The sequence below is a fragment of the Erpetoichthys calabaricus genome, chromosome 14 (genome assembly GCF_900747795.2).
Source record: "Erpetoichthys calabaricus chromosome 14, fErpCal1.3, whole genome shotgun sequence".
In the NCBI taxonomy this organism is placed as follows: Eukaryota; Metazoa; Chordata; class Cladistia; order Polypteriformes; family Polypteridae; genus Erpetoichthys; species Erpetoichthys calabaricus.
This window is the reverse complement of record NC_041407.2, coordinates 59,664,291-59,736,379: the sequence shown is the minus strand read 5'-3', so window position 1 is coordinate 59,736,379 and position 72,089 is coordinate 59,664,291. Positions and strand designations below refer to the sequence as shown.

Below are 72,089 nucleotides of genomic sequence, written 5' to 3'. Positions count from 1 at the left end.
GGGATTACCGTAAAATCTACCTATCCTTTCCATTCCAGGCTACACCAGCCTGTTAATGGCCTTTCATCTATGCCCACCAGTATTCCCCCAGGCTAGCTGACCAGTGAGTTTTAACCTGCAGTAAGTATAAAAATTGATTTCTAAAGAATTCAAGTAAATATTTTTATTAGAATATTATTATACCATCCTCAAGGCAATGCACTACAAACATAAAGTTGTTTCTGTATATTTTTATATTGTATGAGCTGGTTCAAGGACTTATTGGGGACAACAGTGAATAAGTTGTGAGCAACTGAATTGGCAGCTTAAATTCTGTGCAGTCCAAAGCCTCAGGCACAATTCCACACTGCCAAACTAATGCCTTGTATCAGTTTTATTTAAGTTAAACTAACTTCAATGAGACTCCATAGGGGCTTTTTAATCCAAAATAATCTCTTCTGTATTCACCTATCCATATCTGACCTTATTATACTAATACTAGTGGATTTGTTTTAATTATCTAACGATCATCACTTTTGTCCTTCTGCTAGTTCAGATATAAGCCTCTGACTCATTTCCTTATGGAGTATTTGTACTATGCTTTTGGCTGAATCAGGTAATCTGTACCAGGGCTCCTTATAATACCAGAATGGCATCAAACAGAAAAACATACAAATGACACAAATGTATGTCTGTAAAGTCACTTTGATTTTTTGTTTTCTTAGCACAAGACCCACCTCTGGACTGCTCCTGTACGCAGGTTTGCCTTTTCTGTAGCCATTATGAGGATTTTCTCCCAGTCGTGCAGGACATTCTTGGGAATGATTAGACGAAAAGCAGGGCAAAGCAAATCTCCATTTCGAAACACGCTGCAACAGAAACAACAAAGAAGCATCCATTACTTTGGGCAACAAGAACCTCACTTGAATTAAAAGAAACTTTAAGTCAGCTGACTTGTGCATTTGTATTGTTCAATGTGAGTCTGATTCCTAAAGGCGCTGTTAAATTTCACAGCAATTTTCAGTCACAGACTTCATTTACATAATCTTATTAAAGAGTAGGAGGCAGTCGTGGTGCGCTCCCATGGCTGGTTGTTGTGTAGTCTAAAATATTCAGCATCTCAGTCCAACCAGTGAGTGACTTGCCCCACATAATTAGCCATGTGGTGAGTGAAGTCAGTGTTATTGTAATCTAATGTACTCCTCAAATGAAAATACTGCAAGCTCTGATTTTTTGTTTTTTTTAAGCACACGCAGGGTGCAAATCAGCAGGAGTACGGATTGGTCAGGACATCACGTATCCATGAAGCAAATCTGGCAGCAGCCTTACAGCTAATGGACTCTAGCTGCATATTTTCAGGGCGCCACTCCACTGAGGAGGTTGACACATTGCATTATATGATGGTGATTTTACGCAATATGCCTGGTTACACTACGGTTAAGGTTAGGGTTGTGGGACGGTTATCTGACTCAAATACTGCACTGTTGTGTAAACCAATTGACATAAACATGAAAATCAATTGGCAGAGCTCCTGGATTGCAAACCTGCAGAGGTCTGCAGCTAGACCCTTCTCTTTGCAGTATGCATGCTTTAAAGTTCTGTGCATGAGTGCTACAGCTCTGTGATGTCACAAAGGCCTTGCAAAGCATCATGGGACGCTGGGAAAAAATGATTTCCTAAGCCAGCCACAATATGAATGTCCAGGAAGATTTTCTGTGAACAAGGTCAGCTGCTAACACAGCATATTTTGCCTAGTATACACTGTCACACACGTGTGTTTAGGAGACAACTAAAGGGCCTGAGTACACGTAATTCCATGCCAGACCAGGGGGTGGCGAAGTGCACTAATTCTCTCTCTCAATTCCTTACAGACCATTCTAGGGAAATCCTGCCCGGCTCTGGGGCACACAACAACATCACTTCCGATTCCGGTCCTGATGACATCACTTCCCATACTGGCCTTTAAAGCCGCCATCTGTTTTGAACTCAGTCGTGTGAACATGTCTGTTCTTTTGAATCAATTTTGCAGCCAGGAAAAATTATACGGGTGGCTGCCCCAAACCTTCTCAATGTTTTTTGATTGTTTTTCTGTGTTTTATTACTGTTTCAAATGATTGATTTATAATGTATTATTCATGTATGACTACAAAACCCCATTTTCAATAGACATTACTCCAATGGCCTAATTGTAAGCTCTCTTAGCTTATCTTTAATTAATCATGTGTAAATTTTAAACAAAACAGTTTTCTAAAGAAACTTGTCAGTCCAATGTTGTTTTTGCAAAGTGATGGTTATTCCATGTGACAGATTGCCATTAAACTGAAGATTTTATATAAAGGTGGCCACCGCTCTCTTGAGGGATGAATGCAAACCTGATCTAACCAGGACAGAAGAAGAAGCAGAAGGCCCAGATAGACAACTGCACATGAGGACAAGGGCATCAGAGTCTGTAGTGCAAGAAATGGATACCATATAGGCCCTCAGTTATCATCTTCCTTAAATAATGCATGCCAAATACCAGTATCACCTTTAACAGTGAAGAAAAAATGGGCAAAGGAACACAAACATTGGGTCCTGGATTTCTGGATGGTTCTAAACTTTATCCCATTTTAATCTTTTCTTTTTACTTTCCAGTTTTGCATATGCCTTTTTATTTGAAACACCATCTCTAAGGCTAGCATCCTGGAGTTGTCTTTTCACTGTTACAAATGGCACTGGTATACAGGTATATATTGCAAAAGTCTTAGGCCCTTTAGATAGTTTACAAAAAATATTTGTCTTAGATGGTTAATTTATGTCTTAATTTATGAGTGTACTTTAGTGTTCTAAACATGCAAAAAGTGAAGCAACACAATAAGGTATTTGAATGGCCTTAAAGAAACAGACTAACATAATAAAAGACCACTGGCCACTTAAAAATGTGAGATCCTTTAGTCTCTTTCTTGATTAAGCAAATATAACAAACAGATGCTAATGGCTTCTTTGACTTTCATTGGCACAGCTCTTGTCATCATGTTGAACAATGGCAACTACAGACTCCAAAGGGTAGAAGCAAGCCTAGGTATCTAATGGTTGCACTGAGGAAGCAATAAAACACACCAGAGGAATCACAAATACCTGTAACATCAGTTGTCCCAAATACTCTGGTGCCCTGAAATGGGCTGGGGGGACAAATGTATAAAAAGTGTCGTAATTTCTACATCATGATGTGACTGAAATGTATGTAAATTCCCTTTAATGAAAGTATGCAATGTGCACTGAATTGTTTGATTTGTAATTTTAAACTGTAGACCAGAGGGGTAAATCAAAGGAAAATTGTGTCTTTGTCCCAAACATTATGAATGGCCCTGTATAAAACAAAACATAGAATTCTTAAACTTACTTAATTCAATTCAGAGTTTCAGGAGAGGATAAATGAATGGATGGATATTAAAGGAATAGATAGATAGATAGATAGATAGATAGATAGATAGATAGATAGATAGATAGATAGATAGATAGATAGATAGATAGATAGATAGATAGATAGATAGATAGATAGATAGATAGATAGATGCACATTCGTAAAATACGTAGTACATAATTTAAAATTAAATACAGTACATTATACACCAGTGTTAATTTTATGCATTTAACTTAAAATCTACAAATATAACAGCATTTTCTGGCTCATCAACCAAATCCAAAAAACTTACAATATCACCAGAGGCATGTGGATTTGTTTCCTCCATTTCGCTGAGACGTTCAGTCTGTATATTGTCTGTATCTGAAATCAGATAAATGAGTCTCAAATGAGGAACCTTGTGTGGAAATGCATTAGAATAGTGGAGACATGGGCTTCAAATTGATTTCTTAAACATATGTATTATACTGCCTCTTATTTTTAATGCAATTTACAGTGATTTGGATTAATTAAATTAAGCTCAAGATTGGATTAACAAAGGGTGCCTACAGGTCTGTAGGAGCTCCTTGGGAACTGCAGCTCAGAGATGCCATTGTGCAACTGCACAAGGAAACAAGAAATTCTGTCCTGGAAAATAAAGTAGCCTATTTTGTTACAATACAGTTAGATATCAACATTAGTTGCCAAAATCAAAGCACATGACTTTGCCATATGGACAATGCAGTTATTGTTTACATCTAAACAGAAGAGTGGAGGCATGGACTTCTCCCCGAGCGTGCCCAAACTTGCAGAGCACTCTGATTAAGCAGCCGACTCCTTGTGAGGAATGTGCTCTTTGTGGCTCTAGGCGGCCACAGGTCTCCCACACCATGAGCAGCATGTCTGATCAGTTGTCAAAGAGCCAAGTGTCTTCCCTTCTGGCTGTTTTCTTTGGTACTCCAGGGGTCACTCTGTAAAACACAGACTGTTGTCCTGGATACCCAAAACTCTTGTTGCCATCTAAAACACTTGACTACAATCTGAGACTTGCTGCTAATGAGCTGCTTAATTACACCTTAGGCTTTTGGACAATGTAATCTTTCTTTTATTTCTCTGTACTAGTGATGTCTTAATATTTTAGCAAGATGTGTATTTGTGTGGGAAATATTTTTTACAATTAGTGGTGTTGCCTTACAGCGCCACAGATCTGGACTCCATTCCTGCCCAAGTCACTGCAGATATGTGTTCCCAATTTAGTCATTGTCTTTATTGGGGTACGCACAATATTCTTGTGTCATCTTCTTTTTTTTTTTTTACTTCTCAGAATATTTTGCTTCTTTTTCAGATCACAAACACATGGAACTCAAAATTAGCCCGTTATGAGTGAATGTTTGGAAGTACTCTGTAATGGTCTGGTACCCCTAACCAGGTTGGCACCTACAAATTGTAGGGACCCTAAAGTTGCATTAAACTGCTTAAATTAATTGATTGAAAGATGCAAATAACTTACGAGTACAGTGCATATCAGTGCTTTTAAAGTTTTAACATGCTTGTTCATACAGACCTGAGGTACACACCGTCTTTGTGAGTGCGGGCCACCTTTTCCTTTTTAGAGGGGGAGTTGGGTTCCTAATTTAAATTTTCATATTGTGTGGGCTTGTTTAATAGAGGTCTTGGATAAGTTACATCACTTTATAGACTATCTGTTAATTTTACACATTTAATACAATTTAATCTTGACAGACAACTTTTATCTGTGTTTCCATTTGGTTTAATTGCTATCTTAGAAATCATAGACTTCACACACGGACGGGCAGCCACTGATTTGTACCCTGAGAAAGTACTGGGACTGAAATTAATGAGCCGTTTATTTGGTGGGTTATGGCCATTCCCACTGAGGTTAACCCCTCATGAGTTACAGTGGATACTGTATATTAAATGAGGTCTTTTTCTACCACTTATTGAAACTATTAACCCTGTCTTTTTTGTTTCTATCCGATGTCCTTTTCCGTTCCAACTGTGCTGTTATTTGTTTAGCCAGCATGTTTACTACACACTGACAAACAGATATCCAATACTGGTGTAACTCGATCCTCTTTGATCTTCAGCAACTTTAGCGAAATGAGCATTGTTTCCATAACTGCACATAATAATTTAATGACAGCTAAACCCTGCTGGTGAAACGTTTAAGATTTCACAAGAGATTATTTGAAATATCCCTTTACAGATCCCTGCATTTCAACTAATAAGCACAGGGTCAACTGCAGTAGCTTTGCTTAACAACTTGATTTTAGGAAAATGATATTGATTTTCATGAAATTATTATTTTTAGTTACATTTCTTAAAGTTACTAGAGACCTAACCGCCATCTGTTTACACAAGTGTATTGTTAACCTGTAATTTGGACTATTTAAACACTCATTTGTGATATTCTATTTAACAAATCTTAACATTAAGTTTGATTGTTTTAAGCAAAATCTAATTCAGGCAATTTAATTGTAGTTATTTTTAAACCCTTTTTGTCCACTGCGTGATCTATAATTATGTTTATGTTATTCACACAATATTATGTAGATGTACGCCATTTTTCTGGATTATTAGGAGCTTGCACTCTATTAGTACTCAGAATGAAGAATTTCAAGAAGAAATCTGAAGGAAGTATTTGTGGTTATGGATGTGCGAATATCAGCAACGAGTATTTTAGACCTTTGGTGTGAGCTGTAAAACTTTTTTAAGTTAATATGCTAAATTAACGTTCACTAATATTTCTCAAATAAATAGGACAAAGAATGGAAAATGTAAAGTATTTAATAAAATTTGAATTCAAATTCTCAAGTGGAATGCATTATTAGATATTTGCAGTGTATAAACTGAAATAAGCACTTTAACAACATTTATTTCACAAGTAAATTGAGCGTTGTTTAATAACTTAAAAGAATACCATTGGTTTCAGTCCATAACTTTTATGATATTATTTTTTTCAGTAGAATCAAGCTGAGTAGACATCAGAAAGCAAACTGCCCAACATTATTTGATTAACATAGCATAAAATAATATTCTCCTGCAGACGTAATCCAGTTCATAGTCATTGGTGACTGGTACCTATCATGGCAGCAAAGGGCACAAGGCTGGAAGGCGCCTGGTCAGGGCGGCACGCCATCACAAGGCCCACTAGCTTGCACACCTACAAATGGCCAGTTCATTAGTCCCAGGATGCACAGTTCTGCACATCTCCAATAACTGCTATTAACCAATTACTTGATACTCGACACTTTATCTCAGTTACATTTTATGTATTAATTAATCCTTACAACACTGAATTAGACTAAATGGAATTTAGACATGGATAGATGGCTATTTTATATAGATAGTCATATGCTTTTAAGGTTAATTTTACTTTTCAAGCAGCCTTCGGGTTACTGGATTGACTGAGGGAGGAAATGAACTGACAACTATGAATTGGTGAAGACTCATCCAAATTTCATTTTCTTTCATTATTTATTAAATTACACATATAACATAATGAATCCTCAAAGGCAAATCTATGCAAGCTGCTTTTTTTAAGTTATTAATCGTAGACCAAATAATGAAGAAACACTTTTTGGTTTTCAGTCAGCATTTCACGCCTCTGTATCTTTGTGTCGAGCCATTAATTTTTATTCATGTCGACATTCTGCTTAAAGCTCCCTGTGCAAAATCAGCCTTCTAGTGTAGTAAATAAAAAAAAAACAATATGATCAGTAGGTTTCCATTATACCAAAAAAAAAAAAAAGAAAAAGAAAAACATGTTCTGTTCATATTTACCATAGTAAAATCAAAGCCGCTTGTGATACAAAAAACATTTTTTCATCCAGTTTCTCACCTGAATGTCATCTCTTTTCCTGTTGGGTGCCTTTTTTGATCCGGGGTTTAAATAACTGAAAATAAAAAATGACACATTACCTTAGCGCACGCAGTCTGACCACTTAGGAATGACTGCAAACATTCAATAACTTCTTTTTGCTGATGAAGAGTATTGGTTGCCTCTACTTCATTTGACTTTCAGTTACACGTCAGGTCATGTAATGATTAGCATTTAGGACTCAAATGACGAATTACAAACTTGATTCAAAGTTCACCTGAATTAATTTACTTAATTAAAGAACACCTTAGCTGCTAATGTTCAAGACAGTTTATCAACCGTAATCCTTGTTTAATTAATCCCAGTATTGGTTCAATGATCCCATTCATATTTCAAACACAATTGATTAAGTTTAGGGCCAATCAGGGCCATGGAAGCCAGAGCCTTTCCTGACAGCACTGGACACAGGAATCAACTGCAGACATATTTGCTGGATATATTTATGCATACCCCTGCGCCCCACAAAGGGCATACTAAAATAACACAAATGACTTTGGGATGTGGGAGAAAAGCTGATGAACCAGGAGAAAAGTCCAGACAGATGTAGAAAGGACATACAGACACCACACAGACAGACTGGGCCACGATTCGAACAGAGAACTCGGAAGGGCTGACCATTGCACTGCCCCCCAGTATTATTCTTTGTCATTTTTTTCTGCAGATATAAACATAGCAAGCAGCCTTTGATAACCAAGGTGTGCCCGTGGTGGACTGGTTGTACTAATGCCTGCTGTGGTTCTGGAGTCCAACATGAGAACATTAGAACACTCCAGATGAAAACAGGCCATTCAGCCCAACAAAGCTTGCCAGTCCTGTACACTTATTTCTTCTAACTTAACATCAAGTCGAGTTTTGAAAGTCCATAAAGTCTTACTGTCTACCACACTACTTGGTAGCTTATTCCAAGTGTCTGTCATTCTTTGTGTAAAGAAAAACTTCCTAATGTTTGTGCAAAATTTACCCTTAACAAGTTTCCAACTGTGTCCCCGTGTTCTTGATGAACTCATTTTAAAATAACAGTCTCGATCCACTGTACTAATGCCCTTCATAATTTTAAACACTTAAATCATGTCACCTCTTAATCTTCTTTTGCTTAAATTGAAAAGGCTCAACTCTTTTAATCTTTCCTCATAATTCAACCCCTGTAGCCCTGGCAGTCCTTGGTACACTGTGTATAGCAGAATGCCAAATGAGCTTTAGCAGTTAAATATAAAAAATCTATCAAAATATTTAAGTATTTAATTTTCTAAGAAATTTTGAAAAATGACTTTTGCTATCGCTGCTATTAATTACCAGAAGTGGGTGTCATCTTTACATTTCTGCTTCACTGAATGCACTTTTTGAACATCTCTAATTTTACTTGGGTTGTAAATTAACTAAAACAGGTTCAATGAGTAATCTGTTGTAAAAACAAGAGTGCTCACTCTGTTCGTCTATGTTCATCATCAGGCAATTATTTTTAAACTTTTTTTTTAGAATAACATTAGCCTTATTGGCCTCACAGCTTCCGAGTTCTAGGACTAAACGCTGGCCCAGTCATTGCTGGTGTGGAGTTTGTATGCTCTTCCCATTTCTGCATGCTAGGGTTTATACTGTTATGTGCACAAATTACAGCGAAATTCTTAATTGCATGTGCTAATCAACATATAATACGTCACTGCTGTCCAACACCATGGTAAGTCATAACAACCTTACGTCAAAACGTCTCTCATCCTTACCTAAAAGTCTCAGAACGTTAACTGGCCGCTCTATTCTGACCCAGAGTGTCTCCCCTGATGGACCAGTAACTCTCTAAATAGGTTCTTGAACCCACAACCCCAAATTGTATTAAGAAGGTTCAGTAAAGGATGGCAAGTGGAATATAGGGGCAAAATGTTAACAATTAAGTATGTGTGTATATTTTTAAATTTGAAACACTGTTGGACATTTCTGAATAGAAATACTAAAGGCAGAAATGAGCAAACAATTGTCTCATAAAGAAATTGGTTAAACCGATGAATTGCTCTGTCCCAGGTCCAGAACTTGGAAACACCTCATGAAGATCATCACATTTATATATAAATTATCTAAATTGTTATTTCTTTATTGTCTAGATTGTTTTAAAACAATCTGTTAAAAAAAAGCAATTGAAATGCTACATGCAACAAATGTTACTGCTTTTTCAGTTAAAATAGGACTTTAGGAGAAAATCTATGGCCTGTTATTGTCCTGCTTTACATTAGAATGTCACTTTAAAACATTATAAACTGAAATGTTTGGAATATCAGAAATAATAATGTGAAGAATTACTTCTGAGAAAAGTCAGGCCAAAGTAGCTGAAGCTGAGCTGGAATCAATTCTCGATCAATTCTAATAAAATGACAATTATAATGTAACCAGGGCTAGTTGTGGATTAATATTCCTTTTGAAGATCCTATGTTGTCTTGTTTAAACGTGTCTTGCACTCTTTCATGCTGACTCTCATTAGCATGAAAATGTAACTAACATATACTCTTTGAAGAATAAAGCACTCATATACTTCGGGACAATTACAATGCATTTAAAAGAAGTGCCATTCTATAAATATTACATTATAGAGAGATTAAAGTGTAACTCAAATCATAAATCAGAACTTCACTTACTCGAGTTTCTTAAAGCGTTCAAAGCCCGCCGCCACATAATGACAACCATTCTGTAAGTCATTCAGTTCATGGACACGATGACCTTCTTTAGGCGTGTACAGGTTCCTTATTGCGGTGGGAGCTTGGATATTGCCAGTCACTTCATTAAGGAAAGACTCGTAGGTTAAAAATTGCTTCTGGTTTACTACAATTTTTCTCCCATTATAAAAAGGGTCCCCATTTTTGTACACTATAATGTTCTTTGCAGGTGGAAACACAGTGCCAACCGAGGTCATTTTCAAACTTGTCACAATCTGGAAAGCCTCAGCTGGGAGTTCAAAAAGGATTTCACTCAGTTGTAATTCCCAGGGGTTTTCAGGCTTCTTCTGTTCCTTCTTGAAGCTCTCCGGAGTCGGCTTGCTTGTAAACACTGCCTTGGCTGGACTGCCCGGCCGACTGTGGCTAGGCTGTGAGTATTTCCTGGTTGCCATGGCAGCTACTCTAGCAATAGCAGGATTTATGGACCAACCCACCAACAAAACCTTAAAGGCCGAGTCAATAAGATAAACTGAACACCTCACTGTTTTCACAATGTGGCAGCAAGGGCTCCTAAATCACTGCATTACACAGTATCTCAATTATTTCACTTACAAGAAGAGCACTTTGAAAAGGAAGGTGGCCACAGTAGTTGTAAAACAAAATAAACTCCCGGGGCCTGAACAAAAATTCCAATTAGCTCAGAGGCAAAAGCCTAATAGTTAATTCTCCACTAGTCTGGAGACGCTATCAGCCTACCAGATGCCAGTGGATAACAAACCTGTGCTAAACTTTGATTGTGGCTTACTTGCCTACAGAAGTACTAGGGTGTTGTACCGTGTTAGCCATTATGAATGTAGTGAAATTCAAACAAAATGACACCTTTTATTGGCTAACTAAACACATTACAATATGCAAGCTTTCAAGGCAACTCAGGCCCTACACAATAAATATTAACTACAGATCTTCCACTCCATTTGTAATTGCTTATCTACAAGGAACAGTGCAGCGTTTAAACTTTTTCTCAGAATATTAACATTTCCGTTATCAACAATGAGGAATGATAATGATAATTGGTTTTTAAATAACGTCATAATATTTGATTTTAGAAATTAAGCTGATTTGCACAGTAAAAGCCTAATATCTACTCACTTTAGTTGCTAATGAACTTAATAATGTCACAGATTAAACTTACCATTTCAAAGATAAAGCAAACAGGGTTGATGCCCACAGCTCTACACACTGATAAAGTTAAACTAGAAAAAAAAGAATGTTGACACCAAAACATACATAGTAAACTAAAATGAAAGGAAACAATAGGAAAAGCAGCCAACAGGGTGGCGTAGAACACTCACTATGGACCTTGTCCCCTCCAGTGTACCACACAGAGAAAATTGTGACATTAATGTGTTATCTGTTACCAACTGCAACCTAATTGCAGCCTTGGCTGTTGTTATTACCCTCCTTAATATTATGTACCCCCTGGAAAACACAACAAAAAATTTCATTATGTGTAACTGAAATGTCTTAATATCAAAACAAGATAATTACAGTATGAAAGGTACATTTAGTGTCCACAGCTGTACTGATGCACATTTCATACATCTTTTGTGTGATATGTTTTAACACAGTCACCAAAACACAGCTTAATGTTTCAAGAAGGTCAGTACAAGCGTGTTTCTTTGCACAATTTTCTTATATTGTTCCAGGTATTTGTGAATGTCAGTGCCCAATCTGCCCAATCAATACCGCCCATTTTGGTATTTTAGGCTACCACAGCGCCAGACTTCATGACTTCCACATTTCAATTGACTGTTGCTGCTTTGTGAACAGTGCTTAGGGGGCTAATGTCTTTCTTGTCATTCCACTTGATCACAATTATTTTGCCTTCTTGCTGCGTAGCAACTTGCACCACATTGAAGCTTCACACGACCAAAGTCACTAGGCATATCACTCTGTTCGTGCGGTGCCGTATGCATCAATTTCACTATCTATATTAAAGTCTGTTGGCCAATTCACATTGGCATCACTATCACTTGATTCAACTAATGCTTCAGTTTGGTCTAAAACTGGACTTACAGTTTTTTGTTTACCCGCCATTGTGTTTTTTGGTTGAAGGCTGTGACAAAAAGCATTTATTTCATCCACAAGATGGTAGCAGAATACTGTCTCTATTCTGGCATAACACCGTACATGCCATCAAAACAGGTTACCCCGAGTTAACCATTTTCACATAGAGTTCCAAGCCCAAGAAACAATCAGGGCTAATGTCAGGGAAGTTAAGCAAATTATAGCATAAATACAGTATGCGACTACTTTAAGGTACAACTCTGGGGAATGCTACAGCATGGTTTGGAAAAGAATTTCTAATTGCAAATTATTATTGTTCACATGGTAGATGGTAGATTACTTTATTTAGGGCAACCCACAAGATTACATTCCAATTATTTACTTAGATTTTGTTCAACTATCAGCACAGCTCATACGGTGTGTTTGAGTCAATTGGTGAATCATCAGCATTTACGGGTTGAGTCAAAATTATGTTAACATTTGATAGGCGGAAACAATTTATTCACAAAACATACTTCATATGTGCAAGATGATTTACAGGAATGTCTCAACCTGTTCGCCATCATGTTCAACACACAAAAACACACATGGCAACAGTACCATTTAAAGACCCGGACACACTTTTCGCAGGGAACAGATGATACCACAGTCCGTATTCTGTCCTTCAGGTCATTGATATCAGGAACTTTCCTGCTATCCACACGCTCCTTCACCATATCCCATAACCAGAAATCACAGGGTGTCAAATCAGGGGAGTGTGGAGGCCATGGCAATGTTCCACCACGACCTATCCATTGACGTGGAAAGGTGTAGTCGAGGTAAAAATAATCCATTAGAGTTAATTTTGACTCACCCTGTATTGTTACAGTTCAATACCCTAGCCACTAGGTCACATTTCCTAGATTGGCCATCCTTGTTTTATAAAATGCTTTTCATAAGGTGGCTTAAAACGTCTCTTGTTTTCATCAAGTCTATCACCCTAAGGTGGGCACAGTGCTTAAGAAGTAGCATTCTGGATTCAAACTCCATATCTGGCCATTATCTGCAAGGTTTTTTTTTGTTTTTTTTACTCCATGTCGTCAAGTTTTCCTCTCAAGATGGATGTCTCAGATTACCTGGCAACAATTCAAAAGCGTGTGTGAATGAGTAGGCCCTGTGATGAACTGGCATGCTGTTCAGGTCTGGTTTATGTATTCCATGCAGCTTTTCCAACAGGCTATGAGAAAATTAGATTAAAAGAGTTTGGCAATGTTGTAGCATTTTTGAATATAGTTTAGTAACTGCTCAATCTAAGTTAGGAAGCACTAGCCAAAGTACCAGGCATTACCCAGCTATATTTGTATAATCCTTGGTTAAAGTAAAAAAGCAAATATTGATGTGTTTTTTTAAAAGTTTATCCTCTTGTTATTGCTGCCTGAAATGCTAGTGTTCATCTGTTATCTACACTACCTGTCTGATAACTATCAAGTTCTCGCTTATAAGGAGTCGAGGAATTGCTCTTTTCTGTATAAATGGATTCCATAACTCCCATTAACCACTTACTAAGTTGGAACCATGAACACCATTTCTTTGTATATCCCAGTGTGCTGTGGTATCATGAATAGAGGTAAATGTTTAATCACACATTCATAAACTGGGCGGCTAGTTGAATAACTGAATCCATGGACCACTGTGAGGCACCAGACCCACAGTCAAGGTCATCTTCCTGTATCCTGCACATTGATAGGGATGGACCAGGACTAGTGAGACTTACTTTTTCAAAAGCAAAAGCAGAACTTATCAAGTACACACAAATAAAAGTGTCAAAATGTGCAAAAATACGTGAATAAAAATTATTTAAAATCCATACAGTTTAAATCAAACAGTAAGTTGGGTGCCAATAAATATGTAAACCCTTTGGCGTTCTATTTTACTCAGTCCTCGTGAGGACCTCAGGATGCAAACCTGATCTACCAGGCAGACCACAAACTGTCACCCTTGTCAGTCAACAGAGCTCCCCTTCCACCACAAACTACCACCTCAGTCGGTCACCACAGTTCTGAAGCTACCTCCTCAACTGGTCACTGCTGGGTGACTTGCCCTCACTCAGATTCTGTCACATCTTCAACTGCCTTTGCTTCATTCCAGCTGTGCCACTCTTAATTCTCATTTGCTCTTGTGGGGTAATGCAACATACATGAACTTCACTTCAGACACTTTCCAGAAACCTCTCACAGCCCCAGGTCTTGCTCCTCTTTACCGATGCTGCCCTTTGACTTCACCATCCTTTATCTCTCCATCCAGTGATTGCTATCCCACCAAAACCAAACACAAGTAACCTCCTTAAAAGCGCTTTAAATGTTAATTTAAGCTTCTTTAAATGTTATTCACCCTGCAGCTGCTACCGACCAGCAATCCTCTCGTTAAGCTGACGCATAATTTTACATGTGAGCTGCACACAGTCACAAGCTAAGACAGATTATGTTAAAAATCAATAAATTAAACAATTATAACAACCATGGGGAGCATTCACAGTAGGGAGGGCTGGATGGGATGAATATATTGGCACAGTGGTAGTGCTGCTGCTTTGCAGTAAGGAGACTGGAAGATTGTGGGTTCGCTTCCCGGTTCCTCCCTGTGTGGATAGCGCTTTGAGTACTGAGAAAAGCGCTATATAAATGTAATGAATTATTATATAGTCATGTGAAAAAGTAAGAACACCTATGGCGGGAAGCTCAACCCTGTTGAGGTCCGTGGCCACCACCAGGGGGCACCCGGAGGATTATGGAGTTGCACCGCAGCACTTCCACCACACCAGGAAGTGCTGCTGGAAGGCCATCAGGGAGCACCTGGAGCATTATAAAAGGGGCCGCCTCACTCCATTCGAAGAGCTGGAGTAGGGAGGTAGAGGACGGAGCTCGTGAGGAGAGGAATGGAGGCAGCAGAAGAAAAGAAAGAGATAAGGACTGAGTAATTGGTGCACCGTGTTGTGCTGAAAAGAACTGTAAATAAACGTGTGTGCTTTTAGACTTGGGTGTCCTGTGTCTGCATATGACGAGGCATCATTCACACACCCTACGAAATGTATTTTTCTTTTTTTGATACTATATGTGGACAAATCAAGATTTGGTCTTCATTTAAACAGTACCTTTAGATAAAGGTGGTATAATTGGAAAAAAAAAAAAAAGGAAATTTGATTTTGTAACAATTTATTCAATGAGAAAGAAAAAAACACCCTTGGCACTAACAGCAGGTACTACCCATTCAAGTAGACATTCGCAATAACTTTCTAGCAGTCTCCGACTAGAAGAAAGTTTTTTCCACTCCTCCATGCAAAATTCTTTCAGTTGAGCAATGTTTTAGAGGGGTCTTCCATGCATACCCTGTTTCAAATACCCATAACAGCTTCTTGATGGGATTCAAATCCATGTTCAGACTTAGCCATTGCAGAACCCTTCATTTCCTTGGTGGATTTACTGGTACGTTTAGGGTCATTGTTAAGTAGTAAGGCCCACTTTCAGCTGTGCTTCAATCTTCTGACAGGAGGTCTCACATTATTTTTAAGTGTCCTCTGGTACAATGGAGAATTTACAGGGGATTCTATGATGATGAGATGCCCAGGTTCTGATGCAGCAAAGGAGCCCCAAAACATAACATTTTCACCACCACGTTGTATTGTTGGCATCAGGTTCTTATGATCAAATGTTGGCTTTTTCTCAAAAAGTCTCCTGGTACACTGGCCAAATGACTATCTTTGCTTCATTTGGCTAGGACACATTTTTACAGAAGTTCTGGTATTGGACTATGTGGACATTGGAAAACTTTACTGAGAAAAGCGCTATATAAATGTAATGAATTATTATTATTATTATTATTAGTCTTATCTGTCATCCGGGCACACCTCCCATGTAGATTGAATTTGTGCAACCTGTTTCTAATGGTGGACTCAAGCACTTGGCTATCAACAGTGGCAAGAGCTACCTGTAGTTCTGGTGATGAAATTCTGGGGCTCTTAGATAACTTCCTTCAACACCCTGCATTCTGCTTTTGAGATGGACTTGCTAGGTCGGCCTGGCCTCGCCAAGTTGTTTGAAATCTTCACTTGTATATGACCTTACAGACAGCAGAATGGTTGATCTCAAATTGTTTGGAGATCTTTTAAAATTCCTTTGCAGTCTCACAGGCATCTATAACCTTCTTTCTGAAGGCCTCAGGGAGCTCCTTTAATCTAAGCACAGTGAAAACTTCAGCAACAAAGACCAAACCAACCTAAATCTCTGAGGTTTAAATAAGACAGATTCATAAAAGATCAGTTCTAATAATGTTCTAATCATTTATATTTGGTGTACCCGATTCTAATATTACATATGTGAGGCAGTGATAACTATTGAGATGTTTTTCTTTTTCACAGACAAAAAATTCACATCTGTTAATTTTTTCATTGAATAAATTACTGCAAAGTGTTACTCTCATTGATTATTATTTCAATTATATCACCCTTATCTACAGGTACTGTTTAAATGGAGATCAAATCTTGATCATGTCCACATTAGTTAAAAAAGAAAAACATTTCATGGGGTGCACTTACTTTTTCACATGGCTGTACAATATAAATATTTGGACTGTAAAATTCATGCATTATTTTTCTGAATCTGCTTGTTCCAATGTAGAGTCATAAGAAGCCAGAACCTTTCCTGGCAGCATAAGGTGCATGGATGGAACCACCTATGAATGATTCACCAGTTCATAATTGTGTATACTCACTCACACACAAACACACATTCACTCATGGCACATTGGAGTAAACCTAACATGTTTGAGAAAGAAAGTATATACATGACATGAGCAGTATGTGCAAACCCCACACTGCCTGTGACAAGGACAGGTTTCAGTCTCACTTGTGGAGTTGTGATGCACCAATGCTAACACATGTACCAGTCTACAACACAATTTTAAAATCACATTTAGTATATACATTATATACAGTTCATCCAGAAAGTATTCACAGCGCATCGTTTTTTCCACATTTTGTTATGTTACAGCCTTATTCCAAAATGGATTAAATTCATTTTTTTCTTCAGAATTCTACACACAACACCCCATAATGACAACGTGAAAAAAGTTTACTTGAGGCTTTTGCAAATTTATAAAAAATAAAAAAAAACTGAGAAATCCCATGTACATAAGTATTCACAGCCTTTGCTCAATACTTTGTCGATGCACCTTTGGCAGCAATTACAGCCTCAAATCTTTTTGAATATGATGCCACAAACTTGGCACACCTATCCTTGGCCAGTTTTGCCCATTCCTCTTTGCAGCACCTCTCAAGCTCCATCAGGTTGGATGGGAAGCGTCGGTGCACAGCCATTTTAAGATCTCTCCAGAGATGTTCAATCAGATTCAAGTCTGGGCTCTGGCTGGGCCACTCGACATTCACAGAGTTGTCCTGAAGCCACTCCTTTGATATCTTGGCTGTGTGCTTAGGGTCGTTGTCCTGCTGAAAGATGAACTGTCGCCCCAGTCTGAGGTCAGGAGCGCTCTGGAGCAGGTTTTCATCCAGGATGTCTCTGTACATTGCTGCAGTCATCTTTCCCTTTATCCTGACTAGTCTCCCAGTTCCTGCCGCTGAAAAACATCCCCACAGCATGATGCTGCCACCACCATGCTTCACTGTAGGGATGGTATTGGCCTGGTGATGAGCGGTGCCTGGTTTCCTCCAAACGCAACGCCTGGCATTCACACCAGAGTTCAATCTCTGTCTCATCAGACCAGAGAATTTTCTTTCTCATGGTCTGAGAGTTCTTCATGTGCCTTTTGGCAAACTCCAGGCAGGCTGCCATGTGCCTTTTACTAAGGAGTGGCTTCCGTCTGGCCACTCTACCATACAGGCCTGATTGGTGGATTGCTGCAGAGATGGTTGTCCTTCTGGAAGGTTCTCCTCTCTCCACACAGGACCTCTGGAGCTCTGAAAGAGTGACCATCGGGTTCTTGGTCACCTCCCTGACTAAGGCCCTTCTCCCTCGATCGCTCAGTTTAGATGGCCGGCCAGCTCTAGGAAGAGTCCTGGTTGTTTCGAACTTCTTCCACTTACGGATGATGGAGGACACTGTGCTCATTGGGACCTTCAAAGCAGCAGAAATATTTCTGTAACCTTCCATAGATCTGTGCCTCGAGACAATCCTGTCTCAGAGGTCTACAGACAATTCCTTTGACTTCATGCTTGGTTTGTGCTCTGACATGAACTGTCAACTGTGGGACCTTATATAGACAGGTGTGTGCCTTTCCAAATCATGTCCAATCAACTGAATTTACTACAGGTGGACTCCAATTAAGCTGCAGAAACATCTCAAGGATGATCAGGGGAAACAGGATGCACCTGAGCTCAATTTTAAGCTTCATGACAAAGGCTGTGAATACGTATGTACATGTGCTTTCTCAATTTTTTTATTTTTAATAAATTTGCAAAAATCTCAAGTAAACTTTTTTTACGTTGTCATTATGGGGTGTTATGTGTAGAATTCTGAGGAAAAAAATGAATTTAATCCATTTAGGAATAAGGCTGTAACATAACAAAATGTGGAAAAAGTGATGCGCTGTGAATACTTTCCGGATGCACCGTATGCTAGGGGGCTTCACCCCCTGCTCGCTTCACTCGGCAACCCCCCAGGGCCTGCACTACGCGCCAGTCACTTTGAGTCTCTGCCACACGCGTATGTGGATTTCACTTTCACCAAACAACAAATCTTAATTCTCACAGATACGCCTCTTCATTGGGAAGAAACACTACTTTTCCCTGATGGTAACATGAATTTGACGATTGACAAGTCTCCGACTTAAAGTTTAAATCCAAACAATATATTCGATCTCTTTTCACTATTCCGCTATTCCACCGTGTAATAATTTCAGTTTGTTTGCGCCAATGCGATCTTTACTATCATTTTTTTGAGACTTTCGAAATTTAGTACTTTCATTATCTCTAACCTGTTTTGCATGTGTATTGCACCAACATTTTTGAACCTCTATACGACGTTCTACTTTGTCATCTACTCTTTGTCTTTTATTTCCGGCCCCGGGCGTGGTTAAATCTCTTGGCACAAAGTCTTGTCTCGCGTGACATGAAAGTCTCTCTCTCTCTGAAAAAGTCACATCTTGTACCAGGCTAAAAAGTTTCGTCTCATCCCAGGATTTTTTTTTATATAATAGAGAGATACACACACACACACACACGCGCGCGCGCGCGCGCACGCACACGCACACACACACTGTGCACTTAATGTAAATGGACTCATAATTAGAAACACAGGATTCAGTCAATGTTAATGATGATACACAAGTATCTTAATTGCAAAATTTATTACAAAGCATTTACAATTTAATGTTTTGTTTTTTGCTCTAAATAGTTTGCTTTTTTAAAAAAATAGAACTTTTTTCCTTACAAGCATATATTTAAATGTGCGGTTTGTGTACTTAGAGCAACATTTTAATTACAAAAAAAACTTTAATGCTCAATGTCCATTGAATTAAATGTAATAAAAATAAATATCCAAACATTTATAATAATATACTATATTTTGATATGTTATTGTTGATGAAGACAAGTTTGCACAGTCCCTTACTTAGTGTCAGTGCGGTAATAAAATATTCTGGATGAATTGCAGTCCTCCAGCGATGAAGAGCACGATTACTGCAGGTTTCCCAAACATTTCTTAAGCATCAAATACTGTAATGGGCAGGAGAAAAAAAAAACAAAACAGCATGCCAGTTACTTACACATATAATCATGTTAACTGAATTAAGTAGGACCGAGAATGTTATGCTATAACCATCTTTCAAGAGGTCACAGTCATTACCCAAATCTGCCTAATCCAATACAACATCCTTCATAAAGTCGTTAGTTAGAAGAAAAGCAAGAAATATATCCAGCACATAAACTACTATCATATGGGAGGAATTTAAGCATTCACTCAGTGGCCACATTATTAGGTATACATGCTTGTTAACACAAATAGCCTGCTCCTTCAAACAACCAATCATTTGGCTAACAGCTAAATATTATATATACCATACAGACACAGTAAGGACTTGGTGCTAAAAGTGGTGGTTCCATCTCACAAACAGCTACCTCCATGAGATTGATTGATTGATCCGCAAGAGAGAACAAAGCCGACTATACTTCCTTAGAAGGCTGGCATCCTTCAACATCTGCAATAAGATGCTGCAGATATTCTATCAGACACTTGTGGCGAGCGCCCTCTTCTATGCAGTGGTGTGCTGGGGAAGCAGCATAAAGAAGAGGGACGCCTCACGCCTGGGCAAATTGGTGAGGAAGGCAGGCTCTATTGTAGGCACGGAGCTGGACAGTTTGACATCCGTGGCAGAGCGATGGGCACTGAGCAAGCTCCTGTCAATGATGGAGAATCCACTGCATCCACTAAACAGTGTCATCTCCAGACAGAGGAGCACCTTCAGCGACAGACTACTGTCACTGTCCTGCTCCACTGACAGACTGAGGAGATCGTTCCTCCCCCACACTATGCGACTCTTCAGTTCCACCCAGGGGGGTAAACGTTAACACTACACAAGATTATTGACTGTTATACCTGCCTCACACTCTCCACCTTGCATTTTTTAACTTGTACTGCATTTTTTATCACTCTTTAATTATATTGTTTTTATCAGTATGCTGCTGCTGGAGTATGTGAATTTCCCCTTGGAGATTAATAAAGTATCTGTCTATCTATTTTCACACAATACATTCTCTACAGTTTATAGTGGAGAATGGACAGACTGATCCGGACTTACAGAAAGGCTGCAAATACTCAACAGCTCTTTACAACTCCAGTGTATAAAAGGGCATCACATAACGCACAGTCCATCCGACCTTGAAGCAGATAGGTTTCAAACGCAAGATACCATGCAGGATTCCACCCCTGTCAGTTAGGAACTGGAAGATGAGGCTACAGTGTACACATTATCACCAAAACTTGATAAATGACGATCGGAAAATATACTGCTTTATCTGAAAACACCCAGTTTCTGCTGCAGCATGAAGACGGCAGGGTTAGATTATAGCTTAAACAGTGATAGTTTAATGGTTTGGGGAATATCTTCTTGGCACACATTAGACCTATGAATTTCAGTCATGTGAATGTCGCAGAGTATATAAGTATTGTTGCTAGCCATGTCCATCCATTTACGACCAAGGCAAACACTTTTTGAAATATTTATCTCCATTAGGATAATGTGCCATATGACAAAGCATGCATATCTCAGTTTATTTGCACAGATATGGCAGTGACTTCGGTGTACTACAATGGCCTGCACATTCCCCAGATCTAACTTCAATATAGCACCTTTGGGATGAGAAAGAACAGGAGGTTTGCAGTATGAATATGTGGCTGAAAAATCTGCAGGAATAAGCCATCATGGACCAAAACCCCTCCAGCATTATACTGAAGTCAAGCCATGAAACATTTCATCTGTTCTGAAGGGGGTCCGACCCAATACTAGGTAGGTGTATTTAATAAAGTGAATACCTAAGTGCATTTTGAGAGTTACAGTATACAACACTTATTTATTTATCTCAAATATTTCAAATGCTTTAATTTAATTCAGTATATGGTCACAAGAGTCATTCACAATACCTACCTTTTTTCTACTTACTATAGCCTGCTGCAGCCATATGAGCTCCATAGCAAGGTTAGTTTTGTAATGTTGTAAACCTTCGAGAGAATTAGGAATGCTGCTGTTCAGGCTTCTGCACAAAGAATCTGAAAGTGAAAAAAGGAATTACCATGAATTGTAAACAAAGATTTTTACAGTAAGCATAACTAGAGTGCTTTCACTCTCCCACGTTACATTTTGTTTTCTAAACATACTGTGCAGAGTAAACTAAATCAACTTTTTAAATCAAGATAATTTAACATAATAAAAATGACATGACATTCCCAGATATGCTTAGTTTAATTCAACAGACATGGGAAACTATTCTGGTCACAATGGGTGCAAGGCAAAAACAAGTCCTAGAGAGTGTGCCAGTCCATTGCAGGGCACAAATTTAAACTCTCTAATAACATTAAACTGCAGGTCTCTGGGAATGTGAAAAGAAAACTGTAGCACCCACAGGAAACAGTGGAAAACCTTTAAAGAACATGCAACCTCCATATGAACAATGACTGGGTGTGGGAATCGAATCTAGGATGCTGGATCCTTAAAGCATTAGTGCTAACCTATGAACTACTGTGGCTCCCTTTATTAAAAATAGGTAATAAAATTCAGTTATTTTGAAATTAATGAAAATCTTTCACGTCATTTTTTCCCCACAGGATTATGTTTACTTTGTCAGAATGCAAATAAATTTTGTTTTAATCATACAAGAATTCAATAGATTAAGGTGATGCTTAAAAAGAAAATCGACATCCAGTCATCAATATTTAAAGGGCTATAAAGAAACTAATAGGATTGATTTCAGAAAATGACGTAAGTATAAAAGAACCCTCAGTTTATTTTGAGATAAACCTTATTTGGATTAATATAATACATTTATTGGTTCAGGAGATATCTAACATCATTCAAGGGCTCCTGAATACTAAAAATGGTGACACTGACCATTTTTGAAGTGGACTAGTGGGGCGCAGGGTGGTTGGAAAAATTGATTTGAATTATTTTTGGTCATCAATCAACCATAACAATGAATGGGGAAAGTTTCAAGTTTGTTTTTTAATCACGCAGTACTCTGTCTTGGTGAACCTCCATGGAATGACCTAGGTCATCCTAAAGATTGACATTTAGTCCAATTTAGGTTTGTGTGTAGGTACTAAAACAGCAATAAGAACAATGTGAAATAAAAATCAACATTTTTTTCTTTTTTCTTTATGAAAAGTGTTAAACCAAGCAAAGGTCACTATCCCTGAATCACTATAAAAACCCATTTTATACAAATAGTTTTCTTACCTCTGTGGATTGCACTTGAGCTCATTTTGGATTCATTACTGTCCCACAAAGATGTCACATCAGTAAAACTCTGAGAGACCCTGGCGTCTTCCATGGAACTTGTTAAATCAGACAGGCGTGGACTTTCACTTGAAGATTTTAGCGCCCCTGCATCACTAGACCCGGTGTCAGGCCCCTGCCTCTCTTCCTCTAAGTGTTCAGATGCTAATTGGGTGGGTAATCGGTGAATATTGTCCTCTCTTTCAGGCATCATTTGCTCCTCCTCTGCCTCCTCTTCATCCTCCTCCTGCTGCTGCTGCTGTTGTTGTTGTTGTTGCTGCTCATAGTCATCACAATTCTGGATTCCTGCAGCACTCACTTTCACTTCTGGCTTGTGAGATTTTGATTTTTCACATTTCTAATACATTAGAATTAGGGCAAAGAAACACAAAAAAAAACAAAATTAACGAGTCTTCACAAATTCACAGCATAACATTTTTAACCATGCTAACCATACAGCCCTAGTAAGGCAGGAAGTTTCAAATATCAATGCTGGGGGAATTCCTGTGACTAGAAATGAGATGTTTCACACAGCAGTCTTAAAGCCTGTATGGATTTAATGAAGCTCCCTTATTCAAAGAAGTGTATCCATCCTTTAATACTGGCTCCCAAAGATTGGTGATTACAATCAAATCAGTCAATCAATTACAGATACTCCTGGTCATTTTATATTTCTTCCATTTCTGAAAAATCACACCAACAGTTGTTATCTTCTCACCAAGCTTCTTGCTGATGGGTCTTGTAGTCCATTCCAGCCTTGTACAGGTCTACAATCTTGTCCCTGACATTCTCTGACCGCTCTTTGGTCTTGTCTATGGTGGTGGAGAGGTTGAAATGAAAGAAATTGATTCTGTGGACAGGTGTGCACTATACACATAACGACCGGCAATTCGGAATATCTGTAATTGATTGACTGATTCACTGATTGGCGATTACAATCTGTGGGAGCCACACTTCTGGCTGGGTTGTAGGGGATCAAATACTTATTTCTGTCACTGACATGCAAATCAATTTATAAATTTTATGTTTTTATTGGTTGATATTCTGTCTCCCTTCATTAAAATGAAACTACCATAAAAATTACAGACTGTTCATTTCTTTGTAAGTGAGCAAACTTACAATTTCACCAAGGGATCAAATACTTATTTCCCCCACTGTATGTGTGCCCAGTTCCACAAGCATAACCTTAACCCTTGTTATGATTCTCTTTGTCCCTTGGGGCAATTATTCCTCAAGTACTAATCAAAAAATTTTAATCTTTTACTCTGACTCGCAGCAAAACAAACCCCAACGTGATAAAGTTGTCACATAATTATGAATCAGTGGTGTCTTATAATGTATGGTAACATCTCGCCAGTGCTTGCCAACTTTAAGCACCGATGCATTTCTGTTATTTAAATCACTATAATAATGGCACTGTCAAGCTACGTCAGCCTAGGCATGAGTTTCCAGCATTATTAGTTGGCTTTCCATCATACAAATGAGTAGTTTAATGGCAGCTGCAGGTAAACTGATAAAAATGACAAGCTTGCCAAAGTCTCAAAATAATTCTAACTAATGCAGTCCTTTTAAGCATACTGCACTACCTAGAAGAGCCATGCAAAGAGAGAGAAGCCATTGGCACTTCGTACAGTGCTACAAGTACATTATTCATAATGCCAGCAAATTATATCTTTAGGATTAATGATAACATGCCTATCATACGATCAAAATGAATGCACAGAGTGTTCTTGTGCTTTTAGTGTTCTGGTGAACTTGTCCGATAGTAAGTTATGCGATCAAGAGTGAGGAGTACTTGGGCTGTGTCGAGTTCGTGGCTGCTAAGATTTCTGTAACTATTTTTGAAGCTTTGTATCTTTTTCCGGCACAATCAGGAAGAAGCTTCAAAAGCTTTGTGTTGCCTCATATGCTCAGATTTTTATTCCAACCAATTTCTCAATCAGTGCATCATAAGTGAGGAGGAGGAGGTTGGGAGCATGCAGAGTGCGTTGCCGCACCCACCACACGACAAGCCACCTTAGGATCTCAAATGAGGACCACTTGTGCAGCCCTGCACCGGGCGACACCACACTAGTTAAAATGCAGTGGAACAGTGTGACTTTTTTTTCCCCCCCCACAGTGGCTGGAGTGCCAATCCTGCCACCAACCCCTGAGTTCTCAATGCATGTTGGAGGACCTGCTTGCAGGGCTGGATGTAGGTTAAGTGACCTGTCCTTTTTTTATTCTTTTCAAAATAATTATGAAATGTTTGTATTGTTCACAAAAAATGAAATGTTAAAGTTTACTTTGTCATTTTCTTTTTAATTCATACTTATTTTCTCTCTTTATTTAATGCTAAAGGAAACCAAGTATTTCAGGGCCGCATTCACTTGACAGCTCATTTGTAACACATTTATTGCAAACCAACACGTGAAAGTGGCAGGGAAGTAATTGCTTTCCTTTAACATTCAATGCTGTTTTGCACTTTTGTCAGCACTCTGCATTGATCAGTGGATTTTAGTAAAATTGGTGGAGCAAACACAAGTGAAGAAGGCTAAAGATTTTTAGAAAAACGGCAGTACTAGGGTGTTGTACTGTGCTATCCATTATGGATGAAATGAGAAGTCAAGCAAAATGACACATTTTATTGACTAATTAAAAGATTACAATATGCAAGCTTTCGACGCAGCTCTGGCCCCTTCTTCAGACAAGATGTTATCATTATAAAAACGGCAGAAAATGTAGGCATTTTAAGCTGTGGCAAGGTAGTAAAATATTAACGAAATTCTTGGGAAAAATGTGTGGGCCAGAAAACTAAACATTGAGCCCATTTAAAAGTAAGAGCAATGCGCTGATCGTGAAGGCATGGGGGCGCCCCAGGACTGATGTTGAAACCCACTGTTTTCAGGGATTGGAGTCTATTCGAAGGCAGATCGCGGAACTCACTCGTGCACATCCTGACAATAGTTGGGTGTAGGATTCAAAAGCAGAGCACTGGAGCTTTTAGGCTGCACCCCGTGTCATGCAAAATAAGTTACAGTATACTGTAAATCATCTGATTACACAATGAAGACAACGGTGTTGAAAAAAATAAACGATATTAAGTAAGATTAAACTAGGGCAAACCGAAAGAATAAAAATTACATAAACTATTAATTAAAATGTTACGGCATAATAGGTACTTCCTGCAAAGTGAGTATACCCAATGCCGATTTGAAAGTCAGGAATGGCACTTCCAAAATGCTGTCACCTCTCCATGGCACAATTTATCCGTTTCCTTACCTTAGACACGAAAACGGGCCTCAGCAGGGTGAACCCACACCATTCCAGGCGGGACTGGTCGCCCTCGATTTCTCTCACTATTTGTTCATATTCCTCATAAACACTCGAAAATTTTCTCCGGACAAGAAATCCTCTAATCTGCGCCTAAAATAAACAAAAGGTCCGTAAAGCTGACATATGAAAACAGTCACTGCAGAAGTCATATATATGCTTACTGACAATCGCGATACTTAGAAACCAAGCTTCTCGCACAAAATAAATGTTAAGTAAAGTCACTTGCCTGTAAAAGTATTATTTTATCCACAAAATCCCGCGGCTCCATTGAATTCCCCACCCAGCCGTTGAATTACGTCACTTCCTTGGTAACCATGCTTAACATCCTGTTCACAGGCGTAGTTTTTGAACATAGAAAAAAAAAAACAGAGGAAAGATTGGCAGCAAGTTTCTGTAGGTAGTAGAGGTACCCGCCATATTGACAAGGTATTCACTTTGGATTAAGGTGTATACGCTTCATATTTGTTTCAGAGACCAGTTTCTGAGAAACTGTAGGAGATTAAGGAAATAATATATAGCTTAACATAAAGTATTATGTAGAAGACTAAGAGTCAACTCTGTTCACCGTACTACTTTCAGTTCGTTATACTGTATACTATACCATCATTGTTATAATGGTGATGAAGATGATATACCTTATTAGTCCCTGAGGAGAATTTGTCTTTTCTTATGACCTATGGGGGTCAAGAAAATGAATAAAATAATCTAATTAATATATTTTCTGAACCTCATTCCACAAAGATGTGCTTCTTACATTATTTGGCAATTCTAAATCGGCACTATACAAATGTTAGAGTACTATACAGGAGCGGACCTTACAATAAACTGTCAATCCAGCCTACTTGACTCTAAACTGGAATATGTGGAAAGAACAGATTTTTCTTAATCAGTGCATTTGTATGTAGAGTTACAGGTCAAGTCAAGTCAGGTTGGGGAGCATGTACTGGTACAGCACACTGCCACACACAACACATGATGAAACAGCTCAGGATTCTGGTTGGCAACCCCCCAGGCGGTCCAGTCTCACCATCCGGAAATGACCATCTATCTGGTGTTACATGGATGTCCCCTTGGCCTGCTCCAGCCACTTGGGGACACAATGAAGATCCTGCGAACCGGATCACACTCGGGGAATCGCACCACATGGCCATAGTGCAGTAAAAGACACTCCCTCACAATACAATCAATCCATGAGCAACCTCTTGTTTGACACAAAGTCTAACAAGCCATACTCAAGAATTCTCCTAAGAGACACAGTACTGAAGGAGTCCAGTCTTCGTCTCAAGTCACTGGATAGCGTCCATGTCTTGCAACCATATTGCAAAACAGGAAGCACCATGACTCTTTTTTCAGAGATATCAGGAACACCACAAACCCCTTTCCATAAATCAATTGACCAATCCCACTAACCGCATGAATGTCACTCCTGAGGTAAGTAAACCTCTTGACAAGGTTGACACTCCACAGACAGAAACACTGCTGATGACTGTGCCCAAGTGGTCATTAAAGGCCTGGATCTTGGTTTTTATCCAGGACACTAGCAAGCCCAGACACTCAGACTCCTCACTCAGTCTCTCAAGAGACCCCAATCAGAGCTTCTATTGACTCTGTGAAGATCACCTCACAGGTGGCACAGTGGTAGTGCTGCTGCTTTGCAGTAAGGAGACTGTGGAAGATTGTGGGTTCGCTTCCCGGTTCCTCCCTGTGTGGATAGCGCTTTGAGTACTGAGAAAAGCGCTATATAAATGTAATGAATTATTTTTATTAATTATTACAGCATCGTTGGCAAAGTCAAGTTCAATGAAGAGTGAAAAGTTTCAGGTCTCAGCATTACTGTATAACAGGAGATAGCACCAGTGGTGGGATTAGGTAATATTATAAAGGTATTCAAAGTTGATTCATTTAACACTGACCTAAAATTGCTGCAAATCACTGTGATGTATTGGCATCAAACCTTAACATTCTAAAGGTCTCATCATGAACACTGTCCTCAGACATTCCCTTTCGACCATATTCTTAATAGTGAAACAGCATGTGCTAAAAAAATCATGTTTCATTCTGTTTCACCTTAGCTTATTTCTATCACACTTATGCAGGTGCACAATAGTATTGGCCTTTTTAGAAAAGTAAGGTTTCGCTTTGATAAATGCTGGCCCAAAATATACAGTGTATTGCCATGACAAATATTTATTGACATTTTTCTCAGGAAGACAGATGTTGCAATGTACAGTGTAATTGTAGTTAATAATCATGGCACTCAAGAGTGGTGACATGTTGCATGTTTATTAGTATGTGTAAGTAAGACTTTCACTGTACTCTGTCCACTACATTTCTTCTACATTTGACATTGATTTCTCAAAGACACTCAAGTTTTTTATAATGAAATAAACATTGACTTCATACAGGGCTGAGAGCAGTAGTGGTAGTAAAATAACCTATCACTATAAGCCAGATTCACTGTCTCACCATTAAATCTGTTTGTATCATTCCTGATTCCAGGAGCAGCTTCACTCTTTTCCTGATCAACTCACTTACTGCATTTATTTCACTTTTCTGTCTTTTTGAGCTCTGCTATGTACGAGTCCTGTCACAGCATCTCAGTTGGGTTTAGGTCCAAGCTTTAAGTAGACCACTTCAATTTGCCTTTGTCTCAATCATTCTGATATGAACTTTTTTTTGTGTTTTGGATCATTGTCTTGCTGTATAACTCACTTTGATACACCTTCAGCTTACTGCTGGAAGACCAGACATTTCTGGTGCAGAGGTTCTTTTCATTAGGCAAGTTGTCCGGGACCTGTGGCAAGGAAGCATCCTTACACCATCACTATACCACATTGTAGAAAAGGCAAAAGATGAAACATGACTCAAAGAGATTCTTTCAACATTTTAACAGTAAAAGAACAGTCAAGTAAGAGATGAAAAGTAATAGGAATGGTAATGATGAGCTAGAATATAGAGACAGTGAAACAGAAAATGCTTTACACTTGCACTTTATTGAAGTTTATACATGTGAAGATGTCAATAATCTCCAAAAAGTAACAGGGACTACTAAGGAGCTACTTAGTTATTTAGAAATTGTAGGGGGACACATACTGCTGGGATTAAATAGGATGGCATTTTACATATCACTAGGACTGGATAACATTTATCCTTTAGTGCCTATGGAGTGAGTACATAAGTAATTATAAATCCCTAGCATGTATTTTTCAAAAATTTCTTCACACTGGGGAAATTCGTAAAGACTGGAGGCTAACAAATATAATCCATCCATCCATCCATCCATTATCCACCGCTTATCCGAGGTCAGGTCGCGGGGGCAGTAGCCTAAGCAGGGAAGCCCAGACATCCTCTCCCCGGCCACCTCCTCCAGCTCCTCTGGGAGGACCCCGAAGCGTTCCAGGGCCAGCCGGGAGATATAATCCCTCCAGCGTGTCCTGGGTCTGCCCCGTGGCCTTCTCCCAGTGGGGCATGCCTGGAACACCCCCCCAGGGAGGCATCCAGTGGGCATCCTAAACAGATGCCCGAACCACCTCAACTGACTCCTCTCAATGCAGAGGAGCAGTGACTCTACTCCGAGTCTCTCCCGGATAACTGAACTCCTCACCCTATCTCTAATGGAAAGTCCAGCCACCCTGCGGAGAAAACTCATTTCGGCCGCTTGTATCCGTGATCTTGCTCTTTCAGTCACTACCCAAAGTTCGTGGCCATAGGTGAGGGTAGGAACGTAGATCGACTGGTAAATCGACAGCCTCGCCTTTTGGCTCAGCTCTCTCTTCACCACGACAGACCGTTGCAGAGCCCGCATTACTGCGGATGCCGCACTGATCCGTCTGTCAACCTCCCGCTCCATTCTTCCCTCACTTGTGAACAAGACCTCGAAATACTTGAACTCCTCCACTTGAGGCAGTACTGTGCTCCCAACCCGGAGAGAGCATTCCACCCTTTTCTGGCTGAGAACCATGGCCTCGGATTTAGAGGTGCTGACTCTCATCCCCGCTGCTTCGCACTCGGCTGCGAACCGCTCCAGTGAGAACTGGAGGTCACTGTCTAATGAAGCCAACAGAACCACGTCATCCGCAAATAGCAGAGACGAGATTCTGAGGTCACCGAACAAGACCCCCTCCCCTCCTTGGCTGTACCTAGAAATTCTGTCCATATAACTTATGAACAGAATCGGTGACAAAGGGCAGCCCTGGCGGAGTCCAACCTCAACAGGAAACGAGTCTGACTTATTACCGGCAATGCGGACCAAGCTCCTGCTCCTCCTGTACAGGGACTGGATGGCTCGTAACAACGAGCCTTGTACCCCGTATTCTTGGAGCACACCCCACAGGATGCTTCGAGGGACATGGTCGAATGCCTTCTCCAAATCCACAAAACACATGTGGGCTGGTTGGGCAAACTCCCATGCCCCCTCCAGGATCCTGGCCAGAGTGTAGAGCTGGTCCAGTGTTCCACGGCCGGCACGGAATCCGCATTGTTGCTCTTGAATCCGAGATTCGACCATTGACTGAACTCTCTTCTCCAGCACCCCTGAATAGACCTTACCAGGGAGGCTGAGGAGTGTGATCCCCCTATAGTTGGAGCACATCCTCCAGTCACCCTTCTTAAAAAGGGGATCACCACCCCGGTTTGCCAATCCAGAGGCACTGCCCCCGACGTCCATGCGATGTTGCAGAGACGTGTCAACCAGGACAGCCCCACAACATCCAGAGCCTTGAGGAACCCAGGGTGAACTTCGTCCACTCCAGGGGCCCTGCCACCTCGGAGCTTTTTAACTGCCTCGGCGACCTCAGCCCCTGTTATGGACGGGCCCCCCCCGGAGTCCTCCAGCTCTGCTTCCTCTAAGGAAGACATGCTGGTGGGATTGAGAAGATCCTCGAAGTATTCCTTCCACCGGTCAATAACATCTACAGTTGAAGTCAGCAGGGCCCCCTCTCCACTGTACACAGTTTGCCAGAACCTTCTCGGTGCCGACCGAAAGTCGTTTTCCATGGCTTCCCCAAACTCCTCCCATGCCTGAGTTTTTGCCTCTGCAACAGCCGATGCCGCCACACGCTTGGCCCGCCGGTACCCCTCAGCTGCCTCTGGAGTCCCACTGGTCAACCAGACCCGATAGGACTCTTTCTTCAGCTTGACGGCCTCTCGAACCTTAGGTGTCCACCACCGGGTTCGTGGATTGCCGCCACGAGAGACACTAACAACCTTGCGGCCACAGCTCTGTTCTGCTGCTTTGATAATGGAGGCTTGGAACATGGCCCATTCAGACTCAATGTCCTTCACCTCCCTCGGAATGAGGTTGAAGTTCTGCCGGAGGCGGCAGTTAAAGATCTTTCTGACCGGTTCCTCCGCTAGATGTTCCCAGCAGACCCTTATTATTCGTTTGGGTCTGCCTGGTCTGTCCGGCAGCCTCTCCCGCCATCTGATCCAACTTACCACCAGGTGGTGATCAGTTGACAGCTCAGACCCTCTCTTTACCCGAGTGTCCAAGACATAAGGCCGCAGATCTGATGACACAATTACAAAGTCGATCATCGAGCTGCGACCTTGGGCATCCTGGCGCCAAGTGCACTTATGGACACCCTTATGCTCGAACATGGTGTTCGTTATGGACAATCCATGACCAGCTCAGAAGTCCAACAACTGAACACCACTTGAGTTTAGATCAGGGAGGCCGTTCCTCCCAATCACGCCTCTCCAGGTTTCACTGTCGTTGCCGACATGAGCGTTTAAGTCTCCCAGCAGGACGATAGAGTCCCCAGGAGCTGCACCTCACAGTGCTTCTTCCATGGACTCCAAGAAGGCTGGGTACTCTGAACTGCTGTTCAGCGCATAAGCGCAAACAACAGTCAGAGTCCTTCCCCCAACTCGAAGGCGTAGGGAAACAACCCTCTCGTCCAATGGGGAGAACCCCAACGTACAGGCCTCAAGCCGGGGGGCCATAAGCAAGCCCACCCCTGCCCGACACCTCTCACCCACAGCGACTCCAGAGTGGAACAAAGTCCAGCCTCTCTCAAGAGGAATAGTTCCAGAGCCCAGAACATGCATAGAGGTGAGCCCGACTATATCTAGCCGGTACCTCTCAACCTCTCGCACCAGTTCAGGCTCCTTCCCCACCAGAGAGGTAACATTCCATGTCCCAAAAGCCAGTTTCGGCAACCAAGGGTCGGAACGCCAGAGTTCCCGCCTTCGGCTACCACCCATATCACATTGCACCCGAACCCTTATGGCCTCTCTTGCAGATGGTGGGCCCACAAGAGAACAAATATAATCCTGTTGTATAAAAAGGGTGATCATACTGATCCAAATAACTATAGGCTAGTAAGTTAATGTATCAAGTCAAGTCAAGTTAGGGAGCATACACTGGTACAGTGCGTTGCCGCTCCCACTACACGACGAAACAACTTTGGATCCCGATTTGCAAACAGGCAGACACAAGGTCCAGTCCCACCCTCCGGAAATGATCCTCTATCTGCCGCAGCCAGGTGTTATGAGGGCGATCTCTTGGCCTGGTCCAGCCACTCAGGTCCCCAACAATGAGGATCTTATGAGCCGGATCACCCTTGGGGAAACGTGCCACATGGCCGTAGTGCTGTAACTTACGCTCCCTCACAATGCAGGCAATGTGCCTCATTTGGGACTTCATGAGCAACTGCTCATTTGACACAAAGTCAAAGCAACGGTACCCAAGGATTCTCCAAAGAGACACAGTACCAAAGGAGTCCAGTCTTCGTCTCAGGTCACTGGATAACATCCATATCTCACAACCATATAGCAAGACAGGAAGCACCAGGACTCTAAAGACTTGGACCTTCATCCTTTTGCATAGATATTGGGAGTGCCATACACCCTTCTCCAGCGACCTCATGACCCCCCATGCTCTCCCAATCCATCTACTGACTTCATAGGAAGAGTCACCAGAGACAATGAATGTCACTGCCAAGGTAGGTAAACCTCTCAACAAGGTTGACACTCTCTCTGCAAACAGAGACTGCTGATGGCTGTGCCCAAGAGGTTATTAAAGGCCTGGATCTTGGTTTTTATCCAGGACACTCGCAAGCCCAGACACTCAGACTCCTCGCTCAGTCTCTCGAGCACTCCGATCAGAGCCTCCATTGACTCCGTGAAGATCACAGCATCGTCAGCAAAGTTAAGATCTGTGAATCTTTCTTCACCAACAGATGCCCCACAGCTGCTGGACCCCACGACCTTGCCCAACACCCAGTCCATACAAGCATCGAACAGAGTAGGAGCAAGAACACATCCCTGACGAACCCCAGAATCAACTGGGAAAAACACTGCCTCCACTCTGCACAGTAATCACAGTACCAGTGTTCAGGCCAGCCATGATATCCAGCAACCTCGAGGGGATCACACGAACCCTCAGGCTGCAAAGAAACTCTGCCGATATTCGTGTTTGCACTCCATGAGAACCCTCAGTTCCAGGATGCGGTCGATGGTAGACTTCTTAGGCATAAAACTAGACTGCTGGTAGGTGAGCAAGTGATCACAGATCCTTTTGAGGACAACCCTAGCAAGGACCTTATCCGGCACCGAGAGCAGTGTCATCCCCCTGTAGTTGCTGCAATCCAGGCGATCACCCTTCCCTTTCCAGATGGGGATGATAAGTCCCATTTTCCAGTCAGTTGGGATGATACCAGTCTCCCAAATGGAAGCAAAGATTGCTTGCAATGCCAGGAGGACAGCCTTACCACCAGCCTGAAGAAGTTCACCCTGGATACCACAGATCCCTTCAGCATTCCACTCCCCTCAGCTGGTTCACCACCTGTACAATCTCAGTGAGATTGGGTGGTTCACAGCTAATTGGAGGATCAGCATCAAGAACCGTAAACCCAGAGATATCCAACATCCTAGCTGGACATAAATTAATGGAATTCACAGGTAAATGGAAGTAATTAATAAGGAAAAGTCCCAGCAGCACATGTCTAGAACAGCAGTGTTAGCAAATACTCAACATGGGTTCAGACGAGGAAGTTCATGTTTTACTATTATGCTGGAATTCTACGAGGAAGCAACATATGCATACAATAAGAAAGGTGTACATTCAGAAAGCTTTTGATAAGGTACCATATGAAAGGTTTGTGATCAAATTAAACGAAGTAGACATTCAGGACATGGTCTGTAGGCGAGTACAAAATTGGCTCAAACACAGGAAGCAAAGGAGAGTGAAGGAAACTTTCTCTGAAGTAGGTGTTGTTAAACAGATGTCCATCAGGGGTCAGTGCTCAGGCCGCTGCTCTTTTTAATGTATATAAACGATTGGGACAGGAATGCAATCAAAAAGCTGGCTAAGCTGGCAGATGATACCAAACTAGGTGGAAGGGCAGATAATGTAGAATCAGCTAAATTGATACAAAGAGATTTGGGCAGCATACAGGCTTGGGCAGAATTGTGGCAGATGAAATTTAATGTAAGTAAATGTAAAATATTACAGTACATGCAGGAGGTAAAAATGTTAGATTTGAATACATAAAGGAAAGTCAGAAAAAGTAAATTTTATGAGATGGACCTAGGAGTAATAGTGGACTCATCACTATCTACATCTAGGCAGTGCACTGAAGCGATCGAGAATGTAAATTGGATGTTAGGTTACATATCATGATGTATGGAGTACAAGTCAAGGGAGGTTATGCTTATGATAAATAACATACTAGTGAGGCGACACCTGGAGTACTAAGTGCAGTTTTGGTCTCCATATTACAAAAAAGACATAGCAGCACTAGAGAAATTCCAGAGGAGAATGACTAGGCTGATTCTGAGACTAAAAGGTATGAGCTATGAAGAGAGATTGAAGAAGCTGAACCTTTGAACTTTAAGCAAACAGAGATTAAGAAGTGAAATGACTGAAGTGTTTAAAGTTATGAAAAGAAACTTGCTGTTACTTTATAATAAATTATTCAACAAGAACATGGTTGTAAACTTGTTAAGGGCAGATTTTGCACAAATGTTTCAAGGTTTTTCTTCATTTAAAGAAATATAGACACACGGAATACATTACCAAGCACTATGGTGCAGGAATTTAGGGACCTTTAAATCTCGACTCGATGTTATTTTGGACAATCTAGTCAAATAGAATGGACAAGCTTGTTGGGCTGAATGGCCTGCTCTCTTCACTTTTCTTTTTAATGTTCCAATGTTCTAATCACATTACTACAACCATGCAGTAATGACTGTTGGTGCGATTTTCTTAATGTGGAAGGTGACGTTTGTCTTACTTTAAACAAATTGAGACCTCACTATACAGAAAGTTTCACATTTGTCTCATCTACCCAACCTTCTCTCAAGGGCTTAGCAAGCAAGAGACAAGCATTTGTGTTCTTCATGGCTAGCAGTGGTTTTCATCTTGGTACATTTTTTGCCTGTATCATTTGGAATGTGGAATCCTGAACATTGACAAAGGCAAGAGAAATCTGCAGTTCTCTGGATGTTCTATGGGATCCTTTGTATATTTCTGGATGATTTTACACCAAAACTTTGTGGTAATTATGGCAAGCTGTCTACTTTTAGCAACAATGGGATCATTAAGGGCAGCTGGGGCACTGCCCTCCCACCTCCCCAGCAGATTAACCTGTTATTCAAATATTAAATTCAATGTTTGTTGAAATTGGGCAGCATGGTGGCACAGTGGGTAGCACCACAGAGTTTGCATGTTCTCCACGTGTCTGCGTGGGTTTCCTCCGGGCGCTCCGGTTTCCTCCCACAGTCCAAAGGCATGCAGGTTAGGTGTATTGCGATTCTAAATTGTCCCTAGTGTGTGCTTGGTGTGTGTGTGTGCCCTGTGGTGGGCTGGCGCCCTGCCCAGGGGTTTTGTTTCCTGCCTTGCGCCCTGTGTTAGCTGGGATTGGCTCCAGCAGACCCCCGTGACCCTGTAGTTAGGATATAGCTGGTTGGATAATGGATGGATGGATGGATGTTTGTTGAAATGTTTATGGAAAACTCAACTTACTCACCATAATCAATTTGTTCCTGTTTTCCATCATATAATCAATGCAATTTCTACTCTAGAAAAAATATATATATTTGTGATGTATATGACATCTTCTTTGTGCCCAGTGCTGCTAACTTGTTTCCAGGTTGTTTGGGGCAGACCCTTGGACTCTGAAGTGTTCTCTCCATACCTTTGTTTAGGTGTGCACATGAACAGTCTTACGTTTCAGTTGTGCCTTGGGGCTTGAAGGGTAGACACTTTTTAAACAATGCCTAGATTAATTTTTCATGGCGTGATTTTAAAATAGTCATCATCATTTTCACAAGTCATATCCTTTACTTAGGTTCAATAAGAGTTAGCACATAGCCTATTGAACAAAAATTGGCAATTTATGAATATTCTTTTGCATTTCTGCTTTTGAATATTTGATGTTGATATATCTTTTAATACTGTCCTTTGGTGGTTGTACATACATTGATGGACCTTTATTTTATGTGTTTTCTTTTATGGAACGTTTTATTATCAGTGGTGCTGGTAGACTAATTCATTGTGAAATACATTGTTTTTCCCTTGCCACCTCACACAAGGTTTACTGGAGGCCATCTCCTTTCTCAGCCGCCCTCAAACACAGCTGCCACCTCTCTGATCTTATACAGCTCCATCCATGTGGCTCCAATAATCTTTTCTGTGCAGGGCTGACGCATGGAATAATGCTGCCTGAGGCAAAGTGCATTTTTGATGCCATTTAACCGCCAAGCCACATACCCCCCCCCCCCCCAAAAAAAAACCCCCGAAAGATGAATCCTCACTAGGCATGAGACCCTTAATTCACATACATTAAGTATTACTATATAGTTCTTATGATACAGTACATTCTCTGGGCATCGGACAAAAAATAAGTAAATTTTTTACTTTTGGAAAAAATATAAAACAACAAAAGAAGATTAGCTTTAAAAAATAAAATGCATAACAGACAATAAAAACAATGCAAATGTTTAATGTGAAACTAAAGGGGAAACAACACTTAGCTGATTCTCTCATCCCGCATGCTTGTCTAAACACCTTTTTTTCGTTTCAGACTCCATTCTTCAAACTAAAAGGTGCAGTGCAAACTTATGATGCCTTTAACAGACATTGGTTGCGACTGGCACCTTAAAAGGATTTGAGAAATTAACAAAATTTTACAAAATGGCATCATCAGAATATATACAATGAGATATGCATGTGAACCAACCTGTAATAAATATTAGGAATAAGAGGGCAAAAATTATACGCTACAACATGTTGATAATAATCCAGAAATAAAATATAAATGATAATCCCCAAACTGATGTAGAATAGGAGACACAGACATGGCAAAGGATAATTAAACATGACAGGAACTGTTGACTTTAAATGCACTGCTAAAGACAAATTTTATTCAAACTCCACAAATCGCATCCTCTATTGTTCAGCACCATCAATGACTTGAGGATTATGCTCTTCACAGTCACTCCTTCTCCTGCCATATGCTGAAAAGCGTTCTCCATAGTTAGAAAAATTGACGCTGTGCATTCATTGGATAATAATATAGTGCGTTATTTGCAAACACTAGTAATGGTAGGGTAAAGAGAAATCATGGGTAAATGTTAGAGATAATCATTATAGCTCAGTTTCATTGAATTTCAGATGTCAGGCTATGTGACAGATGGCGGCCGCCGTCATTACCCAGCTGGGAACCCTCCATAATGGAAGGAAAGGGGGAGATGACTTATGAAGAGTGCTATCTTCCCCTGTCCTTCCATTAAGGAGGTGTCCTGGCTGGGTAATAGTGCCGGCCATTATCTGTCACAGCTAGTAAGTTTAATTCAAGGGCCTAAATGTGATTTACATGGTTGCAATTTAAAGAGCTACAGAGTTAGTATATTCTTCTTCCTCTTCATCTTTTCCCACTTCTGTGTAGGGTTGATGTGTTTGATTAACTTTTTCTAAACAACTCGCTCCCGTACCTCCTCATCTGTCAAAACCTTTTCCTTCAGATTTTCTTTTACTTTATCATTCCACCTCCACTTTGGCCTCTCTTGGCCTTTCTCTTCCCTTATGCTTCCATTCCCATCAATCTTTTCCCCACATATTCATTGTTTCTCCTCATCACATGTCCATACCACTTGAACCTACTTTCATGTACTTTCTTAGATATCACTCCCACTTTTGTACCTCTGATTGTCTCATTTCTTATTCTGTCCTTTTCTGTAACTCCACATTCTCATTTCTGCTACATCTAACTTCTTCTCCTGTACTCCCTTTACTGGCCATGTCTCTGCTCTATAGATCATTGATGGTCTTACCACTGTCTTGAAAACCTTACTGTTAATTGTCGCCTTAATTCTTCGATTGTATAATACTCCTGATACCTTTTTTCATTTTTTTGTACTCTATGGGTTATCTCTGAATCTAATTTTCCATTTGGGGCTACTACTGATCCTAGATATTTGAATCTATCCACTATTTTCAATAGCTCTCCCTGAAGGCTAACTTCTGAATCCTTAAACCTCCATCATTAAACCTCACGTTTTCTTCCTATTTATCTTCAATCCACTGCCTTCCAAAACCCTTCTCCATTCTTCCAATTTCCTCTCTACTCTTTTCTGGTGCTACACCATACAATGTCATCAGCAAAAAGCTGCATCACGACTCAACACATCCATAACCAGATCAAGAGGTCTAAGGACTTAAAGAAGATCTCTGGTGTGGACCTACTCTAACTCAAATCTTGTCTGTTACCCCAATACTGCTTTTAGCCTGAGTGCTCACTCCCTCATACATATCCAAAGCAATCCTCAAATACATCTCTGGTATTCCTTTCTCTCTCATGACATGGAATTTTATCATAAGCCTTCTCCAAATCAATAAACACCATGTGTAAAACCTTCTGGTGTTCTCAATGCTTCTCTATGAGCTGACTCAATGCACAGACTGCATCAGTTGCTCCTCTACTTGGCATAAATCCAAACTGCATCATTGTGCCACCAGGGGGCAAACCAGCCCAACTTGGTACCGGTCCCAAGCTCAGAAAAATTGAGAGGGTTAATGTCAGGAAGGGCATCAGGCTATAAAACCTCAGCCAAAACTTTGATAAAGGAATCAAACCAATGCCTCAAGTTTCTCAGACAGCAGTGATGTTTCCATTTCCATGAAAATGCCTCCCTGACTAGTGTGCCACCGGAGGTGATCGCCCAATGCGCCAGGCCTGTTTTTGTGCTATGCCCTCTGCTTGCACAGCTCTGCCTCACACCACTTATTTAGAGTCACAGGCAACGCCATCTGTGCTCACTTTGCCCAACTCAGTGAGCCAATCCAAGCAAGAGTCCTTCCAAAGACCCACTTATGGCAATATACCCAGGCCAAAGGATTTAATGCTGAATAGCATTCTCTTAAGTGCTGCTCTTGAATTGCCGATCATTTATCTCAGTCTCTTACTCTCACATATACATACACAAACACACTCGCTCCACATGCATACATAGCAGTCTGAGCACTCATACACTCAGTGAAGAGCGCTATACAAAAGTGAAGTGACTTGACTTGACACACACACACACTCTCTCTCAGCATGGGCTCATTTTCTAGCCAGCTTCTCAGGGTGGCTTTTCCCTTTCTGACAAGATTTCTTTCTGAGATTCATGTAGCTCTACCAGAATTTTCATGAAAAAACAATACTGCCTGTGAAGAGTCATTACCATTGCAAGTGTTTTCCATTTACAGATAATGGTACTTACTGTGGTTCGCTGGAGTTCCAGAACTTTAGAAATTTCCTTTATGGTCCTTTCCAGACTGATTAATATCAATAGCTTTTTTTCTGATGTCTTCAGGAATTCTCTTTAATTTGTCAGATTACGTGCTTGTTGAGTCTTTGTGCTGCCAGCTTGACTCTGATGGTAAGGATCACTCTGATGGTGTTTTTGTACGTTAAATAAAAAAAGCAAGCTTAATATATTATATATTATTTGTTCACTCAGGTGTGTTTTATGCAATATTTTAGAGTTTGGTTAAAAACCTGAAAACTTTCAGTGTGATTACTTTGCAATGAAAGAGGAATGAGACAAATCTATCTATCTATCTATCTATCTATCTATCTATCTATCTATCTATCTATCTATCTATCTATCTATCTATCTATCTATCTATCTATCTATCTATCTATCTATCTATCTATCTATCTATCTATCTATCTATCTATCTATCTGTCTATCTATCTATCAGTTACATAGTTCCCTTGATATTAATCTACTTTTACTTTTTACGTGTATTTGCTTAGGAGGTGCTATTATCCAAAGTGACTTACAAAAGAGGTAAATATAAACATTAAACATCAGTCTGGGTGACTTTTTTATGAATAAGTGTTACAGGACAAGGATAGAAATTGATCATCACAAGTGAAGAACGCAGAGTAAAGTAAAGGCAGTTACAATTCCTAGGTTACAGTAACCTAACAGCTATATCAATTAGACAAACATTCACTGAACAACAGAGTCTTCAAACAGGTCTTAGACACACTGAGGGAGTCAGAATTTCAAATAAAGTCGGATAACTCGTTGCACTAGCTAGAAGTCACACATGAAAATAGTTTTGACTGAGATTTGATGCCACGCAGAGATGATATTACCAAATGTAATTCATCAGCAGATCTTAGTGGTCAAGAACAAGCACAGAACCGCATGAGTATCTCCATATACATAGTGTTGACCCGTTGACGAGTCTGTAGGCGAGGATCAAAGACTTGAACTTAATATTTGCTGCAACTAGGAGCCAATATAATGATCTGAAATAGGAGTGACATGTGCCCGCCTCGGCTGGTTACCACTGGACATGGCATTGCATTCTGAATCATCTGCATTGGCTTGGCAACTTATGCTGGTACAAGAGAGTTGCAGTAGTCCAAAGACCAAAGCTTGGACCTAGAACTGTGCTGCATACTCTGTCAAATAAGGACTGATCTTGTGGCTTGTCACACACATGTGTATGGGGGACAGTTTACAGACTCAAATAGTGTTATTCGTCAGCCAGAGCGGGGGATTGGCACTCTCACCTGATTGTCTCTCCTCTTGTTCCTCTACAGTTCAGCCAAAGGACCTGCTTCCCAGTGACATCACCACCGGTCCACCCACTGTTAACGTCACTTCCAGCCAACTGTGATGACATCATTTCTGGTACCCAGAATCCACCTCCCTGCCACATCAGTTCCTGTTCCAGCCGCCATGACTCCACCTCTTCCTCCTATCCACCATATTTATAGAGCACACTCATCTGATAGTCAGTTCAGTTGTGAACTCTGCTTAAGTAAAGATGTGTTTCTTTTCTTTTGCTGAGTTTTCAATATACGGGGTGGCTATCCCCAAACCTTTTTCTGTCTTTTGCCTAATTTTTTAACACAGGCTGTTGTATAAAATGAATCTGCAAGGCCAAGAGACCATAGCAACATAAAACTTTAAGGACAGCTGGTCATTAATCAACACTCCAAGGCTCTTTACAGACTTGGCAGGTGTTAGCAATAATGAGCCAAGTAAAATAGAGATAGGGTGCTGAATAGCCACATAAGCTGGATTAACAGGTTAAGCTGGAAATCGTGTTCCTTCATCCAGGTTGCAATTTCAGTGAGATATGTAGAGATTTATGGTGATACCTTGTGATCCTCTGAAGGGAACAACGGGTACAAATGAGTATCATTGGTATTGCACTGATATGAAAAACCTTGGGACATAATGATTGGGTCTAGTGAAGAGCTGTAGAGAGTGAGAAGAGAAGGGGGCCCAGCATTAATCCTTGAGGCACTACTGTGCTTGCCTGGTGTACCCTTGACAGCTCTCCAAACCAGGACACTCTGTAGGATCTGCCCAAGAATGAGGACTCAAACCAACTGTGAGACAGTTCTTTTATTACTAAGGTCAGGGAGGGTGGCAAGCAGGATCTGATGACTGACTATGTTGAAGAGAGAGGAGAGATCTAACAAGATGAGGACATATGCCATGTAGGTAGCTCTTTCCAGTCACAATGTGGTAACAATTACAATTACAGCTCTCTTGGTGGAATGTCCCCTTTTGAAGCCTGGCTGACTTGGATCTATCTATCTATCTATCTATCTATCTATCTATCTATCTATCTATCTATCTATCTATCTATCTATCTATCTATCTATCTATCTATCTATCTATCTATCTATCTATCTATCTATCTATCTATCTATCTATCTATCTATCTATCTATCTATCTATCTATCTAAACAGACAGAGAGAGACACAAGAAGAAGAAGTATTAACAATTATGTTCCTTCATATAAACTACACGAATATTTGTTACATTCTGCAAAGAGTAAAACAAAAATGCTATGAGTCCAGTCTCCAACAGCCTGGAGGCACCAACAGTAACTAATGTGCCATTGTGTCGCACTGTTTCATAACATCCATCCATCCATCTTTATTACCCATTTACTGCTGTTTAGGATGGCAAGTATCTTAAAACATATAAGATGAAAAATTGTTTATGTCAAGAGACTCACGAGTTCCAGTCTCAGCTGAACTGTATCTGGCAGAATTTTGAAGAAAGAAGAGTGATGTTCAAACTGAAAGACTGCAGACAATGAAAGAAATATTTATAGCAGCCAAGGTCTTAGTTCCTGCTGCAAAGACAGAGGCAATAGAAAACAAGTCAAAACAATGTACAAGGTTGTGGAGATAACAAACAATGGTTCACAGGGACACGGAGGAGACAGCAGCTACATTTCTGAAAGCAGTTATCACCATTTATTTTTGAGGTTGCTTCCACAGATTTCAGGATTTTTTTGCCTGCATATTTTACAGATTTGTATTCTTAGGTTGTTATACAAAGAATGTCAGCTTCTGCAAAGTATTAATATATGGAGTCAAAAGCAAATAAATTATTATATATTTCCAGCATTTTTGTGCTACAATAATAATTAGGGCAACATGGTGGTGTATTGGATAGCTCAGCTGCCTCACATCTCTGAGAGACTGGATATGAATAGTTGGCCAGGTCACAGTACATGTAGTTTTTATGATGTTACTATTTTTACACTAAATTATCCAGTTTAGTTAAAAAAGTTGTGCATGTTGGGTTGATTTGTCATTTGTTTGTAATGGACTGGCATGCTGTGCAAGACTCAGTTCAGTTCAATTCAGTTTGTTCCTGTTCTGCACGCTCCACTGAATAGGTTTCCGACTTGTCCCCAGTACTCCCAGGATCGGTTTCCACTCCTTGCAACCCTAAAAGTGTTTGTTAAGCAGGCTCCGTACATGGAATGTTTTCAGTGGCATAAATACGAAGTAAATGTGTACTTGAATAGTGTCTGGTGGTACTGTACTTTAAACACATTTCTTATTTTTAGCAAAGATTATGATCCAATCTTTTGGAGAGCTTCTTCAAGAACATACTTGCAGATGTTTACCACCAGAGGGCTATAAGCTTTGACTTTCCAACTGAAGATAAAATAAATGGAAAAATATTTGTGCTCACACTTTGTGCTGCCAACTTGGGCAGGATAAAGCATAGAAGCTCAGATGTCCTGAAGTATGCCTGGAACATTTAGTAGTGGTGATTTATGGTGCATTTCTGCGGTGCCAGTTATAGCTGGAATTACCCTTTTTTGTGGATGTCACAGCTCTGCTAAACTCCTCCCTTTGATCAAAACATCCTAGTAAAAGAAGGATGTGCATTTGTTGCCAAAAATAAAGAGCACAGTTCACATTAATTAGATCTCCATTTTGTGCGTATCTATATTTTCTTTACTTTTACCTCTTCTGTTATTAGAACTCTACAGTTCAACATTCAATGACTTTAAAAAGTAACTCTGAATCAAAAGTTGATAGATATTGAAGTAACCTCAAACTGGACAGGTGCTGCCTTACCAAAAGGGACAAACGATGAGAAAACAAACAAAAAGGACGGAAAGAATTGCTAAAGGTATTGTGGGAATTCCCCGGTTCTTTACCCGTTTTTCTGTGCCACACATTGAAGGGTCAAAGTAAAATGTCAGTTGGCCTTGCCAAGTATTCAAATTGAAAAAAGTAAGCAGTCTGGGAAGAAAATGTAAATTGCATGGCCCTGGAGTCCTGGAATCAAATTCTGGTCTACTTATAGTCATTTTAAGTGGACCATTTTCTCCATGTCTATGCCTGAGGTAGTTTCCTACTACATCCCCAAGATTTGTCTGTTAGGTTAACTGGAAATTCTAAAATGGTCCCATGTTGGGGGTATGTTGCCAAACCCAGACCAGAACAAAGCTGCATTAAATAAACAGAAACAGAAAATGGACTGAAGGATGGACATCATGCCTGTGGGTTGAATTCATATTTTGCATGCAGTACTTACTGGTTATCTCCCAAATGTCAAAGATGTTTGCATTTCACTAATTAGGAATGCTATACTGAACCGCGTTGAGCGAATGTGATTGTGTGCACTGTGATAGCCTGGCCTTCAATTCAGACATGACTCCTGCTTTGAATACACTACTCTTTTGTCTTCAAAAGAGAAAATGCAGGTTCAAAAGATGAACTAAAGAATATTGACTGATAAAAGAAGAATAATGTCCATCAACCCATCCATTTCTGAATACCCCTGACTAGGTTGAAGGTCACAGTGGGCTATTGCCTGTCTCAGCAGTACTGGGTGAAAAGCAGGAACCAAGTGGAGTGCCTACATGATACCTTCGCTCATGTGGAGCCAAGGTATGCTTAGCAGTTAGCCTAGCATATACATCTTTGCTATGTAGGAGATAAAACAGTATACCAGGAAGAAAATCATTTGGACATTGGGAGAACATGAAAATGCCACTAATACAATGATCAAGTCAGTCTCCTGTGTCAACATTTTAGAATAAATAATAAGCAATTTAAAAGTAAGAGATGCAATTCAAAATGGATCATACTTTATCGTATATCCTTTATTAATGTATTAAAACCCTAGGTGCAAGGTTAAGCTTTCCTTTCATGCTAAAATATAGCTATAGCTTAGTAAATTCTGAGTGTTTTTTCAATGTGTCTTTCTCACAATTAAAACTCTGCCACCACATCACTTAAACTTTTTTATGGCTCCCTAAAGTGACAGATTGCAGTAAATCTGAGACTGGATGATCAAGTGCGGCTTTTAAGCAAACTAATAGATTTCTCAGCACTTCAGAGGATGACTCAGAAAACCAGTGGAGTTCTGCACATACCATATCTTATTTTATATTCAATGAAGCACAAGAATGTGGTTAAGATCGTCAGTTCTGGTTTATGCCAATTTCAAAGCAAAAATCCTCATAAGCTTTCCAAAATAAACACAAAGGTCCTGTTTTGTTCTCATGTTCTTCTTTCACATGTCATCAACAGAAATGCCCAAATGTGCATCTTGATTTTCTACATTTCATGGAGCTGCCATTATAAATTGATTTGTAATGTAGGGAGTAGCTTTCTCTTTGTGTGCACATTCATAGGATGTATGGTGGCACATATTTTATAGAAGGACATTTTAACTAATACAAATTTCTTCATTAATATGCTAACCATTAATTAAAGACCATTGCAGCAAGTAATCAGACATACTTCCTGTGGCGTAGCAATGGGCCAATGAGCTTGGGGGGCCCACTCGGGGCCATATAGATTTAACAAAAAAACTGAATAACTTAAATAACTTGCACAGTTCATTGTATTAATAATTCAAAGTTTAGTGCCATGTTTGCACCATTGCAGGCAAGTCCAATCCAATCCATGATGATATTACGTATTCGGCAGGCCTATAGTTTACACGAATTTAGACTTGGGGAGTTCGGAGGCTTGGAGCCTAATCGGAGGCACAACATGTCCTTGTCTGCCTTACAGAGAAGTGCACATTCCCAAATCTGGCAATCTTTGGCGTCCCATAGTGGATGTGAATGGAAGAAGTTTTGAAGGACGGCACATGAATAATGTAAAAATACATTATTTATCGTAAATAATTGTTACTTTTGTACTTTGATTTGATGTCAACAGTTTTCGAAATTCAAACTCGTAAATGGTAAATCATAGCAATTCTGTTGTTAAGTTATGGACCCCATTAGTCGGCAAACGCCGAATATCAGAACAATTTGCGCTTTTTATACTCTCACCATATGACGCCATGTCGGCCAGTAGCAGTGGATCTGGCAAACGTTATAAGAATGGTGCTGCTAAACGTAAGGAGGCACGCCCGCAATAGGAATTAAAAAACGCTAACCTTACCAAGATTTCTACCCTTCTCAAAACTGAGCAATGGCCAGCGGTGGTAACTGAGAATGCTGATGCTGGTGAATTGTTGCAATGACCACAAAGTTGGTTATGCAGACAGTGCAGTGAGTGAAGTGGTTGCAACTATTGAGTATGGAAGTAGCGATACAACAGCTTCAGATCAGGTACTATCTGCTAAAACCGTTAAAAATTAGAGAAACTACTAAAGACAAACAAGCAATAAATATTACCAAGCAATTTCCTACCGACAAGGCAAACTCCTCGGAACCATTGATACCTCACTTTCAGATGTCCATTTTCTCAGAACTTGTGTAAAACAGGTCGATTGTTTAGTAGTATCCTGTTAGCCGGTGTTGTCGTTTTAATTTGTTACAATTTGAAATGGGGTCATTTTATGGCTCAGAACAGTTTCTACTTTCTAGCTTACGTTATATTTTAATCATCTTCCTTCACAAACTTGTCTTGGAAAACCAAGCAGGTCCACATCTTACATATATTTATATACTACTACTACTACTACCCACACCTCCCACATTCCATTCCCACAATTTATTTTATTTTTGCTAACTTACAGCTGCCCTAATAAAGCGATTAAAAAAGTTATTACAAATTCCATTTAGAGAGCCGGTTTGTTTGTCACCAGCGTGTGATCTGACAGGACACCACTGCCCAGCTGGCTCTTAGAATCTAGTTGTGAATAAATTACTAACAGTTATGCTAGACAGTAGGGGCCCACCTCAGGGCGTTGCACAGGGGCCTTCAGCAAGCTAGCTACACCACTGCATACTTCACTGTTTTTGTGATAGGATGCCACTTAGATAAGCAGGTAGCAGGCTGGAACGTTTGGCACAGGACAAGGACAGGCTCCAGCAGTCACAACGGAGACCAGACGTCAGGCTAGAGAAAGGCAGGGGAGACCATACTGCAGTACTGGAGTAAGTTGGTAAGCCACCCCAGCTGAAAGAAAAGTTCCATACCTGTGCAGGAAGGACCAGAAAGATAGTAACATTTTTCTTCCTTAGGCTGTTTATATTTTCGCTGCCTTATGTTCATTTAAGCAATGCAGCTACCTTTTCATATAGTTTGGCATCAATGTTGCCTGGAAAAGTGTCCCCCTTTGTGACAGTGCAGGTGTTCACACTCAGAGGGTCACCTACACTTCTGGGTCCAGAATTACTAGAAATCTGACCAATTTGCTATTCTGGTGCCAAGTGGTTAGATTTGTCTCACAACTATAAGATATAAACTGTAAAGAGTTAAACTGTCATGAATACCTGCTATTATTGTAGGCTGTTTTAACAATATTAGTAAACTGGGATATAAAACACACAGCCCTCCTATACTCAACTTTTACTTAGGTACTTAGCTGGTTAATATGCTGCTGTTAGCATATCCATGAGGCAGATCTTTTGGTCATGGTGTCAAAGGACAAATATGCTTGCTGGTTTGTGTTTCAACTTACAAATATTTTGCATATTTAAACCCATCGATTCTCATGTTAGGGGAGCAGGGTGACATGGTGACTAGTAGTGCTGCCTAACCATGTCAAGCATTTGTACTCAGTTCCTTAACGGGGCTCTGTCTTTGTAGAATATGCATACTCTCCTTGTGTTTTTGTGGGTTACACTTGTTTTCTTCCTCATCTTAAAGGTAGCATAAACAATATCCAGGTATCACTAAACAATTCAGTGTTAATGAATGGGAATTTAGATCTTAACATTCAAAAATTCAGGAGATGAGAATAGATTTCAGGAAACGGCCACTTGCTCAACTATCCCTTACTGTAAATGGCTTCTCTGTTGGGATGACAAAGTCATTTACATTTCTGGGCACTGTGCTGTCACAAAACCTTAAGTGGGATGAACATATCACATATAATATCATTTAAGCCCATCAGATAATGTTTGTTTGTGCTAGCTGAGGAAATTCAATCTGACGCAAGCAATATTAGTCCAGTTTTACACAGCCATTATGGAGTCCATTCTGACTCTCTGGTTTGGTGCTGTTTCTGCTCAGGCTAAGGCCAATCTGTAGGACATCATCAGAGCCTGTGAAGAGATCGCGGGCTGTAATTCACTGCCTCTTCCAATCCTATCCAAGGTGAGTCCAAGGTAAGGAAATGTGCCACAAATATCATTGCTGATGTGACTCACCCAGGCCACCGCCTAATCCAAAGACTTCCCCTCCAGAAAACTCCTTTGTACGGTGAACAACATGTCACTTCAAAAAATTTTTTTCCACATGCAGTTATTCTGAATAACCAGATTCATGTTTCTACTCGGTATCTGTGTATACATGCACACCTTGTATGTTGCTTCAATACAAGAAAAATTCTTAGGACACATTACTGCACCTGGCTGATAAAGTGAATTTGGATTCTGATTCGTATTTGGCTTAACTATGGACTGGCATCCTTCATGTGATCAGTTGCAACCTTGTAGCTGATATTATATGGATACGTTTCAACTCTCAGCCACACCATAACAAAATAAATGGATGAAAAGATGTAATCCGCCAACTTGGAATTGTATTTATAAATTTAGAGAAGGAATGGCTGGATAGCAAGATGCTGCAAAGGAACATCAGTGCAGGGTAGGACAGCAGGATGATCTCTTTGGCAGTATCCTCTCTTCAACTGGACTTTGTTTTTATTTGTTTAATAAAACAACACATGTTATATATTTTGGCATCCTAAGTATTATGAATTTGTGACACTATGTGTGTGTGTGTGTGTGTGCGCGTGTGTGTGTATGTGTGTGTGTGTGTGTGAGTATTTTCATTTGGTTTCCAGTCCAAAGGTGATCACCAGGACTTAGACAAGATGATGGGTGTCAAGTTAAAAGGTGGGCCAGCAGATGCAAATGTTGAGTCAGTACATGGGAGGAAGAGGAAAAGGAGAAGAAGGAGGAAGAGGAGGAGTGCTTTCACAACATTTGTTCGTACTACAAAGTGTTGTGACTCAGCTCAAGGAAGCATGCAGCTCCCAATTTCAGTGGGATCCCTTACTCATCAGTAGCCCTGTTAGGATGTCATTGTATTTTGTACATAAGTCAATACCGCTATTACTACTACTACTAAAATGAGTTAATGAAGTCTGAGCTGTGGACACACGGTTGTTATTTGACTCTTTTATTTTAGGAAGTATGGGTGCAACGTCCTTGTCAGCCACAAGGAGGCTGCATAGCCTGGCCTTGGGCTTTTTAAGGTGAAACTTGACCATGAAAGTAACTCTGGGTTTCACAAGGGAGTAATCCATTGAAAGGCAAAGAAATGGCTACTCCCTACCAGGGAAAGATGAACTGAAGGTCATGAAGCAGTGCTGACAGGCCTAGGAGGATTGGAGGAAGTAAGAAGAACATGGAGACGGAGACAGTGAAGAATGTGTGTCAAGGGTGAGATACTCTTCTGTCATTGCTGTATGAAACACCAATCCAAGCAAGAATGATAATTCCCTGTATATTTTTTAAATATATATTTTGTGATTAACAAGTTAAGGCTCAGTGTGACCTGATTTGGATCTGGCAGGTTTGAAAATATTTTATTATGTAGTCTAGTGGTACTGGTGGTTAAAATCTATATGGTGCATGTAGGTGGCAACATGACTATGTATCACAGTGTCCCAAAAAGTGTACACACATACAGGATTTTAATAAATGTTCATAACAATAGAGACAGAGTTGTAAACCAGTAGTTGTAGTTAAAGTCTAAATTGTTCAGTGATGCATAAAGTACTCAAAAGCCATGCATGATTAAAAGTAGAGTACCTTTTTAAAATGTTGCTTAAATAAAAATAAAATTTGCTTTTTTTTTGCCTACTCAAATAGTTATAAAATATCTGATATTAATAGTACTTAAAGTACAATAAATGTGGGATTTCCCTCCATTCTATGTCAATCCATTTTTAATACCCACTAGTCCAGAGCAGGGAAGGTGAAACCACCAGTCCATCTCAGGATGAACACAGAAACATCAGAGGCCAGTTTAACATCACCAGTTCACCTAACCTGCATGTGTTTGGATTGTGGGAGGAAGCCAGAGAACCCAGAGGAAACCCTTGAGGATATGGGGAGAATGTGCAGTGAGCACGTTGGATCTCAGCTCTCATCTCCTTGTTGTGAAGCAGCAGTGCTGTTGCTGTACCCCTGTGCTGTCCCCTGTTGTCAAAAAGAAAAGTTCCTACAAACTTGAAACAATTCAGACTACCTTCTTTTTTGCATGATATTTCTATTACAGTCACTAAAGCATGAGCCAAGTAACTGCAAAATGAAGTAGTGACATTCAGCATGAGCAGACATTTTCATGACTATATCTTAATTCAATGGAAAGGGTGCTAATAGCAAAAGCAAATAGTATTCCCTTGCTTTAAGAAGTAGCTAACCTGTTCCTGAAAGCCTCTTTGAAAAATACATGTTTGTATCGCAAACACCTAATTACAATTTATTTAACTGGAAAACATATAGAGTTCCCTGGCCCCAAAAACAATTCTCATTTTTGTTAAAAAAACAAACTAGATGAAAATTGACAGAATTGGTTTAAGAGTCATTGAAACACACCCTAATAATGTCTAAGAAAGCACTTTATCTAAACATTATCAGTTCTAATTTCTCATTCAAAGAAATAGCCTTTTGGGTTTTTTTTTTTATCTTTTCCAACTAGTTCATGATCTGCTTTGGAATCATGGTGTCTAGAATCATGTGAGGAAGCTATATAAGTGAACCACAGCACATGAGTGCTCTGGTACACCTCACTGCAGCCTGCAGATTAACACACCCTGTTTAGCTTATCCATAGTGAGGATGGTTACTGAACACAGCAGTGTCAGCTGTCGAAATAATCGAGACTTGGCTCTCCACCATCCAGCCCTGTCCTAAACATCCAGCCCTGCCTGTCATGATTTGGTATGACTTTGGGTCCTCAATGGCTGCCTGTGTTTATTTCCATTGTTAGGTTAGCCTTGCTGGGGTTTGGCCTCTGAGGTTGGGACACATGTTAAATCACCACAACGGAATAAAATGACGGCTATGAGTGCAAATCCTTATCTGATTTGTGGATAGCAAATCTCTGAAGTATTCAAGGTTTATCTTTGATCTCTTTTCTCGTGTGTACTGTACGTTCGGTTTTGACCCTCTTGTTCTCTTGACCATGATTATCGTCTCTCATATTGGGCTTCGGTTTTGTTTTTTTATGAGCATCTTTTTGCTCAAAAGTTTAGGTACCATTTCACTGACAGAACACCACCTCGTTCTGAGGGTCACATAGAAATGGTCTTAGAACAACTGCTTGGATGACCAGGTGTTAGTGCCAGCAGTGCTCATTTGAAAATTGTATCATATTCTTCATATATGTTAATTTTCCTAGAGTGGGTTTTACCTAAGGAGGCAGAAGCGAGTATTTAAGATAACTGAATGAGCAAAGTAGTGTGTGTAACCGTGTAACCCTTTTGTTTTCTGGTGTATTGCAGTCACCAATCTATCCAGCAAAATAAATTGGCGTAAAAGTAGCCATCTGCGTTTGAAGACCTAGTGAAGTAAAAAGTACAAAGAAAATTTTACAATCAAGTAAAGCAGAAATTTCCTCAAACACACTTACTGTAAATATTGTATAGTAATGACATTACTATACAGCACTGAAGTTGTTCAAAATGTCTACAACAGTTTAATGCATTATTTACAGTAATTACTGATATGTATTTTGTATTACTGGCACTGGAACAGTTTCAGTTTCATGATTCAGCTGTGTAGTGTTTATGGTTTTGTTTCATGAACAGTGTGCTAATAATGTACTAATAGTGTTATTTGAATAGGCATATGGTTCAAATACAAAAGAAGAAGACAAAATGTTACTCAGTTTAATTAATTAAATGTGTGTTCACGTTTTTTAGAACACCCCATACTGTGTTAAATTATAACTGCCCATTGCTATCAGGCAATTCAATGCTTCCTCCCAAGGTACTAGTTAAATTCATTTTTAAATATCTGCACAATATAGTAGATTTACTTTTATTGATTAATTGATTGATTGTTTGATTGATTGATTGATTGGCTGTATTATTTGTCCTGTGAGTCTGTATCCTTGTTTTTAATGTTTCTGCTGCTATAAGCAGCTGAATTTCCCCATTGGATTAATTTAGTTTATCTAATCTAATCTAACTATGGTGAAAATGTTCCTGCATTATACAATGGCAACAGAAAATATACTATACTAGCTGCATGTGGTCTTCAGGACAAAAAAGAACCCGAAGATTCCCTAGCAGTTCTACTATAATGGTGAACTTCCAGAGGCATCAGCAAAGTCGGCCGGGACAGGTCCATCTTGTCTGAGATGGCGAGTCGAGTGCAGCTGAGCTCATTGTGTGAACTTACAACGTGCATGTACTACAAAGCTGAGTTTGTTTGTTTAGGTTGAATGGGAAGTGAGGTGCATGCAAGTGCTGTAAAAATTTAAAAGTGCATGCATGCACCATTTCACCAAGTACAAGACACACTTGTATAAGCTTCACACCAACTCCCATGGCTGTGGTTGAGCGTGAGCAGAGTGGACTGCTCTATACACACACACGCACGTCTTTTGTAGCGAGAAGCGAGGTGCAGGTGCAATTTTAAAGTGCATGCATGCGCCATCTAGCAGCTGTGGTTGAGGATGAGCAGAGCAGACTGTTCCATACATACACACACACACAGAGAGGTGTTTCGTTTATATATGTCTAATGTGTGATTTACGCCTCACTTACTTTAAGAAGAAGGCCACATTTTAACAAACTACAATAAAAGAGAACAAACCCATGCATGTGTAAGAAAAACTTAACTGTTAGCATAAATGAAAAATCAGGAAGTCTACATGAAAAAGTATTTCAAGATTTTAAATAAAGATTGGGCAAATGTTAGTGTCATGAATACAAGCAACTATATTGCCTTAGTATTAGAAAATCTGTATAGATCATACTGGTTTCAATTTCTATACATTTCCAAAGGCTTTTATTTAGAGTGCAGTAATTACGTTTCCTAATTTTATCGATTTTATAGATTACATTGCAATGAATGAAAGATTCAGTTGAACTTACAATGCTACTGTATCTCATATTCATAGTAATTTAGACATCCCTCTGTGACCCACCTAGAGAACAAAGAAATTAAATTTATTATGAATAATCACTTAAAGATATTGAGGCAACAAAAAAGTTTGCAGAGCTTCAGAATGCTTAATTTATTAAGGATAGTGTTCATAAATATCTTCCAAATTGGAAAGGGTGCTGTAAAATTTGCCAGTATAAATCTGCCTGATGCTACAGATTACAATCCAACTTTACGCCCATTGCTGCACAGTAAGTCACACCAAAGTTTCGAATAGGTGAGCACAGGCTCATAAAGTAAATGCATGCAGGGTGGCATAGCAATTAAGGCACTGGAGATTAAACCACAAGTGAGCTGGATTAGTCCCACATCTGAATCATTGTGTGAACCTAAGCAAATCATTTAACCCGTCTGCACTTCAATTATAAGAAAACATATGTGGACAGTTCTGATCCAGTAAGTCATGTTTGGTAAAGCTGCCAGCCTAATTTTTGATGTTGATTTAATATACTTGAATAATCCACAGGGGGGAATTTCCTTTTCGCATGATACATAATAAATGACCAAATCTACTTGTATACCCTTTAACTGTTAACTTTTGAAAGACATTTTTGCAGCGCATTTACAGAACGTCAGTCTGTGCATGTTACATTTCAATACAAGTTACAAAAGTTTACTTTTTCTTATTTTTAACAGCATTCCTCATGTAAGTATAAATAGCTTTTCAGTTTCTGTTGAGGAAGAAAGCAAACACTCACAGTCCTCGCATGCCACTTCGTGAGACAGACATCTCAGTCTCTGGCTCCAGTCTAGCCAAGGAGTTGGCAGTATGGTTGGCCCCGCCCTGTGAGAAACTCAGCTGCCTTGTGCAATTGTGGTTCTCATTCCTGGAAGTTGTGGTTCTAGCTTTGTTTTCTGAGCCAAAAAATGCCAGCTTCTTGAAAAACTCTCAAACTAGAGTGAGTGCTGCTCGCACGAGAGTCTCAGGAACAGTCTTGGAATTCTTGTGAGTATTCCATTCCTACTTTGGTTCTGTTGTTCACCCCTTTAAGAGAAAACTGGCACATGGAATGTGTGGTCCCAGGCAAGATGAGCTTAATTCCGGTGACAGGACCAACAGCAGTTTTGTCCACGTTTCATTTTTATGACAATGTGATGCAGAACAGTTACTATAGTATAGTTCAGGACTGACATAGGCCTGCAAGAAGATCTGATAAAGTGTACACTGGCTTGGTGACTCTTGTGGTCTTGCTGGTGGCACTGGGGTGGTATTTTCTTAGTGGCATAACGTCAGTCAACACAATATTGAGGGAGGTGGCTGGCTCTCTGTTAAACAAAAGGGCGCTATGGGTGGCTTTGGAAGACATCAGGTTAGGCACTACTGTGGTGAGGAATGTCTCATTCAAATATGTAGCTTCTGTTTAACCATCATAGTAGCCAGACTCCCTGGGGGCCACCTGACACTTTAAGATAACGCTTAGATTCAAAATTGCAAATGCACTTTGGGCTGCTAGAAGGAGTTTTAAGAGGTTGGCAGCAGAGGCTTAAGATATCACTTCTGGTTCCGGAAGGTACAGTATTACTGGGATGTGAAGGGAAATAGTATGTGGCCAAAGCTAACAAGCACAGACAGCTTGGAGTCAGGAGATGTGTCATTGAGAAGAACTGGACTGACAACAAGATGAGAGGAGAGGCCAGAGGTGTAGTGATGGAAAGGTGGAAACTGAGAGCAGAAGGACACCAGAGAGAAAGGTGCTGAGATTAGGCAAATGAATCCGCCCCCCTGTATAGATAAAGAAAGCACTGTACCAGTGTAGCCAGTCCATCTCAGGATGAAAACACACACACAAACATCAGAGGCTAGTTTAACATCAGCAGTTCACCTAACCTGCATGTGTTTGGCTTGTGGGAGGAAGCCAAGGTACTGGCCAGTGTAGCGTAGGATTGTATTTGTTCTGGTATTTTGTGTCATATGTCTCCTCAGTTTCTGTGCCCTTCTGTTACTGTTATTTTTGTTAAAAACAAACTGTTTTCTACTTCTTTGGCATTATTTGAATGCATGGATGGCTTGAACGCACCCTCTAATGGCCACATCATGTACGTCCTCACTAATAAAGTTTAATATAAGTTTTGTGTTAACACTGTCATCTGATCAGGGATGTATGTTCAAATCCCAACTTACTCAATGCGTGGAGTTGGCACATTTGGATGTTCACATTTTCTGGTTTCCACCTACATCTCAAAGACATGCATGTTACACTGACTGACAAAGTATCTCCTGACAGGTCCGTTTAGAGTGCATAGAGATTTTCTGTAATGGCCTGGAGTCCAATTAATGGAGATTTGTGCCTGATTCCGCCAGGAAAGATACTGAATGCCCATGAGCCTACAATTATTTTGTTCAAAGTGGGTTCATCAAATGAATGAATGAGCACAGATTAGAACATATCTTTAATTAGTGGAAAACAGTCAGTTTGTCTGAAAATGAGGTTATTTAAATAAGAAGTATGATTGTTGCCCAAAAAAAGAAATACTGGCATGGCCTTTCATTAAAAAAATTGTTAGCTGATTGTCTTTGTGCAAATCTATTCATTCAACACATAGTCCTTATAATGATGAGATCATTTGTAATGCCCCAATAACTTCCTAAATGTGCCTTTCAGTAAGTTCGTTCTTTTCCCATTGTATGTGATACATTTGACAAAATAACATAACATTCTCAAATCTGCATAAGCCAATTCAAGGTTGTGGGGAGGCCACAAACTCTGCCAACAACTTTGGGTGGGAGGGATTAACCAGTCCAGGATGGATCACTTGTCTGTCTCAGGGTCCCTCTCACTTATCTACACAAACAACCCTCTCCAATTAACATAACATGACCGTCTCCAGATGAAAACTGAACCACGCAGAGGGGAACTCCTGGAGATATAGAGAGAATATACAAGCACCACAAATACGCCAGGCATTCAAACTCAGGACTCTGTACCTCTGAACCGGCAATTACATCAATTTGCCATTTATTTGAGAAAGTAAATAGCTTATTTCAGTTTGAACTGGAGTATAGGACATTCAACATGAAACTTCATTCATTTTTTATAAAGAAATTACTTTTATTATATTGAATAAAACTGTCCAGAACAGAGCAAAAATAGATTGAATTGAATAATACAACTGCACTCATACATTCATGTCTTGAAATACACAAGTCGTATTAAGGCTTAAGCCACACATTCACATTTTGTATCTTTTACTTACAAATGGTCTTTTATCATAGCAAACAAATTTCCAGATTACCAAGTGTCTACAAACAAAGAGTGTGTATTCAAGGGAGCAGCCAGTAAGGTATTTTATCAGCAGCTGGTTGATAAGGGATTCATCATCTTTTTTAAAATGAACGTGAACTTGCATTATTTAATGAATACACTGTTGTTTCTTTTTTGGCACTGTATTAGTAATTATGTCCTGCAAGCTATTTGTGCCTTTTCCAGTGTTGGTTTTCAGGATATTCTGCTCTTCTCCTAAAGAATGTTAAATTTAACGGGTCTGGCATAACTGGGAGTATGTGTGCAAGAGCATATTACATCGGAGTTAAACCTACAAGTGGTTTGCACCCAAAGCAAGCTGGAATGGGATAAGATATGGCCCACACAGCCCTGAACTGATTTTAGCAGGTTCAAAATTTGGATGGATGGGTAGATGAATGACATTTGTGAATTTAAGGGCTCCAGCCTCCTCGCATTTTCCACGCTTTAGCGAGATTAACATCTCTCAACAGGAGCCAGTATATGTATGTGAATCCTCCTGTGCAAGGTGAGTTTCTGTTGTATTCTCATTTAATAAAAAAATGATAAAATGTTTGGTGGACTGCGGTGGGCTGGCGCCCTGCCCGAGATTTGTTCCAGCCTTGCGCCCTGTGTTGGCTGGGATTGGCTCCAGCAGACCCTCATGACCCTGTATTAGGATATAGCGGGTTAGATAATGGATGGATGGATGGATGTTTGGTGGATCCAAACTGGATCATATGCATAAAATTGTTTCATGCTACTGTAAAAGACAGGGGCTAACTAATTAAATCCATTTTGTCAATGTGATTTTCAAAGTAATTAGGCCGAATAATTGAGAAGTAAAATAACAAACATTCAACATGATTCAATTTAAAGATGTTGTTTTTTAACAGAAATGTTCATATTTTGAAATAAGCCATGCAAATAAGGAGATCTCATCAGACATGTTTCTTCCTGATATTTCATGTTTAGGCCATAAAAATACAGCTTTCATTGGTTTGGAAAAGCTTAGAAGCTAGAAATCCCTTTCCTTTCTTTTGACTGGGCTTCAATGTGAAATCCGCCTGTACAAAACAATACTTAGGCAGACACAATGGCAACTATTAATTTTGTTTTTGTTAGGAAAGAGTTTATAATATAAAGTGTTTTGTCCTGGAGTTGTTTTTTCTCCCTATAATCTGCTTTTGTTTTTTGAACTCGGACAGGCAATGCATATGCACTTCATGCTTAGCAACTGTCGTGCCTCACAAAGTGGTTACAGAGTGTATGCCCATTTCTAATTTACTCTTAAACACATCTTTCACTCTTTTTCTTACACACTCACTGAAATAAGCTGGAATGGATGTGAGAGGATTTTCCAACATTCACTTTTCTTTATGCAGCTCCTATACAAACCGTTGAAGCATTTATGGAAAACACAACAAACAAACCAGGCTGACCATAGTTGCCTAAAACCTTTGAGAAATTTTTTAAATCTTCCACATGATCCAGTCTCTCACTCCACCTTGCTTCAACAGTTTCAGTTTCAGAAAACTCCAATTTCCGTCACCCACAGTCGACTGCCTTTACCTGTGCTGAGTGAATTAGTTAACTGAGCAGAAGAGGCGCTTGAGGCAGGTGAAGGAAAGCTAGTGAAGGGCCTGAAAGACTGTGTGCCAGAATCACGGGCAGCAGGGGTGTTCAGTAATGATGAGGTCACATGTTGTTCTGCCGATGACATTGCACTCAAGCTGTTGCCTGCTTGAGTGAGTCTAGTACTTGGACTTGCAGCTGTTGGGATGACTCTTCGAACAGTGGGTGAACCTAAAGCAGACATCACAATGGCTGGAGGACTGTTTGACAAACAGCCAACTGGAGCACTTCGAATGGAAGGTGACTGAAAGGTTACAGTCGAGGGAGTGAGAAGGGCTGGACCAGGTGCTGCTATTTCTCTCCTTATCTCACCGACTGTTCGAGGGAATGGATTAGACAGTTGAGGGAAGCCCCATGGCCAGGGTGGAAAGGTCAAAGAAGCAGGGCTGTGTATTAAGGGATCCATTTCACTTGCACAGTGGTTGAGGTGTGATACCAGACGTGCACCAATGGGATCTGTATTGTCCAGACCTTCCAGTGAGCTCAGGTAGCGAGCAACTTCTCCCATGCACTCTCGGAAACCCAGAGTTCTGTAGTCCACAGCTAGAGCCCGAACATCAAAGTAACCTGGCAGGTGAGAACAATGTGGTCAGTCAGTGAATGCCTTTAGCAGTTAGCGTAAAGCTGAGATAAGAGAATCGCTTTAGGGAATTTGGTGTCTCATGAATATATAAAAAGTAACTAAACTTCAAGCCACAACAGATTGTTAACCATTCTTGTTTTATCTCCTATTTAAAACTTCACTCTCAGTGTTTTTCTTGTATTTGCTGATCCCTTTCCCGTTTACCCCCCCCCCCCCCCCCCACCAAATTTCTATTTTCCTGTTTCCCTCCCATCGCCTGGTAAGGCTCCCTGTAAGCTTTATATGTTTGTTTGCTCTTCCTCTGAGAATCAGAACAGGGTGCTGTTCTCATGAAAATGCCCATTCAACAAAACACAAAAACACTTGTTTAGACCGAAAATGAGGTAATTTAAGCTCTTAACACTAATATGTTTTCAAACAATCCTACACCCACATGTTTGGCCCAGGGTTAATCACTAGGTCAGCATCCAAATCAAATTTAATGTCAATTATTTGCAAACTCAATCTTATTCTATATTTTTGACACTGCAGGATGCAAAAAAAAAAAAAAAAGATGACAGATGCCAGCATAAATCTCTTGAGCATTCTTATATGCTTGGAATTTTGATTGATGGAGAGGAAAATGGGTAGTTTGTGAGATAAAAAAGGCAGCAAAAGGAAGTGGGAAATAGCAAGGTCGTAATTAATTGTACTTTGTGGCTTACCATTTTTTGAATGATCAGTTGGCCTAATTCCTCTAGTAAACCAAAAGTTTACAAGAAGATGGCATTCTCTGCCACAATTAGAGTTACGTGGCATTTTCTACCTCCATTCATCTGAAAATCTAAACAAATGCCGCCGAGAACATTACTTGCTTATTTTGCAGCCAGCCAAGTAATTATAGGTTAACCTTAATTTCCCCATACTAGACCTAAAATCCGTGTATTCATTCATCCAATATGAGATCTTATTCAGGGATGTAGGGAAGCCAGATCCTATCCCAACATGAATAAAAATCAGTTTGGTTGGGATTCCAAAGCATTGCAGTGTACAGGTTAATAAACACACACTCAATCAGATTAGATGCAAACTTAATGGTAATTATTTGGTCTATGGGAATAAATGGATATACATAATATTTAGTCTAAGACTGAAAACTTCAAGTAGACATTTTGCTGTATAAATGTAGATTTGTTAATGTGCTGCATGACAGAGAGGCCAGAAACATGTCTGATGAAACTTAACGGTATACTCAAACATACGGCGATGAAATGAATGACATAAACAGATAGCACAGTGGGGTACTACATAATGATCTGCAAAGCCACTTTAGAAGGTGAAATTTGCTAAAATGAAATAACCTAAATACTTTTAGAATTAAATTATTTTAAATATTTTCTTCATCATAAGTGCAGGCTGTCTTTGATAATAAAGATTCTTTTTAACTGCCTTTTTTTCTCTTATTGCTTCTTGACCTGCCAATTATTTTTAAAGACACGCAGCCATCTTAGAAAAGTCTTTGGTGATTTTTTTAGATTTGCTTTCTGTTAAGAGATTCTGACAGCGGTCTGCAATAACAGCCCCTCTAGGGATAACTTTTTAATTTGAATATGTTGCCCGCTTGACACACTTTAAGACGCAGCTTTCTTTTTCTCTCTCACACTCCCTTTCATCTTACAAAGTATAGACCATATTATCCATTGGAGTGTTTTCAATAAACCAGTTGTCCCATTCTTAGACATAAAAAGCACATGTGTTTGCATAATTATTTCAAAGTCGCCAAATGCATTTTCAAAGCAGTCTGAAAACTTTTCCCCCACAGGCAACTGTGCTGAAAGTTTTTTTTTTTACACAGTTAGACACTTCATACATGAGCATTTGCACAAACATTTATGTAAAATTCTTTAAAGACTTTTTCTTTCTAAATATGAGTAAATAATTGGACATTTCAGTGTGTCAGACAATACTTGTATTGTTTCAATATCGCCATTAAGTAATCATTTGCTTTAACAGAGACATGCCAAGTCCCTTTAGTATTTGATTAGGTAGCACCCTAACACTGGTTACTGATTTGATGATCCTTTTCTTGGATGCTAAGCAGTGTGATATTATTAACTCTGAAAAGTTCCATATAAAATAAAGCAACTATTTGTGCACCTTGCTGCAGTTCTTGTAGTGTGAATGTTGCTTATGCTTTCTTTGCCAGTGTTTCTACCAAATTACTCTTAATTCTATGAAGGTTAGAGACAATAAATGTTATGTTATAATGCACAAGTTTTCTTTTTAATCTAATAGCATTACTCCATGCTAAGCATATTTTCATGAGAAAAAAAATGTCTGATACACTAACAACAGAAATGAGCAATCCTTAAAAAATCATTTTCAGTACATTAAGCACAGTACTGAAGCACAGCCACTGTTACATTAGTTTGCTTATTCTTAAACATGATTAAATTCCGTGTCGCCAAAGTAAATTTTAAGCAGTATCCATTATACTCTATCTAATTACTAATCCACCCATTTTTGATCTTTTTTTTACTACAGGATTTTGGGAGGCGGGAGCTTATTTGAGAATGTGGGGTGCAGTGAAGGAGCAAACTCTGTCAATCTCACACTCACACAGGCATTCATGCAAACCTAGCTAACATAAAACCACCACTTAAGTTAACATGAAGGTTTTTAGGATGTAGGAGTACATCATAGCATCCCTAGAAAACTTGTGTGGACATAAATACTGTAAGGAGGCTATGCAATCTCCAGACTGACAAACCAAGGTTACTGAAGCTGTGAGAAAACAGTGCTAATCACAGTGCCACAAGGTCACCCCGTATAAATAAGCACTTGTGTTGGTGCTAGTGTCAACAATAAAGTCAAATCACAAAACATAAGCAGTGATTCATCAGTTTTTGAGACATATTACTGAAAATACCTTTGCCTCCCATTGCATGTAGCAGCTTCAAATGGTCAACAGTCATTTGAAGAATCTCTGCTTTCTCTAACTTGGAAGAGCCCTGTAATTTAAACATAATAAACATTTATTAACTTATTGGGATACAGGTGCCCAATACTGATGTAAAATATGATATCGCAAAACATTGAAAAATATAGCAATTAACTAAATATGATACTGTAACTGTCCCTCACAAAGTCACTCGGGCTGTGGTGTCAAGAATTTCAAATTAAAAAAAAATCAATGCACAGGAATTAAGCTTACCTGTTTCTCAAAAGCACTAGGCACTAAGCGTCTCAGTTCGGACAAGCTGTGATTGATTCGATCCCTCCTTCTCTTCTCTATAATCTGCAAAGTGATGAAGCTAGATCACTCATTTGGGACTATGCAAAGCCTAAACATTGTGTGAAGGAAAAACAAGCATGCACTCTGTATGAAATTAAATTACAGCCATGGGACACACACACACACACACAGACACACAGGCAGACAGCCAGACAGATAGATAGATAGATAGATAGATAGATAGATAGATAGATAGATAGATAGATAGATAGATAGATAGATAGATGTTAAATGCACTATATTTATGAGATAGCTATCTTATTAATTGCACGGTCAATAATTCAATTAAATTCTGCATGATTACTTGTTTGAACTTCATTAGAACAATCTAGGCCAGAACAGGCCATTCAGCCCAACAAAGCTCGCCAGTCCTATCCACTTCTTTTTTCCATTTTATTGTAGGAAAATAAGTGCAGATGTCTATGAAAAAAACAGCCTCAATATTTTAAATAGAGAATTTAATCAGTGAAGCTTATTTGAATTTTTAAGAAGCTTGGCTCTCACTTTTGAAATAATAGTGCATGAATGTTAATTAGAACAATGAGTAATAAAGAATAAGATGTCTATATTTGCAATCCAGTCCCCCATAATCAAGCCCTTTAATCCACTTTAGAGTAAAAGGCACGAATCAGTATGAGATGGATGGCAGCAACTGCAAAGTTCAAATACGTATTCATACAGAGGGAGTTTAAAATAACCGGTTAAACTAATCTGTATGTTTTTGAGTAAAATCCACACAGAAAGGGAGAACATGCAGCTGGCATACAGAAAGTGACTGAGATTTGAATTCAAAACCAGTATTAACCAGCACAATTGTGCCACATTCACCAATACTACATAACTTTTTGTAAAGTATTTTTTATCAAATTGATTCATACAGCAGTTTTAATTTAATTCTTTTGTTTGGTTGCTTTTAGAAGTTGTACACCATAATGCATAAAATGTCTCCTTCTTTATTGTCACAGAGGCTTTACTGTGTACCAGCACACTGTTTCAGTGTTTAGAAGGCCAGACGGTTTTCTTATTGCTAAGCAGGTGGTACTCACCCCTCTGCGCTTCTTTCGAGCCAAAACCTGGGATGTTGTGGTTGGAGATATAGAGCCAGTCACAGGGCTACAAGAATGCAAAAAAAGATAAAAGGAAATAGTGAGGAAGAGTATATGAGAGGAACAAACTGCAGGTAAAATAGCAAAGCAAAGGTAAAAAAGAAATAAACTAAATTAAAAATAATTAAACAGTTTCGTTTTATTTATGCAAGTTCTATTTATTCTAAGAATTTTGCTTTTTTTTACTCAATGTATGATACTCATTTAAGAATAAAGTCCTTACTTTCAGTAAGGATTTAATCCAAGTGTGTGTTGCTTGTTTCTTAAAGCACTGCCATCCACCTGTTCACATCCATGTTACTAGCCATAAATCACTTATATATTTACAGGTATAGTACTACTGAAAGAATTTAATAAAATTGTCTGAGATGTGGACATGTTTTTTTAGCTGCTACCAGCATTGCTCTGCTCCACTTGAAATTCTTTATATAAAATTGAATGATTCAGTAGTATATTAATTATTGAAACCTAAATAAATATCCCATCATAATAATAGTCATCATTATCAATATTTTGTGAAATCTGAAATCCTTACATACTGCACTAAAATAAATGAATATATAAATGTGAGCCTATTATAGAACCCTAAGCACTAAAGTCACTATGCTTCAAAACACCATACAAAATGAATAGGAATTAACTACAATTACTAAAAGATTTACTGCTACATTTAACCCAGATGGGAGCCTATTTTTGTATTTCATGCAAATCAAAATGTTCTCCTTAACTTGCCTCCCCTAAATTAGAAAAGAAGGCTTCTCTGGAGATACTGCCAACTTCACCTTTCTTGCTCTGCTTTGGAATATCATAGTTAGTTGTCAGGCTTGTTCAGATAAAAAACTTCCATAATCATTTCATTTTTTTCTCATATTGTTAGCTTTGCTTAAAATGCTATACATATTACGACAAAATATTTACTCCTCACCAGTAGCTGTCTTCCTGGCCCACATCGATGAGCTCTTCTGGGTCAGTTTCAGAAGAGCTATATTCGTGTGGTCTCTTCATACTTGCAGTGAGCCTCTTTTTACTCACAGACTAAATTCCTGACCCAAACACAAGTATAGAACTTCTCCAGATGTCCTGCTCACTTTTATCAGAATGAAAAAGGATACCCCAAACGACGGAGGACCACAGTGTAATTAAAAAAAAACAAAAACTCCCTCTTGCACTTTGTTCAAAGAAATCCCCTTGCTGCTTTTGGTTGGTTCTTGGTCTGAGAATCTTTCTAGGTATTGTTTCTTGTGGCAGCATCCCAGAGTTGACAGCGTTCCATCATTGTAATTTGGGTTTGGTTCAGTTTTGCTAATGTTCTGGCCGTTGTGTAGAGTTGAAATTAAGACTGTGCAACTTTGCAGCCCTCACTCTCTTGCTGTCTCTCAGTCCAGGTCACTCTGTCACTTCAGCTTGTTCTCCGAAAAATTACTGAATAGCCGCAGATTCTGCCACAAGCTCTCCTTGAGAAGTTAGAGGGGTTGACAGCCCCCCCCCCCCACTATGTTCCCTCCCTTTCCTCCCTCCCTCCCTCCTTCCCTCTCTCCCTCCCTCTCCCTCTCATGTGCCTTCTTCCCCCTTCTCAGCCCTCTCAGTGTCATTTAGCTTCCTTGCCTTCTGCAAATCTTTTCACATCTTTCTCTCAATGATACCTACTGTGTCTTCCTTCTTGGAGCTTTTTTTCCTTCTTTAATATTTTTCTGATTTTTAAATATTTTATCTATTTTATTTCTAATCATGTTTATACCTATACACTATGATATTCTTAAGTTGTATTATTCTAGCAGTGTAACCTGCCTAGGTGCTTAAACGAAGTCCTCATTTACAATCAGTGTACGAGGCTTATGTAATTGGGATTGACCATTTGCTTTGAGAGGCACAAGAAATGAGGTACTCTCCCAGGGCTCCTGTGTTAAGAACAGGCTGCTGCATTTAGCAATATACTTTTGTACTTGTGCTCTTGGCTGAGAGCAGCTCCCCAACTCCTCTAGCACTCTCCCACGCTCAGGCGTTTTGTTTACTCATTCCTCCCTGTTTATTGCAAACACAGAAAACAAAGGGAGCAGCCAGCCACAGACAGCCACTGCTCTGTCTCCCACTCTCTTTCTCTCTCTCTCTCTCTCTCTCTCTCTCTCCCTGTCTCTCTGTAATTTCTGTGCACACTATGCCGTTCTATTTATGTGTGTCTTTCACTGTCTCATTCTTTGCGTTTGCAACACCATCACCCCCCCCAACCTGATTTCTTAATCATCTCTGATCTTTCAAGAACTCTTTTATTGCCTATGTCTTTTCTGCCTCAGATCTATAAATGCAGCAACAGTAGTAAGTTAAGTTTAGACTAGGCAGGTGTCAGAAAGACAGGCATTTGGCTAGATAAGATACAGCAAGCCCTTCCTATCTCAGCCATGTAATTGACTTGTTCACTCCCTCCGACACTCAGCAGCTTTGCTCTGTCATTACTGTGGGAACTACCCTTGCTGAGGTTCCCATGGCAATGAGTATCCTGGGCACCTAGCAATCAGCCATCTCCACAGACCTTGGCAGCTGATGCCCTGTCACCATGTCCCCCCTCACGTCCTCAAAATCATAGACGGCAAGGGCAAGAAAGCAAACTGATGAACCATGTTCTTATCATGGTTGGTTTAGGACGTACGACACGTGGCAAAAGTTCTTGTTAGATCCACAGCTGAATTAATTACCTGTGGCACTTTGAGTCTGCATTTTGCACATTTTTCAGCATTTTATTTACATTTGTAAGATAGAACTGTTTTTAAACAGTTAGTTGTCAGATAAAGTAACCTTCTTAGGAGATCACAGAGAATCATTTGTGGTGTGGGAACTAGATCTGCAACTTTGAGGTTTATAGTCCTATTCATCTTCCATTAAACCACACTTCTGTTGAAAAGGGAACTTGAATGATTTAAACTGTGTTTTCCAAATACCAAGTGATAAGATTATTGTGCAGCCATATTATTTTGGATTTAAAAGTAATACAGTATTGTCAAAAAATGTTTGAACCACTCATTACACAGCACATCACAACACAACTGAACATATAAACTTATCCTGGCAGTTGTGGTTGAGTGAGGAATAATAATAATAATAACAATAATAATACATTTTATTTATATAGGGCCTTTCCCATGCTCAAGGCACTTCACAGAGTCTTAGAAAAAACAGCAGGGTATATGTAACATTGGATACAAATGTTTTCCTGAGTAGAACAATGAAACAGATAACAAAGCATTAAATAGAATAAAGAACAATAAACCAGAGTAAAATGCTAAATTCAATACTAAAAGAAAAACCTAACAAATAACACAATTTGTGATATAACAGACGCAAATTATCCTGAGCACCTGGACAGAGAGGTAAACTGAAAGAAAGGGCAGAATGTTAAGTTAAGTTAAAAGCCTTCCTGAACAGATGAGTTTTGAGCTGTTTTTTAAAAGAATGAATGGAGTCAGCTGATCTAATTAATTTTGGGATGTCATTCCAAAGTCTGGGTGCTATGGAGCTGAAGGCCCTGTCACCCATAGAGTGTAGATTAGTGTGTGGTACAACAAGATTACCAGAATCAGAGGACCTTAGTAGGCAAACAGGAGCATAGTGATTTAGAAGGTCACTGATGTAGTTTGGCGCAAGGTTGTTTAAAGCTTTGTAGGTTATTAATAAAATTTTATATTCAATCCTGTAAGACACAGGGAGCCAGTGAAGGCGAAGCAGGATGGGTGTGATGTGCTCCCTGTTGCTGGTTCAAGTAATGACTCTTGCAGCAGAGTTTTGAATCAACTGGAGCTGTGATATAAGATTAGAAGGGACACCTGCCAGCAGCGAGTTACAATAATAGATACGGGATGTGATAAAAGTATGGACAAGTTCCTCAGCATTAGAAAAGAAGAGGAATGAGCGAGCACGGGATATGTTACGGAAGTGAAAGTAAGAAAGTTTCTTAATGTGGTTTATGTGGGCAGAATATGAAAGAGAGGAACCAAAAATGACACCAAGATTCCTTGCATCAGAAGAAGGTCTGATGAGATCACCATCAAGAGTGACTGAAAAGGAGCTAATTTTCTTAAATAGCACTTTAGTGCCAATTTGCAGAAGTTCAGTTTTGTTGCAATTTAATTTTAAAGAGTTCTGCTCCATCCAGGTTTTAATTTCACTGAGGAAAGCTGTGAGCTGAGAAAACTCTGATGAAGTTGAACTTTTGACATTGAAATAGAGTTGAGTGTCATCTGCATAAAAATGATAACTCAGTCCATAGCTACGAATAATATGGCCAAGGGGAAGCATATAAATACAGAAGAGAAGAGGGCTGAGGACAGAGCCCTGAGGAACTCCTTGTATGACTGGCACTGTGCTGGACCTGCTGTTACCAAGACTAACAAACTCTCAGTCAGATAGGACTTAAACCACTGAAGAGCAGTGCCAGAGATACCCAGCATGTTCTCCATTCTGGACAGTAGAATGTCATGTCTGACAGTGTCAAATGCTGCACTGAGGTCTAACAGAATTAATATGCTGGTTTGTCCAGAGTCTGCTGCCATAAGCAAATCATTGGTTACCCGAAGAAGAGCAGTTTCACAGCTGTGCTGCTCCCTGAAACCAGACTGAAAGGGTTCCATCAAATTATTAGAGGTTAAGTAATTGGTGAGCTGGGAGGCTACAACACACTCAAGAACTTTTGACAGAAAAGGTCAGTGGGAAATAGGCCTAAAATTGTTAAGATCATCACCATCAAGACCAGATTTTTTTAACACAGGGGTTACAGAAGCGATTTTAAAAGTGGCTGGCACAAACCCAGTGTCGAGGGATGTATTGATTATTGTTGCAACAGTCGGGGTTATAGCATGAAGGCAGTATTTAAGAAGTGTGGTGGGGATGGGGTCCAGTACACAAGTAGTTGGCCTCATCTTACAAAGCAGGTCATTAAAAAATGCCGATGTGACTAGTGAAAATTTAGAAAAGGAGCTGGATGGAGTGGGAAGACAAGGAAGGATATAAATGGATGATGGATTTAAGTTAGTTGAATTATTTAGATCTTTAATTTTATTGTGGAAAAAGTTGAGGAATTTTTCACAGACTTCAGTAGAAGAGGTAATTGGGCCAGAAGCAAGCTGAAGTAATTTATTAACTACAGAGAACAAAACCCTTGGGTTTTCCTAGCCACTTTCTATTATTCTGCCATTATGTGTGTTCTTGCAATCACAAGTCCCAAACAATAAATTTTAGGGTGTCAACCCAGTCATTCCCCATTTATCTCTGAACAAAAATAATGAAAATTCAAATGGTCAATGGCATGGAAGCAGTGAAGCAAACATAAATAGAAAGTAGCAAAAATCGGGGTTCAGACCTCTATCCTGCTTTACAGCTGGTCAGTCACACAGGAGCACTGTCCTTTATTGTACTCTAGTCACAGAGTGATGCCTCCTTTCGTCAACCCTGTGACTTATAGATGGGACACCAGAAGGGGCAGAGTCAGGTGTCCTCACTGGGTTTTTTCTTTGTGCATGCGAGAGGAATAGAAACAATTAGCGACTGCAGCCCCTCTCAACCCAGGGTGGTATCACATACCTTAAAGGAGACCTGAGGGTGATCTACAATGTAGTACACAGTACAAGCAGCAAGGAAGAATACAGCCAAAGACAGGGTGCCAGTTTATCACACAGCCCACTCATACATATATATTCAAACAGGGGCCAGTATGGAATTGCTGTTTAAAATAACTTGCATGTGTTTGGGGATGTGGAAGGAAAACCAGAATACCTGGAGGACAATTTCCCACAGACAACTAGATACAAATGCAAGATGATCAATCTGTGAGGTGGCTACACTAGTCACTGTGCTGCCCACCAGTTGATCATGTACTCAAGAATTAAGGGACACCATGATTTTTTCTGTTTCTAAAAGGAAAAACTTCTGTGTGGTGGAAGCACATCATAACCAGTGGTTCATGAAGAAAAAAAAATAACTGGCAGTACTCCACGTTATTCTGGCTGATGACTATTGAAACAATTTCATAGTGTGGACTGATACACAGACACTATAGTAAAGAGCAGCAGTGGGGTGTCCCTTAGAGGTCTGATTGTGTGCTGATATAAAGAAACTATAGAGTAGAGCAGGATTTCCCTTTGTGAGTATGAATATGTAGTGAATTTACAGATTGCAGTTCAAAATACAGGTTGGTTTTAGGGCAAAGTGGCAGTATGAACCAGTATGCATACAATAAGTACTGGTATACTTAGGGCCAGAACAGGGAAGTGCTGGTACAGAGTACCGGTGAGTATTGGCCCACTTCTAGCACTGATTATAACGGAACATTTCAGTATTCTCCACAAATTATTAATCAGAGTATTTAACATAAACAAGTAAACTATGTGAGGAAGCATCTCCTTAGACTTAAATTATAATTAATGAGCATTCACTCATATACTTAATCTAATTAAGTCATAGTGGACTAGACTCTATTTTGGCAGCACTGGGTGCAAGACAGAAAACAAACAACCATGTCTTTGGGGTTCTAGTCAATAGCAGGACGCATCAACACTTACTCAAATTGGGCTAGTTTAAAGAAGCCAAGTACTCTAACACCTTTAGAAAGAAGAAGCAAAACTGGACCCCCCTGGAGAAAACTCCACACAGATATATGGAGAATGCTCAAATTCCAGTTAGGCACCGGGTCTATGAGGCAGGAGCAGCAACCAGTGTGCCATCATTAATGTGCATTTTTTTCTAAACAGTTGTTCTGCAGAAGACAAAGCTTCAGAATAATCACTCTGGTTCTTTCATTCAGAGGGACTATTCAAAAACAAGGCTCCTCTGACAATCACTCGTTCTCGGCTCAGTTCTTTCAAATCTGAATAAATGCCCTACTAACCATACAATTCCCAGATATATTATGTGTCTAGATAGATAGATAGATAGATAGATAGATAGATAGATAGATAGATAGATAGATAGATAGATAGATAGATAGATAGATAGATAGATAGATAGATAGATAGATAGATAGATAGATACTTTATTAATCCCAAGGGGAAATTCACATACTCCATCAGCAGCATACTGATACAAAAAACAAAATACCTACATATATTTTATTTACATTATGTTATTCTGGTGTCTGGTTGTTTTTACTGTATTTTTATTACATAACCAATTTTCTTAAATGTGTAATCACATCTCAGAAAAAAAAAACTTTCATTTGTTAAAATGTCTTATATTTTAGATCAAGCCTTTTACCAAATACAGGTTATAAAGGAAAAATGATGCACTCTGTACCTGGTACCTTCTTTAAAAATGCTCATTATAACTGTCTGATTTATTATTTATGTTCATATGTGCACACCTCTTTCTACTCTGGGTGGCTTGACCCTGTTTAGCTTGATAATCCTAAAATCTGTTTAGCACTTCTAAGCACAGGTTCACACATCACATATGTGAAGTCTCAAAAGGAAGTCACCACTAAATGCAGACAGTCCAAATAAATGTACACTAAACAAGGATATTCAGACCTACACTTCCCCCCATAAACTTCCCCTAAGAAGCTCTTAGAAGCCCTTAGAAGCAGACTTCTTGGAACATTGGCAGGAAAGTCCCATAACACATCCCTGATTCCTTTATAAATATGCTGCATTTGCTATAAACGTTTTCCATATTTTTCCAATATATAAAAATCTGTTTTCCTTTCAATATACTGTAGTTGTTATGTCAAAGTCAATGTTATCCTTAAAACAGACGATCGGGGAATTGGCTTTTAACAGGCTAACCAGGTGAGAATTTATAGGTTATAATGTAAAATGACAAACTTCAAAAATGTATTTCATTTTTTTCATTATAATGCCTTTTTAAAGAACCACACTGGATGCACAACCCTGTGATTGTAACTCCTTCTTATAGTGAATCTAAATAGTGTTTTTTTTTTTTGGCGTATTTAGCCTTGTATGTGACTGTAACTAAAACGATGCAAATTTGTGATATAAAAACTGCCAAACTGCAAAAACATCACAAAGGATACATTTTAAAGTACAATGCATTTTAATGTAGGAGTATCTCTAAATGTAAAGTTTATTAAAACATGCTTGTTTAGTATACAGCATATAATTATGAATTAGTGTGAAACCTTAGCTGTGAAAGGCATTTTTTTATTATTCTGCATACACTTTATGTGGTTCTTGATTAATGAAAAAAGTCCTTTCCTTTTAAAATGCTGTAAACATTCAATTTCTGATGCTACTTATCTGTATACTGCATTTAAATATTGATAACAGTGGTAAGAATTGTTAACAGACAGTGGCAATGATGAACAAAAGAATTTGACTTGGCATTCAATAGCCATATATGGGTAGCAGAAGTGAGACCCCTAAACCTTTAATAATGTACATTACTGCATACCTTGCATGAGGAGATAAAATGTTAAATTATTTATAAAATAAAGTTCAGATCATTTGTTATGGGGGTCTTAAGTGTTCAGTATATAGTAACTCTGAGTATAGATATCAACGATAATAATAAAAATAAGAAGCTCCTCCATATGAGAGATTTAAAAGGTGGGGAATGGACAGTCAGTTAGGCAATATGGAGAAATTCTGATGCATGGGGCAACTCCTCTCAGAGAGTAATAAGGTATATTAAATTAAAAATAATCAAAATCAGTATCCCAAAAAAATCATAATTGGTTTATGGTTACCTTTTGTGTGTATTATT

General features: G+C 39.5%; 2 protein-coding genes across 3 annotated transcripts in view; both read right to left on the bottom strand.

Moving 5' to 3' along the window:
• The window catches only part of LOC114664839 (doublecortin domain-containing protein 2), a 24,888-nt gene extending 14,520 nt beyond the window's left edge, over window positions 1-10,368 (bottom strand). The window contains exons 1-4 of the mRNA XM_028819125.2: window positions 9,884-10,368; window positions 7,224-7,278; window positions 3,675-3,745; window positions 717-848 (exon numbers count right to left, since the gene is read on the bottom strand). Coding sequence (XP_028674958.2) covers window positions 717-848; window positions 3,675-3,745; window positions 7,224-7,278; window positions 9,884-10,353 — 728 coding nt within the window. The 5' untranslated portion in view covers window positions 10,354-10,368. The remainder of the gene's footprint in view (window positions 1-716; window positions 849-3,674; window positions 3,746-7,223; window positions 7,279-9,883) is intronic.
• A 9,038-nt stretch (window positions 10,369-19,406) lies between these two features.
• Window positions 19,407-65,113, bottom strand: LOC114664602 (hairy/enhancer-of-split related with YRPW motif-like protein). 2 transcript variants are annotated; one of them, XM_028818782.2, is made up of 6 exons: window positions 61,918-61,973; window positions 26,481-26,580; window positions 26,201-26,344; window positions 22,901-23,297; window positions 21,596-21,717; window positions 19,407-19,667 (listed from the first exon to the last, which is right to left on the bottom strand). In XM_028818782.2, the coding sequence occupies exons 2-6, from the start codon at window positions 26,520-26,522 to the stop codon at window positions 19,629-19,631; spliced, it is 744 nt and encodes a 247-aa protein (XP_028674615.2). In that variant the 5' UTR covers window positions 26,523-26,580; window positions 61,918-61,973; the 3' UTR covers window positions 19,407-19,628. The 2 variants fall into 2 exon arrangements, with proteins under 2 accessions (XP_028674615.2, XP_028675383.1); XM_028819550.2 differs by lacking the exons at window positions 19,407-19,667; window positions 21,596-21,717; window positions 22,901-23,297; window positions 26,201-26,344; window positions 26,481-26,580 and adding exons at window positions 56,596-58,993; window positions 62,203-62,286; window positions 63,330-63,396; window positions 64,315-65,113 and having other exon boundaries at window positions 61,918-61,999.
• Between the last annotated feature and the right edge of the window lie 6,976 nt (window positions 65,114-72,089).

Excerpts from the sequence above, each read along its gene's own strand:
- LOC114664602 (XM_028819550.2), bottom strand. The coding sequence starts at position 64,394 with ATGAAGAGACCACACGAATATAGCTCTTCTGAAACTGACCCAGAAGAG. Across the intron at positions 62,287-63,329 it reads CTCGAAAGAAGCGCAGAGGG|ATTATAGAGAAGAGAAGGAG; the intron begins GTGAGTACCACC and ends ATCACTTTGCAG. Across the intron at positions 58,994-61,917 it reads ACATGCAATGGGAGGCAAAG|GTTACTTTGATGTTCGGGCT; the intron begins GTATTTTCAGTA and ends CTCACCTGCCAG.